The 72,089-nt window shown below is 42.7% G+C and overlaps 1 protein-coding gene across 1 annotated transcript; it reads right to left on the bottom strand.

Annotated features, from left to right (window-relative positions):
- Nucleotides 1-13,995: 13,995 nt before the first annotated feature.
- Nucleotides 13,996-58,447, bottom strand: LRIG3 (leucine rich repeats and immunoglobulin like domains 3). The gene is made up of 19 exons (XM_037030050.1): nucleotides 57,917-58,447; nucleotides 52,042-52,113; nucleotides 51,760-51,834; nucleotides 32,690-32,821; nucleotides 31,964-32,107; nucleotides 30,783-30,926; nucleotides 30,340-30,483; nucleotides 29,777-29,920; nucleotides 28,803-28,883; nucleotides 27,827-27,898; nucleotides 25,516-25,587; nucleotides 24,858-25,021; nucleotides 22,398-22,718; nucleotides 21,016-21,297; nucleotides 19,413-19,865; nucleotides 18,593-18,751; nucleotides 16,343-16,486; nucleotides 15,980-16,252; nucleotides 13,996-14,758 (listed from the first exon to the last, which is right to left on the bottom strand). Exons 1-19 carry the CDS (start codon nucleotides 58,111-58,113, stop codon nucleotides 14,514-14,516), a joined length of 3,318 nt encoding a protein of 1,105 aa, XP_036885945.1. The 5' UTR covers nucleotides 58,114-58,447; the 3' UTR covers nucleotides 13,996-14,513.
- Between the last annotated feature and the right edge of the window lie 13,642 nt (nucleotides 58,448-72,089).

Here is a 72,089-nt window from a genome sequence, read left to right as displayed (position 1 = left end):
TTACAAAAGCAAGAGAAAACACTATTAAACATGAAATAATTTAATCTCACTTTCCTAGGGATTAAAAAACCAGGCTTAGAGTGGGATGGTGTATGTTCCAATCCAGGCTTGGGGATAAGTTAAAAATGTTTTTAACCTAGGGAAAGTTATTTAGTTTAACATTTTAACTTATGAAAAAAGAGCAACTTTTCCAAGCCTCGTTTTCTTTACCTGTCATAAAATGGCATTAACACAGTACCTCATAGTATTGTGAGGATCAAATAATTTAATTGATTTGAAGTGCTCCAAAAAATGGTTTGGCATGCAGCAAGCGCTCAAACTTTTTAGGTAAATTAAAATAATGAGAATCCATCTTTCACCTCTCAGGTTGCCAAAAATTTACAGACAAAATACAGGGTCTGGCAGAAGTAAACCCTGCCTGAGTGTGGTTGGTAGGGTAATAATATGGGTGCAGTAATTTATAGTTTTAATTTGAACATTGCACCTAAAATGTCATAGTGTGTGCTTGAGTGTGATAGTGTTATATTACAGAATTACGCACTTATGATTTTGTAAGAAAAGATTTTGTAATAAAATAGGGGCATTACTTGTGCTGGACCCTGTACTTCTGATAAGTGGGGAGTTAGTCCTTCAAATACATTGATAACTGAGTGTGAGCTGATGGAGCCTTTCAAAGAACAAACACATCAGCTTTTAAAATGTACTTATCCTTTGACCTCGTAATTCCTCTCTTAGGTGTTTGTTCTGAGCAAATCGGCAGCATTTATAAACATGTTATTTTTGTTATGGGAAAATTGAGCAATATTAATGTCCAACAATATGAAAATACTTAGATAAATTATGATTGATATATGCACATTTTTATTGAGGTATAATTGGGTTACCATATTGTTTTATGTATACAACATAATGCTTCAATATTTGTACACAATGCAAAATGAGCACATTAATAAATCTAGTTATATTCTTTAAAAGTATGCCTGTATAGCGTACATATGTGTGATAAATGTACATACATATTATATTTAATGGCATGCATACTTGTATGTATGGCGTTGTATGCAGAAAATAAGGTATAAGAATGTGAGCAGATGACAGGGCTAACTCAGGGTTATCACCGAACAGAGAGATAACAGACGATCTGAATTTTCTATACTTTCTGCACCATTGTCTCTAAGGCTTCGGTGTGATTACTTTTATTGTAAGAACAGTGCTAATAAAAGCGTGCTTGCTGTTTTCCTTACAATGACAAGAAGTGGGGAAGGGAGAAACATTGCAATAGATATTTAGGGGAAATTAGCTTTGGATATCCGCATGATTCAGATGGTAACATGGTACACAGGGACATTATCTCCAGGACTGCACCCCTTCCAAGTGATGACTGCCACTCATGCCTTGTCACTAACTAGATTGAATGGTTCTTAAAATCAGGGCAGAATCTGTGAAGGTCTTGAGCTAAGTCAAAAGCCAGCTTCGTGACTTTTTCATTGGCACCCTTTAAATTTAGCAAATTCATTGTCTAAATGCATCTGAACTAGTAAGTCACATGGTTAATTAAAAATTTTACATTCAGTTTTCTGACATGTTTATTGAACTTCTAATTCTGCACCAGTGCTCTGCTAGACCTTAGAAATACTGCAGAAAAGAATTAAGACTCTGATCCTGCTGGCAAATTTCTCACCCAAGTGGGGGAGAGAGACATTGGACAAGCATTCACTGCAGAGTTGTGATGAGGGAAAGGCAGCGTGGTGCAGATATTCACCAAGTGTCTACTGTGTGCAAGGTACTATCAAATGCACTGAGGGTATAGCCATGAACCTACTAATCTCTGTCTTTATAGGGCTTATGGTGAAGGGAGACAGAAAAATAAAATAAAGGAAGTATAAGGTAGGTTAGATGGTGGAAAGGTGTAAGGAAAACACAATGGGTAGGAGGGTGGGGAACGTTGAGCAATTGAAATTAGAGGGCAAAGGAAGCCTTCCAGAGAAAGTAATGTTCGACTAAAGACCCAGTGTAGTGAAAGGAGTGAGATCCGTGTGATTACTGAAGGTAGGATCATGTCAGAAGAGGGAAAGAAAGAGTAAGGAGAGTTAAGTAGAAGCCTAGGGCCCCCAGCAAGAGGGAAAGGCTCTGAAGTGAAAGCAAGACTGGTGCTTTTGAGGAGCTCTAGGTGGTCGTGTGGCGGGAGGTAGTCAGGGGGGAGGGGGGAGTGGGTGATGGTATCAGCGACACAAGGGAAATCTGAATCACATCTGGCCTCACAGACAAGTGTAAAGGTCTTTGTCTTCTACTCTGAATTCACTGCAGTGTTTCGAGCATAAGAGGGGAGGACCTGTATGTGATAATAGGATCACAGGATCTGGTAGTGTTCTTGAGAATAGATTGAAGGATACAAAATTTAGAATGCCAATTATGAGTAGACTGTATTAATTCAGGTGAGGGTGAAGGTAGCTTGAAACAGATTGGTGGCGGGGGATAAGGTGAGAAGTTGCTGGACCCCGGGTGTGTTTCGAAAGTAGAGTCAACAGAACCTGCTTATAGATTGGAAATAGAGTTTCACAGGAAGAGACAAGTTAAAAGTGACTATTATAATTTTTCTAAGCATGAGCAAGGGAAGAGTGAATTTTTTTCCTTAAATAAAATGGGAAACACCGTGGCAGGGGCAGCTTTTGAGAGGGGAAGGTCAGGAGGTCAGGGCTTGATATGTAAAATTTAAGATGCCTAACAGAAATGGAGACAATTGTACTTGAACAACAATTTAAAAAATAATAAGAAAAGAAAAGAGAGAAAAAAATGGATATGTCGATGAGGCAGATGAATAGACGTTTGGGGAAGAGAGCAGGGCTGGGCATAGAGACTTGAGCATCATGAGTAGTTAGACGGTAGTTAAAGTCATGGGGTAAGATAGAGTGGCTCGAGACTGGGGACAGACAGAGATGAGGAGGGGTTCGGGGACTCCAAAGTTACAAGACTGGGGTATGAGGTGGAACCACCAGAGGAGAATAAGACACAGTCCTTGGGGTAGAAGGAAAACCAGGAAAGTATCCTGGAAGCCAAGAGGAGAAAATGGTTAAGGCAGAATTGCTCAACTGTCAAATGCTATTGGCAGGTTGGGCTGAGGTCACTGGGAAGTGACCACCAGATACTGGAACATGGAAGCCTTGGCCGACCATAACAAACGCAGTTTAGAGAAGAGGTGGGTACAGTAGCATGAAGGAGGTGGTTTCATGAGAGGATAGAAGGTGAGGAATTAGAGACAACTGTTCTGAGAGTTTTATGGCTTGAAAAATAGAAAAAAGAAAAAGGAGAGAAATAGAGCAGATGGAGAATGAAATGGCATCCAGATTTTAATTTTTAATATAAAAGAAGTAACACTGCTTTGTATCCTCACTGTGAAAATCCAGAATAGAGAGAAAAATAGTAATGTAAGAGAGGAAACAACTGGATCATGGCCTTGATCAGGTGAGCACAGGAAGATCCAGTGCACATCAAAAATGTCGTATTGCAGCTCCCTAGAAAAACCAAGTTTTATATGTAACATAGTTAATTTGCTAAAGCTGTATATTTTATTAGAAGGGTGAAACTATAAGGAAGCAGAAATGAGGATACAGGGAGTGTGGTGGGAAAGGAAGGGAAGCAAATATAAGGGAATATTAATGAGCTGACCACAATTTTGTGACTGATTGCTCATTCTTGCAGGACATCTTTGGAGATGACATGTCAGAGAAATTGGTAAGTCCCCAAACCATCCAGAGTTTGCTCAACAGTTCACATCTCTCCTTGTCAAAGCTGTTTCTCTTAGGGAACGCCCAGGGCGGGAGGCACGGGGTGTGTACACACAGCAAAGGACTGAAATAGCAGGGCAGATGGCAAGTTCTTAGGGCACAGATGTTGACAGATGGATAGTGGCTGACTTTGTGAAAGTTCTCTTTTGTTTGTTTCTATTTTCTCAATAAAATTATCTGAGTGAGAACAGGAGATGAAGAGGTGTGGTAGACTTGGAGACAGAGGAGGTTAAAATGATTATCAGGGAGAATGGGAGGCGTAAAAGGACCAGGGAGCTTGGGAGCACCTGCCTTATCTAGGGGGTCGGCAAAAGCTTCCTGGGGAAAGGGGTCTTGGAGCTCAGACCTTAAGAATGAGCTGGAGTTACTGCAATGGACAGGAGACTGATCTTATGGGAAAGGAAATACAGTATGAATCGATGCCTAGGGTCTAGGAAAAGCATAGCACAGTTGAATATAAATATGGCAGTGTAGTGCATGGTGAGCAAAGAGTAGGAAATGAGTTTGTAGAAACAGGTAGTTGAAAGATTTGCTCTTCAGGTCTTAATATTTCATGGGACTGTATAAGTAATACTTATAATAATAAAGATTTAAAATACTATATTAACAAAATAGATTAACAAGTAGATAATTATTCTTAACTACTTAATTAATTTTGATTAAGTAGGGGCTTTGTCTTTTCTGACAACATTCATAATAAAAACACTTGATGAATTAAGATTATTGAAGTACAAGGCAAGAATTTAAAAATTTATAAATACTTGTGAAATTCAGATACAATGGGAATTATTGATGTTCCCAATGAAAGTCATAATTAGTCCCATGAATAGAAAAGTAAGCATAACTGCACTTCACAAATATGGAAAGTATTCATTTCACAAATAATGGACAATATTATCTTCAGCTCCTCTGTCATATCTTCAAGGTAATTACATCAGAGAGGAATTTAATGGTATACTTGTGATACTTAGTATCTTTGGTAGAAATACCCTAAGAGCCTACTCAGAATTACACAAACACACAACTGTGCGCATGCATAGGTATTCACAACTTTGGCACAAAAGCTAGATGAAATGTGAAATGGGAGACATAACAATAAAACCAATTACTATCCTGGCAATAAGAGTTCTCTCACTCTCCTTAGCCATCTCTCTGAGAGTAAGAGTATGCATTAGTATCAGATGAGATACTAATATGTTTCAGTATTTGTATCTCTAGGAGATTTTTATCCTTGTAAAACATAATTGGAATATACTTGCACATAATGGCATCTAAAACTATAGAGAATGAAAGCAAATTTGACAAAGCCATAAGACTCTATTTTTTTAAAAAGTCACACTTGGAGTACCTTCAAATTTTAGGTCTTCAACTAAACTCGCTAATACTGCCCTGCTTATCTGTGTGTCCTGAAATAATATATTTGGGAGGTCGCCCCTTTGATTGCTTATTCTTCACTATAATACTGGTATGTCCACCGTGTTCTCAGAGTTAACGCTAAAAGCTATGGAGAATACAAAAGATGTAGGTACCCTTGGAGAGATTCCCTGAGAAAACCCATGAGAACGCTAGTTCTCCCTTCATTCTCTCACTCAATAAGGTAATTGGCTTAAGCCCACGAGGCTCCTCCAAACGGAGGAGGGGTCTGCTGGAACCACATGAATCTTTAGTCCTTCCATCATTAGCCATTAAAATACAGTGGAAAAGTTAAGTCACCGCGCGCATGCTACGCTGTGGCCCACGGAGGGGGAGAAGTGGCGTGCCTCCTTTAATTACTCCCCTGGAACCGAGCGCACGTCTAGCCATGGTCTTTTCTTTTACTGCTTCCCAAATAATGAGCACTCTAATTGCTTCAGCTGGAGCAGCCCTTGGTCATTTTAATACCTGGCTGCCAGTGTTCTTTCCCTTTCTTCCTTCTCCCTATTTTCTGTGCACACAGTCCCCCTTTCCTCCCCGCTTTTCTGGTCTGAGTTTGACGAAGGTCTGGTTTTCACTCCCTGAAAGTTTAAGTGGTTGTGTTAAATCACAACATGCTTTGGTCAATCACCTAGGGAGATTTTGAAGAATTGGGGAAACATTTTATTTATGACTCAACTTTCCACCTGTGCTGACACGGCGTGGAATTTACAGCTATATTGAAAGCGTTATAACCAGCACCTCAGAAATCCCACATTCTCCTGAGCTGCATTATTATGGAACGTTTGTCAGGCAGCCAATTGCTGTGTCAGCCCCTAATTGATTCATATTAGCATCTGTAGGAACCAAGGGGAGCGTGGGCGGGAGTGGGCCTGGGACCGCCTTGGGGGACTCAGTTGCCGAGTTGCCTGTGGACATGAGAGACTTCCAAACAGAACTGAACACAGACACAATGGGGGTTTTGTTTGTTTGTTTTATTTTTATGCAGCCTGTTTAAAATTACATATATTAGTAAAGCCAGTCCAAGCCTTGATTACTTTTTGAAATGTTCAGTGAGCTTACCTTCTCTCTCTGCCACGCAGTTACTTAACTGTAAAGAACACCTGGCCCTAAAAGGTGGGATTCATTTTTCCCTGGTGAGGGGCGTGAATAAAGAAACGGAGAAACACCTTCAAAACATTTTCCTCTGACAGCCTTCATTTACAACATACAGCTTTAATGGCTCTTTTACACTTAGATTCCACTCCTTCTGGATGAGAAACGTAAATCTAAATGACTCACTTCAACGCACCTGGTCTGAGGTTAGGTCCAAGCTGGGGAAACCTGAATAAAGCAGCAGAAGGGGCTCATGGTGAGAATGCCCAGGACACCCATTCACTGCAGCATTGCTTCTTCGATGCATAAGTGGTTTATACAAGAGCAGAACAGTGAAGATCCCAGAGTGTCTTGGCCAACCTGATTTTAGCTGTTGGCATCTTTGATGGATACTCAGCCCCCGCCATTCCCTAATGTAGTATATCTGGCCCAATTCACACACGTAGGTTATGTGCCTGGCCTCTGTTGGTATGTGAATTTGCAATGATTTACACACTGTTGTCTAGAAGCTTCTGTAAGAGGTGTAGGGCAGGGGATGGGTATAATAGGGGACAGGCATGGTGTGACTATGCAAACATATGATGAAAGAAAGGAGCAACAGGTTTATTTGGGCCTCTGGCTATGGGGTAACCACAGCTGAGAGGAACTTGAGGGAAGAGGCGGCTTCTTTCTACTGCCCCAAAGAACTGGCTAGTTGACAGAGGTCCTGGCGGTAGTGGCAGGCCTGGGGCCCAGTGCACCTGGCCACAGCAGAGCCGGGGGGCCGTGTTCCTTGATCTCCAGACCCCACATCCAATCTGTCAGCAAATTCTGTTGACTCCAAATTCAAAATACATAAACAGTAATAATCCTCATTACCTTCACAGCTGAAATAGGCAATGAAGCCTGAAAAAAGGTTTCCAGAAAGGCAAAAGAAAAATAAAAGGCACAAAAAGAGATTTAAAATGCATTAATTGCCTGATATTTATTCATTCATTGAACAATCAGGTACTGAGCACTTTTTATATGTCAAGCATTGCTCCACTTGCAGGGAATACAAGGCCAAACACAATAAAAACAAGTTGCTACCCTCAATGAACTTATTATAGAGGACAGACAATTAGCAAAATAAGTGAGTAACATATACAGTATACTACACTGTGACCCATGCTATAAAGAAAAAGAAAGCAAAGAAATGTGCTTAGCAGTAACGGGGGGTGGGGACTAAAATTTCATATGGGGTGGCCACAGAAATTCAATCATTTGAACAATGTTCTGAAAAAAGCGAGGGATCTGGCAGTGGCGATATCTGGGGGCAGAGCAGTCCACACAGAGAAGGAAAACTGCAAGTGGGAAAGTCTCTGAAACAGGAGCACGTGGCTGGAGGGGTCGGCCCAGGGGGGAGAGTAGGAGAGGGTACGGGAGGCAGCACACGGGGCAGATCACGGCGTCTTCGGGGCCCTTGCAAGAACTTGGGCCTTTTCTCAGTTGAGCAGGCACAGATATTGAGGGTTTTTAATCAAAGGAAAGACTTATACATTAACAGGTTCATCTAAGGACTATGTTAATAATAGACTAAGGAGGGCAAAGTTGGAAACACAGAGATGAATTATGTGACTATTGTAATAATGCAGCCAAGCAGTGATCGTCCTCTTGTTAAGCCTCATTGCTCATTCCACTTTATCTTTTGTCCCCTACTCGTTTCGCTCTCTTATCTACTCTCTCTGCAAACTCTCTTCATCTCATAACCTCTCAGGACTTAGCTGAACGTACATGCTAATGATTCACATCTCTTGATCAGGAGTGTTTTTTACTTTCCTGAGAGTGTTAAGTCTATTGAAATGCCCACTTGGTTTTTAAATAAGTTCCTCAAATTATAGAAAATAACATTTATTATCTTCTCTCACCAAACGTATTATGTTCTGTGTCTCAGTTAATTGGGCAATCATCCATCCAATCACAAAGGCTGGAATGTTGGTCTCTTTGCTTCCTCCGTAATAGGCACTTCCAGCTTCATTCAGAAGATCTTTTTCTGGTCAGGGTGACATTATGATTTCTTGCTTCCGTCTTCACCCAGCAAATATAAACATCTATGTGTGCATGTATGGATGTACGTGTGTTATACAACATGGCACAGTCACACTAAAAAATGACACGAACATACCTATGGAACAGATGCACGTAACAAAAAACCAAACAAATGAACAATAACACAGAGCAGTAACAAGCTAAGTCACGATTCTATCAAGCTCCGAGTCAGAAAAATGGCAGACAGAACCAGAAGTTTGACCAGGAGTCAAAAGTTCACCGGGTGCCGAAAGGTGCGAAGCCAGGCTCATTGCATGATACGCCACCAGGGATGGGCTTTGCACCCGTGGAATGCAATGCAAACAGCAGTGGCCACTGACCGGGGCTCAGGTGTTTGTCATCTGTGCATTTGTAGTGCTTGAAGGAGGCAGACGGGACGCGAACCATGCCGCCTGCCGGCTCCCGTAATTTATCTTTCAAGTACCTCAATCTCCCTGGCTTCTGACGCAAGACCTGCTCTGGGGGCAAGGGTCTAGCAGTGCCTCCAGGCAATCATCCAATCACCACACCAGGGTAAGTGATCATAAAAAAAGCAGAGAAAAGTTATAAACCCGTAAACAAAAATTCCAAAACATATATAACCGAAACCACTGAAAGAGGCAGTCAACATGATCAAGTAGAAGGTAGTGTCAGTTTTGAAAATATAAAAGTAACAAAACAATTTCTAAGTGATTTTGAAATTATTTTGTTTCCGATTCTCAGAGGCACAAAAAAGTAAGACTCAGAAAAGTAAATGGTGAAGCGCCAGTTAGTAGACATAACTCAGGAGATGGTCAAAATCAGAAACAATCAGCAACCGTGTATGATGAGAGTCTTCGACTTTTAAAAAAGGATGTTCTAGAATACGGTTAAAGAGTTGACAACTCAGATAGTACTGACTATTTGTCTAGAAAGAACACGAGAGGAAAGTAAATGAAAAATTGCTGTTGGCAGATCAATGGGAGGGATTTACCCAGGCCGGTCAGCTGTAAGATTTGCTGTGACCACTGACCACTAACCTCTGCCCTCCATGGAGGATCAGCTGTACAGGGGCAGGGTGGTGGTGCTCTGATGTGGTCTGCAGCTGCCCACTGGGTGGTGCAGGCCATGGTCAGTCCCCACCTGTGTTTTGCCCTGGGCCACCCTGCCTGAGCTATAAAGCAATCTGAGATAGTTGCTACTTGTGTTGGGTTTGGAGATTCCCAGGAAAAGCCAAGCTGTGAATCTAGGCTGGCTGCTGCTGGTGCTGGGCCTTGGGCTCACGCAGGCCAGCTGTTGCTTGTTTGGGAGGATTTAGGAAGTTGTGCGGCATGAGCCAAGACCAACCATTCATATGGAAAGCAGCTTGGGTGGGCTGTAAATTGGTTGTGGAGGAGTCTCTGGGGATCTCCAGGCAGGTCCAAGAGTGATAAAGCCAGGTTGATGGAGTCTCAGATATGACACCAGCTTGCTGGCTCTGTGGCCCTGTGGGGGGCAGGCCCAGAAAAGGGACAGTGGCCTCTGCTCTCCTTGATGCCTGGCACCTAAGCCTCTACCAGTATGCCACTGGTGCCTTTCAAGCCGCCACCCTGTGCTGTTTCTCAGAGGAGGGAAATCCTAGTAGGTGAGTCTGTGTGGGGGTTCTTTTAGAGGAACTGCTTGGGACTTCAGAAGTTTCCTTCACTGACTCAATCCCTGCTGGTTTTTGCAGCCAGAAGTTATGGGGACTTGCCTTCCTGGCACTGGAACCCTGGGCTGGGCACCCTGGAGTGGGGCTGGGGCTCCTCACTCATGAGATATCCCTCCCGAATTTTTAGCCACCAGATGTGGGCGTGGCACCAGTCCATTCTGCATCTGCCCCCCTCCTACCAGTCTAGATGTGGTTTCTTTAATTCTGTCGTTGCCCAACTTCCATTCGATGCGATTTCTGACGGTTCTGAGAGATGGTTGTTCTATATTTTAATTGTAATTTTGATGTGGTTGTGCAAAGAGGCAAGCCATGTCTGCTTACACCACCAACTTGACCGGAAGTCTCGCAATAAACTCTATTTCTTGATTATGTAAGTACGGCCTCAAAGGAACTATTCCAGGTCGGTCTGGAGGTACCATATTCCATAAAGTCACTCAGATACCCTTCCTTGGTTTTTAGCTCTGGGCCACTCTTTCTAATGAGACAGCTGCAGGAAAAGTGCGTGAGGTTTTGTGGCACTGAAAGTGGTACTTAACCACTGTTTCGTTTCACTAGGAAAGGTCACATGGTTACCACCTAACTGCAAGGTGGTTGAGATGTATGTAGCTGTGCAATCATATGTCCAGTTGCTACAAAAAGAAAAAAAAATCTGTTGACACCCCTAGCCACCTATTTTCCTTTAGTAAACTGAACATGAGTTGATTTTCTTGCAGAGAGTTAGATCAAATCATCTGGCGATTGTTTCAATAAAAAACGGATTTTCTTGACTTCCTTATTTCTTCCTAGAAACTGTCTTATTGACATGTAGGTAGCTGTTTTTAGTATTTCTCATACAATAACATTGCAGCTAGTTTTGTAACTAATGGCTTCCTTGTGATTTTTCTCACATTGATTCATATAAAGTTCCACGGGAAAAAGTTGGGTGAAAGGAAAGGTTGGTTTTGAAAGAGCAGATTCTACCAGATAAGGGAAATGAAAGAGCATCTCAGGAGAGTAACTGTGTCATTTGTCTGGGGGGAAGAATATTAAATAGTCTATAAGACAGCACCTATCACAGTAGACAATAAATGTTTGCTGACCCAGAAGTGAGAAAACGTGCACAGTGACAACCAACAGTATGTTGCTACCAAATGCCAACTCTGAGCTGCGTATATGTCGAAGTAAAGTCGTGGAGGTGTACATGGGCTGGTCAGGGGCTACTGTATTAGTCTGTTAAAAAGTTGGGCCTGGGGGCCGGGGGAGGGGTATGGTTTCAAGGCTGGACTGGAATCAATGCGTGGAGGAAGGTCTCATTTACTGTGAGACTTTAAGTTCAGCTGTTGAAGGTTTTTAAACAGGAAGTGACCAATGTAGATCTCTTTTAGAAAAACAATTCTCATAACAGTGCAATAAGGAGAGGGTGAGGGTGAGAGAAATACAAGGGACAGATAAGGGTCTCTGAACTTGGCTGTGGTGAGGAAAGGCATAAACAGCCGTACCTTAATTCTGGTGCACAATCCACAGAACGGTGTTAATGATAACTGAACAAGGAAAGGAGCACTGGAACAGGAGCAGATAATCAGCCGGTTCTAGGACACGCTGAGCGGGGTCCATTTCACAGTTCCAGATAGTTCTGGTAGAGTTACAGACAACATTAGCGCCAGGCACAGGGGACCTACTGAGCTCTAGCATTTAACACATTGTATTACTATTTATTCAGGAACCTGTTGCCTAGCTCCCTGATAATTAAGATAAAGATCATTTTACTGAATTCATGTCACTGATGCAAAACATACAACTAAGTATAGTGGTTACCAGAGGGACGGCGGGTGAGGGAGTAGTAATAGCAAAGGGGGCCAAATTTATGGTGATGGAAGATGATTTGACTTTGGGTGGTGGGCACACAATGCAATAAACAGATCATGTATCATAGAAATGTACACTTGAACCAATATCATTTTATTAACCAACATTGCCCCAATAAATTTAATTAAAAACTAAAATAAAAATTAAAAAAATAAATTATCCTATTACACAATTCAATCATTGCAGATTCATTCCAAGGGTGGGAGGGACAGAGCAGGCACTCTGCAATACCATTTGGTTCTCGTTGTTGTCGAAAGGACCAGAATAGCACACCTATTCTAATACTGGTTGTGAATCACTTCCTATCACCTTAAATCAGGACTAAAGCCTCTCAAATGTTTACAAATATCAGAGCATGTTTCTTTTCCTATCAAGTTTTAAAAAATAGTACCATTAGCTTTATTCTGAGAAATAACTGTCAGTTTCTTTCTGCAAGGACACTGTGAAAATAAATTGTAAGTGTTCTACATACAGATCTTTAATTTTTATAAAATATTGCCTGCCACAAGGAACAGTTTCCCCCAATATCTTAAAAAACAGGTAAGATTATACACAGTAATTACCTCATCATTAATGTCAATAGTAAAAGAAAAAGTACAAAAGTTGTGTGAACATCTATTAGGATATGTTATACACATGTAGAAAAATTAAACTGAAAATATTAAGCATTCCTCCTCATAAATAAGCCAAGTGACTTGATATTTATTTACATGTTTTTTTTAAAGTCTCTGTTATTTTAGGTTCTCTTAATACTTACTAGACTCGTTTGGTTAATTCAATATGGAATCTCAAATCACACACACCCTTTTCCTGCGCACGTCCAAGTGAAGCTGAGCTCTTCCTGTCCCTCCAGACGCTAAGATCACACACAATCCTCGAGTGTCAGCACACAGGCGAAGTAAAAGGCAACAATCATATTGATATACAATGAATCTACGTTTTGAATTTCAGGTGTTAATGATTTAAACCTTTGTTCTTAAGTCTGGAAACATGAAATCCTTTAAGTAAGTTCCTAATTATTGAAGAAGCCCCTAGCGATGGCTGCATCACATCTGGCCATAATGAAGACAAAGCAACAGGAAGACTGGAAAATGTAGCAACGTGATAGAGGCGAACATCCGAAATCACTTCTTTGCACTTAGTCACTGGAGGTCCAAGGAAGGGTAACTTCCTGCCTTCGACTCGGTGTCTCAATTAGAGGAGAATCTTACTGCGGTCTGGGTTCCAGGCTCTGGCTCACAAATAACAACACTTTACCAAACTCACTATGCAGGGAAGTGTCACCTCAACATCTCCGAGAACCTGCTCTTCTCATAGCTGTTTTCAATCTAGTTCAAAGAGCTGACCATGACACACAGTCCCACTTCCAACTGGTTAGATTTTAAAAGCCAAATGTGCTACATCAGCTCCTTCCACACCAACTTAATTTATCTTGGGCAAGAGGGTTTTTTAAATTATAGATGTAAACAAGGATTTCCAGAAAAAAAAAAGAAATCCAGTTTCATCATCTGAATTATTAAACTTTTGTTTTATTCAATGACTTCAAACTGTGTCACTTAATTTCTGTTTAAAACAAATATTTAAAATAGTTTGTGTTCAATAACAGATATTCCGTTTTCACCAAGTAGAGCTATAACCAAATTAGAAAAATATTTTAATTCTTCATGAATGTTGCAAGTCAGCTTAGCATACCTTTTTTTTTTTTTTTTTTTTTACCAAAACTGCTCATCCAGCAGAAAATCAGTAAGAACAGCAAAAAATTCTACTAGCATCCTATTATAACCTGGAACACCGGACGAAAACCCACACCTACTCTAGCTGTTTTAACTACAGAAACATGCAAAACCACCCTTGTTACAACTGAAGGGATGGTGAATGTGAAACTATTTGGAAAAGCACAAAGCACTGGACCACACGAAGCTTAGTATAATTAAGGAATCATGGCCTGCAGCAGTGCCTTAAGCAACGGTGGCTGTGCTACCTCGCACCAGACTACAACAAATCCTTCGTTTAAAGGGTTAGAGACTAACGGCCTCAGACCCCTGTAGCTCCTTCCCCTTCACCGTGCTTCCACACCCATGGACCTGATGTGCGTCTGTGTTACGGCCCTGGGAGGTAGGCAGAACGGTCATTTTTTGCTCGTATTTTTATGTGTTGCATGTAATTTTCACCAGCTTGAGACATGGTCATGTGCAATAATTAAGCCTACACAGGGTTGAAAACAATAACAATGGTATTGTATAGATGGGGCTTAGGTTCAAAATGATACATTTTATTAAATGTGCAAAATAAAATGAACTCTGGTCAAAAAGGTACAAGACAGGTATTATTTAAAATGCTTTAGTACTCATTTTCAATAAAAAGAAATCTGGCATTATAAAAATACATAAAATAGTAATGGATTTATACCCTTAATTTACACAAGATTTTTTTTTTGTATAAAACAAAGTTATAAAATAGTTTAAAAAGAAATTCTTATGTGAAAGTTACTCCCAGTATAAAATTTGTATAAATTTTGGTAATTTTGGTCCATATGTATAAATAAGTCATTTTATCCTTTTAAAATTCATAACTCCATTTAAAAACTTCGGATTCTCTCTCTTTTAAATAAAAGTCCACGTGAGGTAGTAGTATGTCAGAATGCTCGGGCTGCCTTCGGTCTACGTGTCCAAGTCATAGGAATGAAAACGTGGAGTCCTGTGGTTTTCTGAGGTCTGTTTATAGGTATGTGTGCGATTCTCTTGCTGAAACTCTGTCCTTTCTTTCCCATCTTCCTCTGACTCAGAGTCCAAGTCTGGGGAAGAATGTGCTCTCATGTGAAAGGCTCTTGGCTGGCAATCCGATGGCTGCCCGAAGCTTGAAAACGCGTCCAGGTGAGGTCTCCTCAGGGGCTTCCCAAATGTTCCTGAAAGAAAGAGACCCCTTGAGCATTTGCCTCCTTTTGCTAACCTGTGCTCCATCAAGAAGCATTTCGACTGCGGCACCGTACCCCGTGAACACAATAAACATTTTCTGCCAGCGCACAGGACGGCACTCGCTGCCCGTGTGCTGTGGAGACAGAACGTACAGAATGGAGCTGAGGACTCTTATGTCACTCTTACGTACACCCACTGAATCCACGCGTCCGCTGTTTTCCACCTCTCACGACCCGCAGTCATCTTCATCACTGGGCAACGAAGGTCGCCCACCTGTGTTCTCTCAACACCTCACCTTAGGACTGAGAGCCCCACGGTCTCCCTGAAGGGCCTTTAGACAGTAATGTACAAGTAAACCACGCCTGGATACAGGAAGTACTTTTGAAATAATTCTTACGTTACGTTCTTTTTTTACTGGCAAAATATTATTCAACTGACTCAAATTCTTGCCTCAGTGGTATAAAAGAGATTATTTCCATTTTCTTCAAAAAGGAACGTAAGTAATTATACTGTGACAAAACATAAAATTTCTTAATAGCTGGGTGAAATATTCTAAAGTTCTATTTCTTCAACAACAAGACAAGTGGCGGTTTATGTTACCCTATCTCCACTTGGTGTGCAGATGACCTCAGTTCTCCCACCTCCCTGGCTCCAGGCACTAGGTTTAAAAAGTCCACAAACGGGTCTCGGTGCCAGGCAGTGTCCACCGCCGCCACCATGGGCTTCAGGGCTCTGCCGGTGTCCTTGCCAAAGGTAGCCCGGGCTGGCTGGCGAGCAGGGAGCTGCTGCCAGGTAGGATGCTGTCTACCCTTCCACTGTGGGTTTCGTTATAAACCACCAGACATCCCAAACCACAAGCATGCAGTGCACACAACCCCACCCCAAAGGCTGCTGGAGCCCAAAACCACTTTTTCCACATGGCTGACACACTGAGCTCCTCGGTCACTCCCAGAACTCTTGTGTTGGAGGCGAGGCCACACACAGTGCAACCCGAAAGCTCCCAAGGTTTACTTATGGATCAAATACATAGTCAAGTAAAATTCCCCAAATCTGACTTGGCTTTCAGAAACATATATACTAACCAATAGAATGGCATAACAGAATCACTAAAAAAACCAAACTCTTTCCACCAGTTCAGCATTTGAGGCCCTCCCACATGCAACGTGGGGTATGGGTCCCGAGTGGAGGGACCCATAATTAAACAATCTTACCCATGAAGGAATTACTCGAAGTAACTGATGCTGGCTCTGAACTTGGCCCAAAATCTAAAGAGGACTTCAGACACACATTTTTCATTCCAGGTCCTTCACTCTGAGAGTAAGTGGAGCTCATTAACTTCCTCACGTGCGACGGCCATCCCATGTCACTGACACTCTGTTCACAGGCTTCTTCTGCAGGGTGAAGACACGGGTAGCACTCCTTCTTCTTTGTGTGCCCGGCCTCACAGGGGTCCACCAGGGCAGTTCTAGGGTCCGGGCCACGACCTTCCATTTGGGGACAGTATCAGAAGGAGAGAGAGTTAGCACTTCTGGAAATCTTTCGGGAAACAGAACCCGGCTAAGAAAACCACTCACCTGTATGATAGGCTTCAAAAGGATCTGAGCCGTACCCATTCCCCTTCAAACACACGGGGCCTGGGGACCCCAAAAAGGGACAAAGGAAGGGATCCGTGGCAGCGTCCACATCAGCTTCACTGCTGTTGTCGATGTGGCATGTCCCTTTAAAACAGACATCTCAGTCACTGAACCAGTTTTACTCAACACCATTCAGCGTTCTCTCTACTTTTGGCACTTTCCATATTTATAGATGAAAACTCTGCATAGAGTAACACATACAGGGAAAAACTGCAGAGATTCAGGGTTTTTAAAAAACTTGCTGAAGTCTGTGGACTGAGTAAACCTGTGACATCTAACCGAGGACCTGGAGAAGCACTGTCCCACACACGTCAACCTGTTTCCTGGCCCCACCCACCTGCAAGAGAAACTGATTTGTGTGGATGCGGCAGCAAAGCGCTTTCGGCTGAACCACATGACGCCACAGCCACCACCCTTCCTCCGCAAAGTCACAGATGACCAGGACCACAGACTGGCACCTACCCAATGACCTCTTCATGCTGAGCGCAAAGAGGGGCTCGGGCCACACACAACAAGTCCTACTGGGAGTGTTTGAGCTAAAGAGCCCAGAAAGGATAAGCCAGTTAGTAGTGGGCACAGCAGTGAGATCCTGAGTGTTGGAGATGCTGTTGAGCCACCTGGCTGGGAAGCAGGGCTTGATGGACTGAGCGTGGGTGGTGTCAGAGCAGATACGCAGAATGAGGATTCAGCAAAGCTGGGGACCTCCGGAGCGACCCTCAGAGCAGACCAGCCTCCGGCCCCAGGATGCAGGTGACGTGGCACGAGGACGCTCCAGTTCTGTCCCCGTGCTCTTTCACGAAGGTCTTTTCAGTAAACCCTGCGGCATTCGCGCAGGCTCGGGCCTCTGCTCTTTGCAATCACATGAGTGCAGCAGCACGTCCACTTATGAGCTGAAACCTTTTCCATGTACATCCTCTACCACTGCCTTCTCAGGCACTTAGTAATCATTGGTTCAGTCTTTTCTCACCCCTGATTAAACCGTGAAAACCGAAAACACCTCTTCTTCTCTCCCAAGTATGGAGTCCATCACAGAGCAGGCACTCAATGAATGCTTGGGGGAAAAGATGCCAAAATGTGTGAAAACAATGTCAATAGCTCCCACTTGATGAGCCCTTAATATGCGCCAAGCAACATGTAGTTTCTCATTACCATTTTGTTTAATTTTCCCAGCCTAAAGTGGTTCTTAAGAGCACAAGCCTGTGCTCTTATTTATGCTGCCTCCTTCATGATTCTTAAAACTATACAGTTCTTAAAACAAGAGTTAGAGTTACATATTCCTAAGAAAATGATTCTTAAATCATTCGATGTTTCAGAACATGCATGATATCAGTCACCCTCATTTAAATAAGGTAGCAGTGTGGACCCTGGCTTGTGGGGTCTGCGGCATTACGGATGAAATGAGACAAATTCACATCGACTACCAAGTCCTGTGGAGGAAAAGGGATGGCAGGGCCACTCTCTCAAGAGGAGAGAGCCTCGGCCCTTGCCTTGACAAGCTTTGATTGCTTTTCTGGGCACATTATATTGAGGGTGGTCCTCATTTACTATGCATAGGTTCGCTTTAGGTGGTTACCTTTTATGGAAAACAAAGGAGAGGATGCTACAAATCACATCACAGAAGAAGGATATTTGCAAATTCGAAGGGAAAAGTAGTTGAACTGGTTACACTCATCCTTGGAAGGTTCAGCATAGATTTTAGGAAGTTACTTTAAAGATATGCAGTAACCGTTTGCTGCCTCAATTCAGGGTGAGGCAGCTGTAGCAAAAAGCAAGTCTCAAAGTGGCCCAGGTACAATGCAGGCCTGATTCCCCGTGGGAGAACCTATCTGTGGGCGTGGGTCCTGCACACCAGACCTCACCTTCCACTGCCCTTTCCAAGTGGAGGCTGGGCCCATGCCAGCAGAACGGTCTCCTATAAGGTAGAACACTCAGGGCCAAAGAATATTTACAACGTAAAGAAAATATTTACATTGCATGGAGGAATTAAATCTTACTTAACTTACTTCTCTCCTTTTGTTGTCAGAAATGAAGATTTTCCTGGCATTTAAGAAAATTCATTTAATATTAGCTTTGCTGAGGATCTCAGGCCAGGTCCTAAGATCCATTTCTGGAGAAAATTAATATTATATTTGAGCCTTCCGTCAGATTATTTCAAAACAACTGCAGCCCATGCCCATATTGTACGCTCACCATTACTGTCGTGTTGTGGTAAGAAAAATCCGCCCCCTGAAGAAGTGACAAACTGGTGGTGGCTTCCACTTTCTGAGGACACGTAGCCATCCTGTCTGTCGGCCAGCGTCCCCTGAGACGACAGGTAACTAGGGATATCTGCTGGCAAGTTGGTCTCATCTACAACACAACAGCAGCACTCCATTAGCCAAGAAGCCTCCCGAGTGCCCCACGGGCTTCCCTGAGGCACAGTACAGGTTTCTCTCAATCACATCGATCTGCCCTGCAAAGCCATCTGGACTGTGTGGTACTCGGACAGGCAAGTCAGGGCTCTGCGGCTCCGGGCAGCCTGAGCTGATTTTCCACTTTATCACCTATGGGATGCCCCGCCCACATTTCAAAGACAACAAATGTTTAAAAAGAAAGGCTTAAGAATTTTCATGGGATAGAATCTAAGCTCTTGAGTCAATCTTGATTTCTGCTGTAGCCCGACATAGTATTATTCACTGATACAGGAGTGTAAACCTCCCAGCTGAAGGGCTGGTTCCTGATTCTCCACTACCATCCTGTGAAGGACTTAAGCTGATTTCCACTGGGTCTCTCAGCCAACAGGATATTCCGATGAGGCTTTAACAAAAAGCACTCATCTTTAAACATCGGCTGTATTTTGAACCAGGGTGTTATTTTTAGCCAGCCACATTTCTGCAACTGGAAACAAATGAGTCACCCTCCTGACGTGGCCTCAGAATGCAGGACACACGCTGCATAAGAGAGTCGCCAGGGGATCGCACGCACGCACACGCCCGCCGCGCCCGTGCCCGTGCCGGGCCCGTTTGCGCACCTGTGTTGGTAATGCTGCAGTCTTCGTTCCTCCGCCTCGTGTGGTATATGATGACCACCCACACCAGTGACGTGCCCACCACACAGCAGACCACCGCTATGATCACGATGCCCACGGTGGCCCACCCGTCATCGTCTAACGACGAGGCGGTCATCTGAGGGGAGTCACAGGTGGGAGTAGGGATCACACTGAGGCGCACATGGCCTCGCTCGGTGCCCAGGGTGTTAGACATTTCGCATGTGTACTTCCCAGCATCACTGACATCTGAGTCCACAATGATCAGCAGCTGGTTGCCTGCTGCAAAGAAGTGCCTCTCAGTGACCACCAATGGGCTGTCATCCTTGGTCCAGTTCAACCTGGGGGGAGGGCTTCCTCCAGCGATGCATTGCAGGACGGCTGTTTCTCCCTTGGTTACGGTTCGGTCCAACAGGGGCCGCAAAAACGATGGCGTTTCTGAAATGAGGAGTTACGCTTTTTATCTCTTAAACGAAATGATGTTTTGCAATAGACCCAGCGCTTGAATTTATTCAAAGTGCAAGGTAAAATTTTATTCTCCCTCCAGTTACTGTGCGTGCTTCTTTAAGAGTCTAAACATACATAACTTTGTAGATTTCATTTTATTGTTCAGCCATCACTGAGTCTTAACACCAGTGACAGTGACATTTACTTTCTTTAACCTCCACCCCCCCCACTTTTGACAAGGCTGGGGCATGGTGGGAGAGGGGCGGCAAAGCTGAACATTTTAGACATTTTTCAGAAACAAAAATATGTATAAAAATAATGCCACGCACAAGGGTGTGTGAATGCATTGACAAATCAGAACATCATAATTTTTAAGAGAAACTTTCTGGTGCCACGTGTCCAGTCCTATATATTAAAATTCTGAAAATGATGTGCTTTTGTTGTGTGGTGTTAGCAGGTTACTTTAACTCCTTTAAAGCTACACATATGATTAACATGTTCATGTTTTTAAAAAGCATCTGTTTCAGTAAAAGATAAGAAATGAACTCCCATTTTCAGAATGCTAGGGTAAGCCAAGAAAAGAGAATAGGTCCCTCCCAAAATGTTCATATATTTATTATCTCAATTTTTCTTTATAGCGTTAAGATATCGGTGGAACCCTGGTTGGTGTAGCTCAGTGGATTGAGCATGGGGCTGGGGACCAAAGGGTCACTGGTTCAATTCCCAGTCAGGGCACATGCCTGGGTTGTGGGCGAGGTCCCCAGTAGGGCAGCACACCATAGGCAACCACGCATTGATGTTTCCCTTTCTTTCTCCTTTCCTTCCCCTCTCTCTAAAAATAGATAAATAAAACATTTAACAAAACTAAGATATTGGTGGGGGCTTCATGACTTTGCAGGGTGAATCCTACAAAAAAGGGAAAGCACTTCCCCTCTCCTCGGAAGAGGGGGCAGATCCATCTCATCGGCCACAGGCTTGAAGGAGGAACGCACTCCTGACTTCAAAGCTTTCGCAGAGACGTTAGTTCTTCCCAGGAAAGGGCCACATCCTACAGACCGTCTCTCACCCTCCCCACTGAGGGACTCTGGGTGAGCCAGCATCTTTACGGCCACTGTACATCACAGGGCAAACACCCAGTTACCTAGGACAGTCAGGGTTGCATTTGCAGAAATGCTTCCTGCGCTGTTTTGAGCGGTGCAGCTGTACACTCCGATGTCCTCTATCTTCACATCCACGATGAAGAACACGTCATCCTCGGGCATCACGTGCATACGTCTCTCCCTCGCAGCAGGGAAGTCTGTGCCCCCGTCCTTCTGCCAGGCTATCTGCGGGGCCGGGTGTCCCAGGGCAGCGCACTCCAAGCGCGCCATGGCCCCCGCCCGGATGGTGAGGTCCATGGGGGTCTTGGTGAAAGAAGGGAGCACTGAGATATGAAAAACAACGTGGGCGTTAGTGCTGTGGGGGGGTTTAGAGGTTCATTTTCATTCTTTTTTTTTGAGACTTACAAATGGCCCTGACATAGGTAAGGCGGGGGTTATTTCTAATTACAAGACAAGGAATCTAAGGCTTGGAGGAAAGATTAAGTGGCTCCCTCAAGGTTACAGAGGCACAGAAACGATGGAGTCAGGATGAAACGCAGGTCACCTGATCTTGGACTGGAGGTCTTCCCGCTACATTCCAGGGTCCCCAATAATCACTTGTGAGATCTTGGGCAAATCAATTTGTATCTTTGTGACCTAACCACTCCACCTTTAAAAAAAAAAATCTCATCTAGCTCTAATACTCCATGACTTTAGATGTGTTTTGCCCTATACTTTAAACTCAAAATGGTTCTGTGTCAGGCCTCAGCAACCAGTTGTTCGATGCATTAACGAATCATATACACGATCTTTTCCCATAGAAGATAACACATGATTACACGACACATAGCAAGGACCCTACCGCAGAACTCAGTAATTGCCTCCCAGAGCCAACGATGATGTATGTCTTTTGTAAACTGCATTACTTAGTGCTTACTGTATTCTGGGCATTCTGCTAAGTGCTTTACACAGATTTTGTTTAATGATATCATACCTCTATAAGGTAGGTACTATTCTCTCTCATTGAAAGATGTACACATGGAGGCACAGAGAGATTAAGTAACTGGCCCAGAGTCACACAGCTGTAAGCAGAAGTGGTGGGATTCAAACCCAGATCTCTGTGACATAGGCGGTGTGCTTTTAACACTGTACTCATGGCCTCCCACATCAAAGTAGCACAGTGTGAACTCCCAAAGAGCTTAAAATGTCTGGGTCATCTCTGGGTACCCACCATCCTGCGTATGGGGTTGCTGCAAAAAAGGTTTGATCAGATACAAATAACCAAGAATCTGAATGTTGGGGCATGAGAGGTAGGGGAAAAAGGGGGTTGGTAGAGAACTATGAGAGCAGAGGACAGGAGCAGGAGTAAGAGGAAGAAGAAACCAGGTGCTTTCTGTTTCTAAAAGGAGCCTTGGAATGCAAAAGGCAAAGTCAGATCACGTACTATTCACTGTCAGCTTGGCTTTGACGGAGTAGGATGAACCGAAGTGATTGGAGATGACGCACTGGTATTTCCCTTCGCTGGTGAATCCCACGTTGCGCAGCCGCAGAATGGTGGTGTACTCCATCACCTCGCCGCCGTGGGCCCGCAGGTGTGCGTAGTTCTCCATCTCGGCATCATGCAGCAGCTCGTTGTCTTTTTTCCAAGCGAAAGTCATTGGGGAATCACTGCTGCTGGCAGCCGAGCAGATAAAGCTCAAATTGGAACCTTTTATTGCTGATTGCGTTTCTGGCTGAACCGTGATCTGGGGTTTAGGGAAATCATCTGTTCAAAGTGGACAGGAGGAAACAGAACAATGTGAAGGCTTGAGAGCCCAAACGCTACTCAGACGTGGACAGCAAGAAACTCAAAACCAACAGGGGCTTAGGTTTTACCCTTTGTGTATGTTTCACTGATGGACTAGCAGCCCCAGTGTTGAAACGATGGCCTGGGAGAGTGTTTATAAAGGAATTCATTCACTTCAAGTAGGGATGGAGAGCTATTTATCAATCATTAACTGAGAGAAGACTGTTATTTTAGAACACGGTATATCCCAGACCCCCTGTGTTTTTTAAAATATAAATACAAGAAAAAAATCAGTTAAGAAACTCATAGACCACCTAAAAACGCTATCAGGAACTGTAATTCTCTCTCTGTTCTTCAAATACAAAGAAGCGGCAAAATTAAAAAATCGAACATCAATATGATAGTCAATATTACTAAAGACAGCAATTAACACCCCATTTACCAAAAACAGAACCCATATTACACGCAGTAATTTGTAGGCAGAACAGAAAAAACCAATCCTGTCGAGAAAGAAAAAGCCCTCCTCAAGCACACTGTGAGAGCCTGGCATAGCCTGCCCCTGAGAGTGGACCATCCATCCAGCCGCTGGGAGCTGCACTGTCAGGGCTACATTGTAATTAGAGCTAAGCAACTCTTTCATTGCAAACAGTTATTTTTAGTTCTCTGTTACTTTTCGGAAAAGTTACCTTTTAGAACTGCAGTTTCTCAGAGATGGTCTAAACCCAGAAGACAACATCTTAGATCTAACAAATGTATTATCTGGGTTCTGAGAAAGGTACTGCAAAAATAGTGAGTGTGTGTATGAGAGGCCGGGATGTGGGGGATGCTCTGATAACTCCCATGCTGCTGATTTCCAATGCCGTGCCAGCAAGTTGCTAATTTCTTCTTTTGTATGATGGTCGTGGAATTCTCACCTGGTAAATCAGTGTTCATGCTCCACACGGATGCAGTATTATGGATACTGCATATACAGGGGTAGGTAAAAGTAGGTGTACAGCTGTGAATATGTGAAACATGGAGTTTGTTCTTGTATTATTTATTACTGTGCTATTTCCCACATGAACAACTGTATACCTACTTTGCCTCACCCTATTTGTCTCAAAGTAATGAAGAGTTCCTATCTTGGAAACAGAACTGTGAAAACAACTCAGGTCCTTACAGATAAATGCCAAAAGCTTATTTAGATCCAAGAGCTACATCAGATGTTTTATTTCCAGAAACTCTTGGCACCATTTAATGCTGTAACCTAAAAATATATATATATATATATATATTTTTCTTATACTTATCTAACCAATCTCAAGGGAAACATTTCTAAATAAATTTTTAAAGGCCAATATAAAACTAGGTTCTGTAATATCTTAATGCACATGCTAAAATTTAAGCAAAAGCTGACTTCATGTTCTGTATACCCGTTTTGTTTCTCAAAGGCCTCCATGGCAGTGAATAGTAAACAGTGCAGCGCAGTAGACAGGAAATGGTATGAAAAAGATACAAACTTGGCTTTTTGATCCAGATCTGCTAACTAGCCGGGTGACATTTGGATAAGCAGATTTCTAATGCTGAAATGCTTAGGTGCTAAAATAAGAGACCATAAATTGATTCATAATAAATTCAGACTTTCATTACTTGAAATGCCTTACCCCCCAATAGTAAAAATTTTAGCAGCCTATAAATCACTAACTAATAATCTGCTCTTTCTCCTTCACATAAACCACACTTGCACAGGGCTCCGTTCGGTCTCTTCCCGGCGCTCACGAGACCCTCCCAACAAGTCCTGGCGCTGGGAAGAGCTGAGAGCAGGGTCCCCATTCATACAGGCAGGAGGGAGATGCAGGGGATTTAAGTAGAAGGGCTGGACTACATCCTTTAATTCCCGAGATCCAACATCATTCTCTCTCCACCAAAGCCCCCTAATGCCCAAACAAAGACCGCGGAAACTCTCCTTCTCATCTGTAGTATTAAAATAATATGCAAACTATAGATCCATTTTCATCTACCTTAGCAGAAATAAAAGCCTTATTAAAAGAGCATAAGTGTATTCAAATATATTACTGGGAAAAATGGGAGAAATAAAAAGAAGAAGGAATAAAAGGCCAGGGAGCCAGCACCACTCACCACACACAAAGCCGTCGGGGCTAACAGCGAAAATGCTCCTTCCCTTCAGCAGCTGAGGGTGGGCACAACTGGCGTTCACGAAGCTCTGAAAGTTGTTTTCCGCCACCCACTGTGGGAGCCATTTCAGTTGGCAATCACACAAAAGGCTTGATGTATTTAAATGCCTGAGGAGAGTAATTACATTCAATTTGTTTTGTATGAAATGCAGATTTGCACAAGCAAGCTAAACTCAAGTAAACACTAACAAAGTAGTGAATAAGGAAAACACATATCCCAGGTAGTAATATCCTACAGTCTGTCTTAAGATGCAAGAAATGTGCCTAGCACAATTTTTGGGGGGTTGTTCTTGCCGACTGACTACTGAGACAGAACTGCTGATCTATCCATCCAAGATACCTCACTACTGAGAACTTGTCACTGTGACCCAGCACATTAGGCCTCACAAATTCACATGACAAAGTCATCCCAGAAGGAAAGAGAAACTACTCTTTTTAACAAAAGGAACCAATTTTCCTTTCATTACTCTTTGCTTTCCTTTTGCTTTCTGGTATGAAAGCCAAAGAATACTAAGAACGGGCTAGACGCAATTCACAGCAACGTAACCCAGGATGACACACCCCGTGGTGGTTTTCCCCGTAGAAGGAAAAGCAAAGCTTACAGTTGCTGAAGTTTCTTCATTTGTGAAAATGCATTGCCTTGTAATGACATGATTGCGTTGTCACTCAGGTCTCTGAAAATAATCAAATCAGATACATCAGGCGCAAACGGTGGTCTGGGCATGTCTTTCACCAAACACACACTCGAGGGCCGACACGCACCAGGGGCCGATGCCTGCAGGGCCCACAAGGAAGAAGCCAGTGCTGAAGAACATGGGTACCTGCACTAGAGGCTAGTTCCGTCATAGTGAGAGATCCTCCTTCCATTACCATTTGCAGGTCATCGGACTCACAAGGGCCCACGCTATTCTGCTGTATTATTTTTATTGAATTTCTCATTATTCAAGTTAACCATTAATACCTTTTAAGTACACAAATTGCTCATAATTATGCTTTTAAAAGAACATCATATATAGAATACTTGCTAGGATATGCACTGTTAAGTGATTTACGTATACTATTACATTTACCCCTCACAGCAAACCCAAAAGATGGCATTATGACCTTGCTCAGCAGGAAAAGGACACTAAGATTTGAGCCCAATTATTTCAAAACCTAGGCTTAATCACTAGCCTGATTCTGCCACACACAACTCGCTACCGTAAAGAAGGTTAAGTGTTTAGACAAGGTGTACTTGCTCAAACAAACACACACTTCAGGCAGAACATTTACACAGCGAGCAAATACTTTGGGCTGGTTTTGTTTTCAACTAGTACTTCCAAGCAGTTTGAGTTAAAGCACTCGCCACACGATTACTACTGTTTTTCTTTCCAAGGGTCCGTGTATACAAAAAGGGCTGTGAATGAGACAAATGACCACAAAGACAGAATGAAGGCACTAAACGTGGGCAGCGAAAGAGGCTGGGAGAGCCAAGAAGGTTCAGAGACTTGAAGCAGAGGCTAATACCCCACTGATCCCCTGACGCCACTTCCCCAGAACTGGAGTGGGTCCCAGGACAAACCCTTTGGCTCGTTTCTCTTGTTGCAGTAAGTCCCGCTGTGCTGCGCTGCCCCTCCCCATTCTGCTTTGCACAGTCACTCCGCACAACCTGAACGGCTGCACGGTCACTGAGGCTCACCATCCAAATCCCCTCCGCCTGCCAGGTACGCCAGAGACAGCAGCAAGGGGGTTCCCAGGAAACAGCTAAGTCTTCACTGGCAACACACAGCATAGTACAAACCCAATGCACACTTTAAATGATAACTTCTTTATATAAGGGATTACATACTGAAATTTCTGGCCATAAGCACTCCTTGCTGGTTAGAGTGAAGTATTCATGTTGCTTTGTACTTCTCCTGTTGAGGCATAAGCCATAAAGTCACGGCCACGAGCAGCTGGCTGGCTCAGGGCTCATGCCAGGTTTTGATTCCTATCACGGTTGCCTCATCTGCTCTCCTAAAGCTGAAAATAGTTAAGCCCCCAAATGTCATTTCAAACTGGTGTGCCAGGAGTTATCCTAGAATGGCGGGTGGCAGAGGTGGTGAAGGTAAGAGCTTGTGCGAGGCGGGGACACCGTGAAAACACAGGCAGCCCTGGTTGGAGTCCCGGTTCTGCCTGTGGCTGACTGTTAGTAGCAGAACAAAAAAAATGAGAATAAAGGGGGAGAAGCAGGTTGTATGTTTTATAACCAAGCATTAGCAATGACAAACTAACAAAAACTCTGAAAGTAGTGTTCATAACCTCCAAGTGTCATTCTCAAGAACTGTGTCATTCACAAGAACTCCTTTTTGTGTCTTTAATAGTGTTCTTGTGAGGATTATTTGAGGCTACATATAAAAACCTTGGCATAATGCCTGACGTGTTGTGGGTGCATACCAAATGGCAGTTTTCTAAGTTTTTTATTCATTTTTATTAATTTAGAGCAGGGGGGGACAGAGAGAGAGACATCACTTTGTTGTTCCACTTGCTGATGCATTCATTGGTTGATTACTGTAGATACCCTGACCAGGGATCGCATAAGCAACCCTGGCGTATAGGGATGACACTCTAACCAACTGAACCACCCTCCAGGGCATGAATGATAGTTCAACAAATATATACCACTAGTTGAGAAAAATAACTAAACAAGACCCAAGAATAATTTGCAGCAATGTCCTTAAATGCACAGGAAAAGGTGTGTCTGGATACTTCCAGACAGACATAGATAGGTGGGAAGGCAGGTAGGTGAGCAGACAGCAGATGAGCAGATGTGTACCTGCACTTTCTGGTATGAAGAGGACGCCAACAAAATTATGTTTTAGTTTGTTTTAGCTTTCAGGCCACATCAGTAAACACCTATCTTAGTCTACTGGAAACTAAATGCCAGCTACTCACAGATGTTCTAATGCATCCAAACCAGCGAAGGCTTTTTTGGTAATAGATCGAATCCGATTTCCCTGAAGGATTCTGAAAAAAAGAGATTCCCATTGGAACAGTTCACAAAAGCCATTTTGGGCATAGAATGCTCATGAAGATCACTGCTCTTGAAATCACTTATGAATACTTTATTTTCTTGAGTTAAATAAAATAGTGTCTGTAAAAGTGTGTCCGTATCATCTACTTCAGTGATATGGTTCAGCAGGGTTTCCACAGCATTCAAAAGAGAACCCAGTGAAAAACGGGTAATCAATAAATTACACGGATGGCCAAATTAAAGCAGTGCCTTTCAAAGTCTCTTTAGGAATGGCTAGCCATTACTATGGGTAGAAACTTTACTCCAAGTAAATTTCCTCAGCACTCTAATAGATGAAGCAGGTAACACTGGAGAATTTCTCTCTAGCCTCCCTACTCATGAATATCTTCATTATTGACTGAAGTTTAGGGGTACATGAAACTCTATTTGAAAACCACTGGCTTAAAATACAAAATCTGGCCATCCACAGAGCCATTTTATGGCTAAATATAAGCAAGCATTTATTGCTTGGAACCTACATCAGTGTTACCAGTAGATACTGGGTTACTTCACTTAAAAATTTCTGTGAGTAGAGTGCAATAGTAAAAATTTCAAAATGTTGAAATTTTACACAATGATAATCTTAAGGGTCTAAGCACACAGAACAATAATACATTCTTATCTAGATATTAAAATAAGTTAAAGAAACCAGTGTTGAATAAAACCCTTATACCAAAGAAAAGCAAATTAACACACTTCTTATATAAAAGCACTCATTATGGGAAATGACAAAGGACAGCAACCGGATTAAGCACCTATTTCTAAACTCTTTAAGTCTGTGGAACTGACTCAATTAAGACACAATGTTTATTTTAGGTCAAAGAGTGAGTCACATTATGGGGTGAATCTCATACTCACAGCCGCCTGAGTTTGTCAAGCCCAGAGAAAGCACCATTCATGTCCTCAATCGTCCAGGAAATTTCATTGTTCTTCAGATCCCTAATATTAAAAAGGAATGTTACTAAAACTGGTACCAAGTACTTAACAAAAGATACAAGCATTCTCTTTAGGAATACACTCAGAAATCTAAGACCACCACCCAGGTGGCACGTGATTTGCAGTCAAGTCCTCCTAATTCCCACATCTTCTGTGCGCCTTTCCAAACAACAGAAAATTCTCCCTCTTCCCACAACACTTTCAGTTTTTATCCAGAATCAGGACAGCTGAATCTGGCTCTATTAATTCCTCTATCAAGATGACTAAATCCTGAAAGACTTGAAGAGTCTGAAAAATACATTAAACTTTTAAACCACTGTTCCAACCACATAAGCAGGAGCTCGCCAAAGCATACAGTATGTCTTTCAATTATGTAATGCTTCAAGTAGAGAACACGGCAAAAGTTTCTGACGGTGCAAAAATCTCGAGCCCGTTGCGCAACGTTAAAATTAGTGTTTGAGAGATTTTTCAAAGGTCAATTAGTCCAGTTCCCTCTTCTTTTTCTTGGACAGAGATCAAATCTGGATGTAACTGGTATGATAAACAGGCATCCTCCTCTGATGACTTTGTATATCTTTTTGCTCTTAGTAATTTTTAATCTGCATTTTATAAAAATTAGTGGGCTTAAAATTGTTTCCCTCTTGAGCAGTTAGCAACTTCCTGGAGATCCTGAGTATAATCACCCAAACAATCTGATCACTGTCTTTTTAATCCCTTTAAGAAACCCATATGGATGAAATGGACTGATTTTAATCAAACTGATCTGGGAAAGATTAAGACACTACTTCTAAGGCTGTACACACTTCCTTCAGAACAAAGGAAATCTGCTGGGAGAAAAGTGGGCACATTTAGGAACCAATTAGGTTCATGCACGGAGAGCAAAATGTGTAACTTACAAAGTCTTTAAACTGGAAAGCCCCCGGAAGGCGCAATCAGCAATGTAGCTGACTTTGTTGTTCCCAATGTGCAGAGTGTTTAGCAAGCTGAGGCCCAGGAAGCTTGAATCATCCAACCTCGATAAGTGATTGAAAGTCAGGTCCCTGTAAAGGGAAAAGGGAAAAAGAAACCCCACATATAATAGCTTTTACTTTCTAATTCAACACAATGATTTGTTAAACAAAACAAAACAAAAAAGACAGGTAATATGTATAACCACAATAATCCTTATTCTGAAACTCTGCCCCCTTAATAATATGCAGGTAAATATTATTTATAATCCTAGTAATTTAAAAACATCTCTTTACTTGAAAATAACCATCACTGCTTTAGCCCACGCGCCACAGACCCGAAACAGCAGAGTCGGCTTCCACTTATCAGGACAAAAATACGACTAGGTTGCATGTGGAAAAAAGCTGTCACCTTGGAAACTGTTATGAAAATTTCACAGATCAGTGGTAAGAAGCTCATGCTCTGGCATGATCCCTGCTCTCAAACTTGAGGGGAATAAAAGGCAACTCACAGCTCACTGAGTTTTTGGCAGAACTCCCAGGCATCAGGACTGATCCTGCTGATGGCATTTTGGCTGAGGTGAAGTTCCTGCAGCATCAGCAAGCCATAAAGCCAGCCTTTGGTGATCTCTGTGAGGTTGTTATGGTCCAGCTGCCTACATTTACAATGAGAATCAGAAGATCCAAAGTTCATTATCTGGTCTCTTCAAAGGGGACATGTGATGACAACCTTTTACATATCACTATTGTTGCTAGACATTTTAGCTTTTGTTGTATGAAGATATCAGCAGAAAAGACCACATGCTTATAAATTTCGAAGTCATTTTACCTAAAACAAAGCTAAATGATAAACGACTGTCAATTATAAGATTTTTAACATGGAATTTCAAATAAAAGATACTGAATGTTGAGAGGTCATGCTACCGGAGTAGGAATTGCAATGTCCCACACTTACAAGATCTCCATGTTGCTCAGCCCCCAAAAAGCTCCATCCATAAGTCTTGTTACTCCATTTCTCTGCATTTTCAGAGACTTCAAAGCTCCAAGCCCTTGGAACGTGAGCCCATCTACGTTTTTGATCTTGTTTCGGTTCAGTTCACTGCGTTGGATATTACAGTGAAACAGTTAGCTCATACGACAAATTCTGGAGGTAGTAATAAAATGTCACACTACTACAGTACAGTGAAACCAGCTACTGTTAGAATTACATGTGGTCTTCAATTTCTAAACATTTTAATTGAGACAAATTTTGATTTAATAGCAATAAGTGAATCTCCTTCTGAAACTGTGTGATGTATTTCTGGAATGATAAAATACTGAAATTAGACTACACTTTAGTTTCGAAACTGTGTCCACTCAGTACAAAAGTAAACAAATTAATATTTGTCTTTAAGTTATCCAGAATGAGAATGATGAATGTGACCTTCAACCATGAGGTTCATTCAGGAATAGGGAGGTCAAGTTTATCCTACTCAGTCTGCTTACACAAGTTGGTTCCTCTTGCGCTTCTTTACATTTAGTGCTTTGTCTTTAAGGCAGTCATTCTCAAACTTGTGTGTACACTGGAATCACCTGGGAGTTTTAAAAATTACCGAGGCCTGGATCTTACCCCCAGAGGTTCCCATATAATTAGCCTAGGGTGTAGCCTGGGCATTGGGATTTTTAAAAGCTCCCCAAGTGTCTGTAATGTGCAGTGGAGGCTGAAAACCACTATTTTGTAGGAGCCCATTCACAGATCATTCAAGCAATACTAACGAGACAGTTCTTTACAGCCATGTAAGCCCTCAGAGCCTCCTGGAGTTGTCGGCATTATTCTCGTAAACCCCAGCTATCGAGAGTCCCCAGGATTTGTTCTGTGCCACAACGACGTCTCGGTGCACTCAGGACACCACTGTTTGACGATTACACTGTTCACTCTTCAGGTAACAACCCCACAGGCCTCGTCGGGCCGGAGCTTGTTCTAGGTGACGCCTAAGGCTTGTTCTGATTCAGCGATTCTACAACTCCGGCTCTCAAAGGGAAGATGGCCACATCCTTGCTTCTAAACTCTTTCGGCCACTTTGTGGATTTTAGGGAACAGACACCGAGGGTTTAGAGGAGACGAGGAAACATCACCTATGAGGACGCTGTACTTACAGGTGTTGCAGTTGGGGCAGTTTAAACATCTTGGGAGGAATAGTGGAAATTCGGTTCCTGTTCAGCTTCAATACCAGGAGTGTGTTGGCCAGATTGTCAAAATAACCAGGTTCTATGGATGTGACCCGGTTGCTGTTGATGTACCTGTTGAAAGTTGGAAGATGAGCTTCTCTTTCTGGTTGCTTTGGGAAGACGGAGTGCACGCATGATCTGTACTATAACGACTCTCCAGAGAACCTAACCACCACGTGTACCAGTGGACACTTTAAATAACCGCTCCTCTGGTCCTTGGGGACCGGGACTGACCGTGACTCCCACACACTGGCAGGGAAAGAGTAACTGGAAAATCTGAAGACTATAAAAATTTGTTAGAGATGCTTATCTACTTTTTAAAAATTAATTTCATTTTTGTTGACTTAGTAATAAAACAACAATGACATGACAATGGTCTAATCTAACTTTTTTAAAGAAGCATGTTGCACCCCACAAGTTTTCTTATCCCATCCATGAGAAGGGATGTCTCATTCTTTTGTTACTCAAAGTATCAGAGTAAAATGAAGATCGTGGCTATTCAGACTTAGAGCAAATTATCAATCAGTAAAAAAGTCACACTTTTGACTCATCTGCAGCAAAAACAGGCAGTTTGTTGTGTCTTAAAGTGGGTTTTCTGAAAACATGACATTTTCACCACAGGTAAAAATATTTGCTAGAGAGAAGCTGACTCACAGATGTTTGAGCTGCAGAGGTGGAAATGCGGTTCTAAGATCCGAAATGTTATTGTTGCTGAGGTCCAATGTTTCCAGGGATTGAAAATGCTTCAGCTGTTCGGGTAGTATTTCACCAATCTTGTTTGCAGCTCTGCAACGAGAAGACAGCAAAGGTAACAGGGGTAGTGGTACGACAACCTGAAAGGCGAAAAATACTCTATTCCGAACTGGTTCTCCAGAAAAATGGAAAACCGATCGCTCTAAACAGCACTTTTGAAAGTTAAAGAGCATCTCTTCAGTCACTTTAATTCTGAATTAAATAGTACACCATAATATAAAAATATATGAAAAACATTCCTCTAAAAATCTGGGTGTGTTATCTGAATGACTTTTCTCTGCTATTTTGTTAACAGTCCTTCTTGCTTTTCATTTTTTATTAAATGGCATGTGAATGCCTAGTGCTAAGTTGGCATGTTTTGTTACACTGATTTGTTAGTTCCTTCTTCCTTCTTGTTGATTCCTAATCTATTTCTAATTCTTCGCTCAGAAAGTACCCACTCTTCAGGTGCCAATGAACTTCAAATACTCATCAGATTGTGACATTTTTAAAGCTATGATAGAGAGATCTCTTTAAGAAATAGCAAGTTTCAGTGCACTGCCACAGACTTAAAACCAGGCAATATGCATGCTTCGGGGCTCTGAATAGTATAACAGTATTATGTAAGAGCACCCCAGTGTACATAACCCCTGGGAGCAGATTTAAAATATTTGACATTAATGAACAGTCTTGACGCCGAACCAGGATGTCCAATATGGTGGCCACACAAAGCTCTTTATGTTTAATTAAAGCGATATGTTTAAATTCAATTCTTTAGTCACAGTTGCCACACGTGCCCGGGGCAGTGCACATGCAGCTCTCACCATCAGGAGAAGTTCTGGTGGTGAGCGCTTTAGACCACAAATTTTAAAAAAAGAGGCCAAGGCAAAGCTCGTAAGAGGTCATCAATAAAACAGGTTCTGAGGGGAAAGTCAGCATTAAATGGCCATTTTGCTAGAACAGAAAAATTAAACTGATGGGTGGGACACCTTAATTGTCACATTAGATCTTTACTTTTTTAGGCAATCACTTGCCTAAAAGGGGGAAGATAATGTGTTGAGGTTGAAAAGCCGGGAAGAAGACAGTCTATCTACAGAAAAAGTCTTCTCTTTACAACCAACCCCAAACGAGACAACCTGAAGGCTCTATGTACTACAGTCTGCAGAAGTCACGTGCTGGTGTATCTACACACTGTCTGTAGTTAACCTCCACTTAATTCGAAAGCTTAGAAAATCCACTTCCTGTATGTACCTTCCTTACCCATAGATGCATTTCTTTGTGCTCTCAGTTTATTACGCTCTTCTGCATTATTGTAACTCACAGGCTTCTCACCAGCTCAGCAGGTTCCTGAGTTGGGTCCAACTGTCATGTACCTCCCCAAAGCCTGTGTGGCTCTGTCACAGCCCTCACCCTGGCGCTCCTGTCTGTCACACTGTGAGCTCCCTCCACGCGGGGACATGTCTCCACCCCTCTGTCTTGGAACGTGTACAGAACTGAATCACGTTGAAGACATATTATGAGATTCCAAGCCCTATGCTAAGCATTTCTTCATACACGCATTTGCCATTTACTTGCGACAACCTTCTCTGGTACAGATATCATAGTTCATTTTAAAATTAGGAAATTAGAGTTTTCAATCTAATAGTCCAAACAATCCCAAAGTGCCTCACAGAGTAAGTCCTTACTGGTCCCCAAACTATCCCTGAAATCTTGTTTCCTAGCACATGGTTTCAAAGATATTTTGCCAGTAAGTCCTTATGAGGAGACTCACCTCAAGAAATGCCTACGACTTCCTACACCCGTGGAAGTGCGGTACTTCTGCTTTCAGACTCCTGCAGGACTCCACCCTGGCTCACTGGGCCCCCATCGTGCCCCTACGGAGGAAGCCCTGGAAATGCCCCCAGCTGTGTGTGCAGCCTGGGTTGCTAAAAGGGGGCCCCAGGGGTCTGCGTGTGTTTGACACCCACCAGAGTAGCAGACTTCCTGATTACCTGCCAATGCCAGGGCCTGCCTTCCCCACAAGGAAGAACAGGTTGTTAAGTCTCTAAGCAAACAACTGAGGAAGCTTCTCAAAATGGTGTTAAAATCCTCCGTAGGTTACTTTTAAGGACTGTGGGGGGAATCTTTTGTCACCCAAGTCATCTGAGAATCTAGCCTCATTTTAAAGTAATGCTATCTATACAGGATAACAAGGCGATGCAGATGGAGGAGCCAAGCTTGGTGATAACAGTCAGGTGAGAAACCACCACCACCACCACCACAAACCCACCAGAATCAGCATCTCCATGTACCAGTCACCAATAGGAGGCAGCCCTGAAATTCCCATGAAGTCGTACAGACTTCGTTTACAGTCAAGTCAGCCGTGACCTCTGATTTTGGCCATTTCCCACATCTGGATTTAACCGTGTACAGACAGACTCCTTGATCTAGTTGTGAGGTACAGGGTAATGCAAGTGAGACAATGAGTCAATCTCTAGGTCCTGGAGATGGATTCAGTCCAAGAGACAAGCCACAGGGCCTTAGGGCCAGGGTGTGGGGGTTACACAAAACCGCGCTTTAGAGGACAAAAATGTTGTCTTAAACATACAGCCCAACTGTCTGCTTTACCAGGATGTCCACCCACAGTGGAGTGGCCCTGACGTGCCCAAGCGCCCCTCTCCCCACCTTCCTCCCCTCCCAAGCCACCACCTCCCAGTAAACTGTGCATCTGGTTTTGGCCCCCAGGCTGTCTGGGGCTAGTACAGCTACACTGACATTTAACAACAAGAAAACGCTCAGCCTCAGGTTTCTGCAATAAACGGGGCAAATTGGTGTTTTCGTGGGAGGGAGCGGGGGACCCACAGGTGTCTATCACGTCAGTCAAATGTGGCTATGAGTTAGATACCAGGCCATACAATCTTCGGTTTATGTATTCGTTTGTTTATAAGGTAATTATGAACAAGGTATTAAAACTGCCAATTACTTGAGTGACGAATACAATTTTCCTTGCAGTTAAAGCGCGCTGCAGAGCCAGCAATTTCCTGAGCGGCACACCTCCTCAACGGCAGTGTGGAAGTGCTCCTGGAGGGCCGGCGCGCACACAGTGCCGTCTTTGTCGGCACCGCTCCCCAGCACAGAAATCCCTCACACTGCCCGGATAATGGTCCCTGTATCGCAAAATCTCAACGCTGCCCTAATAGCGCTGAATCAGATCCAAATACCAGTTTCATATTAGCTCTCAGACATAACTGGCACACAACTACCTGATATGTACCAACTACATTAAAAAACGGCTTTAAAAACTATTTTTAATCACCTAGAACCCTCACTATAAACACATGTGATAACAGAGCAGGTCACAAATAGCCACTTCTAGAAGACAAAGATCCCATTCAAGTCCAGTTTTTATTTCTCTCCAGATATGGATAAATGCCGAAATGGACGAATACACTGAAAGCATTTGCAGTGAATGTTTTTGGCAGGAAATATGCAATGCTTTAACCAAAACCAAAACCAACTGCACGAATACCTTTCTCTATTACTTAAGTTAATGTGGAAAGGCCATCTCTGCATTGTCCAAAATCACGGTATGGTGCTGTAAGTATTGAAAGGCATTTCAGTCCCAGTCAAATACATCTTAAGGAGTACGAGCATTTTGGTCATCTATGTTTGTTGACAGTACAAGGTGTCCCGTGGTTAAGTCACTGCCGAGGTCAAGTACAAGCAGTCCCCAGTGGACAAACACAGACCTGGGGTCTTGGTCAGGTGGAATGCAGAGGGTTCCCCTCGGGCTTCTCAGAGGCCACAGGAAAAACAGAAGTCCTATGCATTTCAGCCTGGGCTTCTGTGGCCCAACAATAATGGCTCCACTTTGTTGCTAATTTCACCTTCCGGCCTACTTTGCCAAAGACCTTTAAAATGCAGAGGCAACCATGACTTACCATTTTGCATGGCGATATCTGCTCTGAGAGTGCTCAGGATCTATCAATGAAGGAGACAGGTATGGGAGTGGTCACTGAAGTGATCAGTGATAAGAGGACAGAGGAGGAAGAAAGCACAGCCTCCTACAAAGAGGTGGGCGGGGCATCAGCAAAGCTTCCTGGGGCCAGGCCGTGGCTAGTGTTCCAAGCAGAAGCCAGTGAGGGCAAGGCAAGCCTTCTTCCCTTTGCAGAAATGAAAGAAAGCCTTGAGGGCTGAAGGGCAGAGTTTGTGGGGAGAGACTGGAGGACGAGGAAGTTCAAGAGTGAGGTGATGGAAAGAGATGACAGGTCAAGTGGTGGCCTGTAAGCCGAGTTAGGCACCTGGCCTCCCTCTCAAGATCAAGTACAGGGAGGAGGATGGAGGGTTTCAGATGGTGGGGTGAGGCTATCAGATGCACATCTGAAAAAGGCTTCTCTGGAAGCTGTGGGTAGAAAGCCTGGGTGGGGGGCAGACACCACCAGGTGCGGGGTGCACCGCGGAGGTGCAGAGGATAGATGGTGGCATGTTGGGGTGCTCGTGACTGTCCGCCTACCTGTCCACTTGTGGGGTGAAGCACCAGTCGTCCTCCAGCTTCCCAGGGCACAGAGGCTGCGCTTTTCTCCTCCCCTGACACACAAGCCACACTTTCCCTGGCCTCCAGCCACAGGGACCCAGGTCAGTGCTACTGGAACTGCCACTCCCTCTACCTGTGAGCACAGTGTTTTGTAGCGCTGATACGGGGGCCGGGGAGGGGGTTCCTAAAGCTCGGAGGCGCACGGACTACGGTTCTCTCTCGCTCAGGTGAGAGGTGCTGACTGGAAAAATCCAGTACATTTTAGTGTGCCTACCATCACTAGGATTTTCCTACCATCACTAGTGTGCCTACCATCACTAGGACAGAGGTGTTATTCTCATAGATAAGAAATGTGCTTGTTTGTGCCGAGACTCCGATCATCTCAAGTAAATGTAAACCCAGACTAAATTAGTAACAGTACAATATAACTGACGAGGTTAGCAACATACCACTTGGTATGACGATGACTGGTTCTACTTTTTGACCCACTATGATCTCCAGAAAGCATGAGTCTCCAAAGGACCTCATGAACTCTTAAGTGGATATACATGTTGGTAGTCGATTTCCAGAGTCTGAAGGGAGAGTCCCAGAGTGAAATACTCTTTGTTAGTGAGGAACCAGAATAACAGGTTTTTTCCACACTGGAATTCCTGAACCAATTAAACCGCAACTTCTTGATGAATACGAAGTATCTGTCAATCATTTCAACTGTCTCCTACCTATTGCACAAGCTAGCAGGCAGCTTAAGGCTTTGCAGCTGAGTGTGAGTGTGTGTGTGTGTGTGTGTGTGTGTGTGTGTGTGGCATTTTCATTTTAGAGAGGGTGTGTGCAGTGAAACCTAATTTGAAACCTTTTCTTATATGTTGTAATGCCTTCTTTTCTTAGAATGCATTTCTCTAACCACATCCCTTAAGTCCAATTCAGTTATTGAAGCTAACAAATTGCTGAATCTGTGGTCATTCCATACAACCACAGAGCAAGCATATTAACTGTACCGACTGGGAGCATCGGCCTGGCCCCAAGGAAATGCTGATTTCTATATATAACTTGCAAGCAACCCGTTTAGCATCATTTATAAAGGAATTACAAGTTGTTAAAGAAAACACTATATTTTGCAAACACATTAAAGGTCACTTATACTTTCAATAATACCTTTACTTCCCCTCCCCCCCAAAAAAAACCTTCCTTGAAAACTATCTTGGCTGGAATACTAACACCCCATAATGTTGGGCTTCTTTTAACAGAGAGACTTGGCAAGCAAAGGGCCTCTCCCATGCAGATAAAAATAAAAACTCGGCTCATCTTTTTTTTTCTAAAAAAGTAATTAAGAAGTTTCATTACAAGAACACATGTTTAGACTGGTCCAGTGGCACTGGGGCATCAAAGAGCAAAGCCAAATGAGGCAATTTTAGCAAGGAGAAAGATTCTTGATTAAGAACTAATGATACTAAGCAGCAAATGAGCCACCGTGAGGAGCGAAGAGCCAGTTCTATCAGCTAAAAGCCAGGTCAATATAAAATATAATTATCTTTTGGATCGTGAACATTATAATGATGGCCACAATGTTTTAATACAATAATCAGGGCCCTATTAATATTCCAATTATAACACATGTTAAAAGTAAAAAAAAAAAAAGAAATGAATCAAAAACCCATTCGTGCCGCATACAAAACAACTCTTTTGATCCTCAAGTGTAAATTCAATTTAGTTCTTTACGTAAACAGAAATTTAAGAGCAAGTCTTTCAATTTAGGATGCTGAAGAACATACTTACCGAACAATTATTTTAATCTGAAACAATTTAATTATGTGCAGTAAAATTTAACTCTCATTTAGAGAAACTTAAAAATCTTTCCCCTCTCTCTTGTGAGGCAGAGGCCCCTGTGCAGCCATTTTTACACGCCAGGCAACCGTTACTGTTAAGCTGTGAGTATGCGTGTCCCCATTAGGCTGTGGTTTACTTGCGAGTGGAGGGAACTTCTAATTCATCTTTGGTTCCTCGGAAGGCGGGATTAAATGAATGGGTTTAAGACCCTGAAGTGACCAGTCATGATTAGTCCAGAAACTCTCCATATTAAGTTTAGATTCGCCTGCAAGGATTTGTCTAAACTGTGGTTCAAGATGCTCACGTACGTCAGAAAATGTTAGGACCATTAAAACGTCACCCAGAAAAAGTAAACATAAAGCTAAATAACCTATTAAATGTGGGAGTGCGTGCTCTTGCTTGCTTTGGCTCTGTCTCTGTCTCTCTCTCTCTCTAAGTAGGATCTCTCTGAAGCGCCATTCAAGCCAGTTTCCTGGGGAAAAGGGATGTTGGTTCTGTTCCTGGTTCTGTTTTGATTCACTACACTTTTGTGGACCTTGATTTTCTCACCTGTCAACAGGCAGAAATGGAATGGAATAATCTGTCAACCTCTAAGAAGCTGAGATTCTAGATGGAGATGACGAACACTGCAAATGACTAGATTTGCTAAAGGTGTCACATACCGTCAGGCAACAACGCAGCCTTTAGAGCATCTGGCCTCACTCTGAGGGGACGGCACCTCTCTGTTGGAATCCCTGCCTGGTCTCCCCTGGTTTGTTCCCTCGTTTTCCTGGGGAAATCCTCCACTAGCTTTCCCGGAAAGCATATGTAGCAGTATATTTTTTTTGTTTGTTGTTTGTTTTCTATGTTTGGAAATATTGTTTTAGGATTGACAGTTTGGATGTATAGAGTTAAGATTAGAACTTCTTTTCCCTTAGGATTTGAAGACATAGTTTTCCTCCATGACAGCCCTTATAGTTGTCAGTCTGAGAAGCCAGAGGCCGTTTGGATTCTCTACCCAGAGCTTCTCCAACTTCAGCAGGCATCAGAAGGATGGGGCAGGGCTTCTGGAAGCAAGACTGTGGCGCCCCACCCTCACGGAACTCTTTCAGTAGGTCTGGGTGGAGCCTGAGAACCTGCATTCCTACCAGGTTCTCAGGTGATGCTGACCTTGCTAGGGCGCACCTGAGGGGACCACTGTCAACCCTCAGAGCTGATCTGCTTTGTGCTCTGTTCCCCTCCTCTCAGAGCTTCTCCTTACACTTGGTACTCTGAAATCGCACAGTAACATCCCTCAGTGTAGACCATGCATATTTAATAAAAGGCAGTCCTAAAAAGCTTATTAAGGGGCTGTGTGTGGAATGGACCTGCTGATGGTAAGTCCCACCACAGACCTATTTCATGACGAATCTCCATGTTTTACTGCTCAAATCCTCCAATCTCAAATCTAGTGTCTACAACGGTGAACAAGAAAGTAATCTGAGGGCTAACAGGAAAAGAAGTACTGTCACTCTGAGCACCCAGATTTCACTGAATTTCCCTGGTTGCAGAATGGGCTGCCCTCAATCCCCACCCCTTGTCCAGCTGGGCCTGTGTCCCAAATTCCTGAGATTTTCTGTCTCAACCCTCCAGACAGGATACTTCCAGTCCCCTCTGCCTGCATCAGGGGAGGACGGTCCTCAGGCTTTGAGTTTTAGAGGAGGAACCCAGAGGTCTGACTGCTTCTTCTAAAAGAGGTTTAACCAACCCCCACGTTTAGTGCCACTTTGCACCTCCACGTTTGTAGGTCCTGAACTTCTCTGAGGTTCCGCAGAGAAAAAAAGTTTGCTTCTTTAGGGATCTGCTCTGAAGTCAGGTGCAATTTACCTGTTCACCTGCAAAATTTTGGGGGCATCTTTCATTTGAATGGTCCCCTGTTTTCCCTTTGTTCCCATCGGTGTACATCCAGTCCTTTACTTTCATTTTAAGGGGACTTAGGAAGGCGGGGAGTTAAATTTATGCATTTAGTTCACCATCTGTATTAACAGGGATGGGGTGTGAACAGTCAAGTACAAGAGCCACAGAACCATAAGCATAATTCATCTAATAGATGACTTGTGGCCCCAAATCTCTCTATGCACCAAAATCATGGTCTTAGACGCAGCCGTAGGAATTAAGCTGGGACAAGGTAGTGTCTTGAATTTTTAATCGATCATTTTACAAGACCTATCTGAAAGAAATTCTTACGAAAATGACAAGTCTTGGGTTCTCAGCTGATGACATCTGAGTATGAGACAAGGCCACAACGTGGTCCCGAAGAAGCCAACAGAATCTTAAGCTTCATTAATTTCCTATTTGGGTTGAGAGTGAAGGTCCGACCACATTCTGTATAGACCACGTCTCAATATCTGTTCTGGGGACATTTCACAACGTCCTGCTAGACGAGCAATGTGCGTGGGGTGGACTTTAGGAATCTGGACCTACACTGTCCAGTAAAATAGCCACTGGCCATGCACTTAAGACAAATTAAATAGAAACCTCAACAACACTACTAGCTATTTCTCCAGTGTTCAGCACCCGGGTGTGAGCAGCTAGCGCAGCAGGCAGCACAGACACAGGACGTTCCTGCCAAGGTGGAGAGCACCGCTGGGGAGCACCGGCCTGGACTGCCCATCCCACGGACGGTGGGAACTGGGATCTCAGCTGGAGAAAAGAAGGCTTTAAGAAAACCTTATGTTTTCAGTCTTGCTTTATAATGCTGAAAATAGAAGGAAGCTGTTCTCTCCGGCACAGAATTTGGACAATAGGTAAAAGTCAGGGAAGGGCAGAGCTCAGCTTAACGAAGTGTCCCAGCAATCTGAACTATTCCCAATGGAATGGCTCCTCCCCGGGAAGTGAGCTTTCGTCCTGGACGTGTTCTCGGGGAGGCTGGATGACCTCTGTTTCCAAGGTCTCTCCATGGGAAGGACTGTCTCTTTCAATTCTAAGTGATAGGATTGCGTGCAGACACTCAAAACTAACAAAAACACATTACGATCAGGTGTATATATTATATAGAAAACTGTTTCTGATCCCTGACCTTGTTCTTGATACTTACATGAAGACGGTGGTGAGGAAGTAAAAGCAGAAAAGACAGGAGAAGGAGACTAAGAGAAAGAGGGGTTTATGCAACTCATTGACCACTTTCCCGACTCTGTAAACATCCATCTTTAAAAAGTACTGCCCTCTGGTACCTTGTGCGAGACTGCATGGCAATCAATTGGTGACTCCATTTGAAAAGCATCTTATTTTTTTCTAATTATTACGCTCATTCTGATTCTAGTCCATGTCTGTTTTGTTACAAAAACACTGAAAATTGCTTGTGCCTAGTAAAGTGGGCAGTCCAGGAATTCCCATATTTGCTCTGTGCTGCGTGGTCCTTGCAGCATAAATACTGCCTCACTGTCTCATCTTGTTCCACCCTCTCTCTAGAGAGGGCTGTGTCTACTGGCTGAAGCTTCAGGGAGAGAGAGGGAGACAGCCAAGCAGGTGATTTTAAGTACTAGAAAGGTGGTACTGACACTTATAATTGCCTTTCCTTTCATGTTTTGAATTTAGTACTTAAGCAACTTTCAGCAAAGAAAGAAGTCTTACTGATTACAGCCCTATTTCATTGTTTCCGTCTCTCTACCCAGCGAGAGCCCTGAGCCTGGGTCTAGGGAAGACTGCAGAGATGCCACTGTCAAATAAGGAAGAGAAGGAGGAACAGTCACCAACCAGGCCAGGATGGAAACACATGCTGAATCTTGCCACCCCTGTCAAGAAAAGCAACTAGCTGTAGCTTTATTGTTTTGTCTGCTTTGGCAGCACACTTCTCATTCAGCTTCAAGTCTCTGGCAGAAGTTGTACTTGATATTTCAAAGTAGCAACCAAAATGGCTAGCATCAAGTGGAGAGAAAGGATGAGGAAATGGTATAAGTTCGGGATACACGTTGGTAACGCAGGAGTTTTTGTGGCATGCTCCCCGGGAAGGTCAAATTCAGGGACTAGGGGTCCATTTTACTGACTCTAAGAACCACTGCTGAAGAAAGATGCTTACGGAGTCACCATGCCAATCTAATGATGTTGTTCCCTTGGAAATATCAAGTTTCACTCATGAAAAGTTTAAGTGTGTGTAGAGAGGCAGGAACAGTCCATGTGTTAGTTTGGACAGGGCCGTCCATGTGGTCACTCATCTCACAAACACGCACCCAGGAACCACCATCTGCCCGGTTCTGCACCGATGTCAGGGTGACAGACGGCATGAAAACAGACACGGTCTCAGCTTTTAGGAGGTTTCATTCCGGTGGTGGGAATGGACACTAAAGTATCACAAATGCAACTGAAAAATGTAACAGTATATCTTAGGATAAAGTAGACAATGCAAGTAAAGGAGATATGCATATAGAGGAGGGGACCCTCAAGCCTCACTGAAACGCTGGAGGAGGGGGACTACCCCAGGTAGAGGGCAGGCGGGTGCAGCAGGGCCTGGGGCGGCAACGAGCTGGCACGGGCCTCGACGTGAGGAATGAGTCAAGAGGAGGCTCAACGGGAAAAGAGGATGCGGATCACGCAGAGCACTGCAGAGCTTAAGACAAATTTTGCTCTGGATCTAAGAGCAATGGGAAATTCCTAAAGGGCTGAAAGAGCCATGACATGATCATGCATTTGTTTCAAATGCAATCATTCTAAATTGAGAATTCAAAAACCTCACAAACCTGTATTCTGGGGAGTAGTTTTGAAGTAAATGTGAAGATGAAACTTACGAGATTATCTGTCACAAACACACCTGTGTACAGAAAACTCTTTTATGTGCAAATCACATATAAACATTTTAAAGTCCAATGAAAGAATACAACTTATCATACTAACATGTACATGTTTATTTTGAAAGACTTGATCTTCATGGGCTTATTTCCATTTGGACACAATGGCGTCTGGCTTGCACTGGGGAAGTCTGTGGCTCTAAGACCATGTCCTTTACATACAAAGACACTGGTCCATTCACCCACGTGGGTAGCGCATACATTGGGGTGAATTTTGCAGTTAAGGTGATCAAATTCCATGGGTTCCTTTACACCCAGATGCAGGTAAAGAGGATATGGTTTCTGTTCACTTAATCAGAACAAAGCTTCTTGACACCCAAGAAACGTAAGTTCTAATTTTGACTAAAGCTGCTCCCAGACTTCCTTAATTAATACGACAGAATGGTAACCACTTTTAACACACTGACTCACATAAGTTTGGGTTTTAAAAAAACAGCAACTAACAATATTTGAGTTGTACTCCATGGTTTTAAAATGACTCAGTAACATCATCTCTTGAAAACATATGTAATGCTTGCCTTCCTTATACACAGCTTTATCTGAGTTGTGAACTGTTAAAATTCCAATGTTTTAAAAGTTATAAACTGAGTTTCATGAACTATTTGGGTCAATCTGAGCCATGCAATCAAGCACTAGGGTCTTAAATCACTGTCTCCTGAACTGATTTTTTTATTAGTCTGATTTTTGAACTGTAATGAGAAACGCATGCTAATGGATGAATTCCCCCTTACTGGGGTACTAGATACCCCAATAAGATACTAGATACTGGGTTCAGTATCTAGATAAAAGAACACTGCTGACCAGATTTCCAACCACTAAAAGGTTCAAATCGACCCTTTTCATCATCCAGAAGTCAGCATGCAAATGAGGCACACCCCACAGCCAACTGCCCACTGTGGGAAAAGGGTGTGGAGCTAACAGGCATGACTTGCTGAATAACAGCCAAATATGAAAGTCACGTTCTTTATCTGTCTTCATGGCACTTGACTCAGAAAATGAACCTTGTTTAAGACTGAAACAGAGGGGAAAAAAGGGGAAAAGCAGATTCCGTGATTAATGGACATGCAGCCATTGCACCCCCCTGCTTTAGAAAGTCTGCAGTGACTCCCCAAATTTGTGAAACACCTAAGCTGATCCTCACCAGAGTCTCCACGCTCCTCCAGGCCCCCGCACTCTCGCACTCTCCGCTCTCGGAGACTGCAGCCCTGCTCGGCACCAGCACAGCGCTCTGCACGTGCTACCAGCCCGGGCAGCACCCTTCCAAAGTGTCTCTCTGCTGTCTCCCTTCCCCTTATCCTTATTCGAAGCTCCCTGAGGGCAGAGTCCACATCCTACTTTTCTTTGTTTCCTAGCACTTAGCACCCCGTGGGCCTTGTGGTTGGGCCCTGTGAACAGCTCAAAATCCACCTTATAGACATGCAAACCTCAGAAATGTTGTGTGGCTATTAACTATAATTGATGCTCACCCATTTTTTAAAAAACCATTTGAGGAAGATAAAAGTTTCCTGAAAATTCACCCCAAACGCAAACTTCTTCCTCGCTCCCTCATCTTTGCGGCTAAGATCACGTTTCTGAATCCTGCCTCCTTCCTGTGACCCTCCCGCCGCGGAACCCCCCTGGCCCACTGCCCCCTGTCTCTGCTGCTCCCCCGGGCCCTGCAGCTGTACCAGCAGCAGCTGCTGGGGCTCACACACTTCAGAGCCCTTTCCTTTACATTATGCGCCTGGATCCTTCACCAGCATCAGAGGAGATAGGCAGACAAACATCGTACACTGTTTTGACAGATAAACAAAGAGTTAATTACCTCTGCCTGAGGTCAGATGGACCGTGAGTGTGAGATGAGACAAAAACCCGTGTGCCCCATTCCCAGTTCAGACCGCTCTAGTGCACAAGCGCCCGTCATCTGTCTCGTCCACTCGGACCTTCAGTGAGCGTCTCTCTGTGCCACAGCCAGACACTCTGCTGAGGGGACTGAAAGCCCGGTAAGCCCCGAGTCCCACCCTGCAGTGAGAGGTGTGACGAATGCCACTGGAGCACCACACATGCTGTACGTGGGGGAGTTTCAAAGCTGCAGGGGAAAAAAGACCAGTCACACCCTTCTCAGAGGTTTGCCGTGACTATTGTTCCTGCTGCCCCACGCCCAACACTCTCTACTGCCACCACCCAGGACTGTCCTCTCTAGAACACAAATCCCACCAGACGTCAGAGGAAAGGGGGTGACGCATACTTTCCTGCCTCCCCACAGCATCTCCAACACAGGAGGACGGGGCGTGATGGGCCCCACGTCACATGGTACCAGGCGCTAACCCCTGTGGATGGGGGGAACCAGCTATTATGAACACACCCTTGAAGGTCCCTTAACACACTAGCAAAGAAGTTTTATGCAGACTTATCCTCTTTCTCTCTCAATGAGTCCCATACAGGGCCAGTTTCGCATTTTGCATTTTGAGTTCAGGACCTGAAAGTGCTCTCATGTGTGTTGGGACAGGGGCTATGAGAAATCTCTGTCTCCTCACTGGGAGTCCAAAGTCGTCCGCAGTGGGCCACGCTGTGCACTGGCACAGTGGGGACTGGGAGAGGGGGCGCTGCTTCCCACACGCGAGGACGATGCATGCACTCCAGGGCACGTGCTCGCCGGCCACAGTGGCAAGCTAAATCCGCTTACACTGCTTCAATTACTTCTCTTGTTCTTTTTTTCTTTAATTATTATCGCTGTTGTTATAATTTTTTATTATCATTTTTTTCTGCCAAGCATGTATACTTGAATACAAATTAAGTGGAACACAGGCATGCTTTGTGTCCACCGTAAATTCTTAGTTTCTGGTATAGACTCAGTTTACAGGAGGGGATCTGTTTGAATTATGCCAACTGCATGTGGCTATTCCATAAATATTCCTTAATTCATATACTAATTAAGCACCAACTACACGCCACACACCTGCGTGAAGTGCTGGGAAAAACAAGAGTGAGCCACAGTGGCCTCAGAGTATAAGAGGGCAGAAAATTACAAACAAAACCATTTCATTTCCACGTGACAGCTGAACAGACAAGGCAAGATGGGCCTGGACAGAGCAGAGGAAATGGGAACAGGGGACCCCACTCCCAGGATGCACCCCCTCCCCTGTGTGACTCCCTTCCCCACCTCCAGGCCCTTATTCAAATGCCACCTGCCCAGTGGCTCCCTGTACCCCCATTTACAACCGTAAACCCCGTCTTCCACCACACACTCCCCTACCTCCTTTCTGCTCTATTACTCTCCCCAGCACTGACCACTTTCTGACCCCATTTCTCATTTGTTTTACTTTTTGTCTTTCCAGGAGGCGGTCAGTTCACGAGGGCAGAGACTCTCAGCTCTCTGGCCCACTGCTGAATCTCAACCCTGGAGCGAGCCCCCAGCACAGGGCGGGGTTGGGTGAGTAGAAAGAAGGCAGCCTTCCCCGACCAGCTGCAGGGCAGCTGCCAGGGTTCTTGATCCCTCGGTCCCCTTTTCTTTCCCTTCACAGCACTTATAAGAAACTCAAGTTTTAGTTTAAAGTTTGTCTACTTACTTATTTTTCTCACCCCTCACTAGGAGGAAAGCTTCCTGACAAGCGCTGTGGCCCCAGCACTTAACGCAGAGCCTGGCACCACTTATTTCCCCGGTGAACTTCAGTTGGATGACCACCGTGGTCATGGCTCACCCACCTTCACTGAGTGGACGCCAGCGGGGTCCCCTCACAACAACCCACGCGGTGGGCATCACTGTTCTCATTTTACAGACGAGGAAACAGAAAGACAGTAACTTGCCCAAGGTCCCAAACCCAGAGAAGGGAAGAGCCAGCAGTGAATTCTGAGCCCTCCACTTGGGCTTCTCCCTGAATCGCTGCTCTGCTGACCCGACCCAGCTGGGCTGGGCGCCACCCTCTCTCCTGGCTGGTGGCAGCACGTTCCTCATCGCCAGCCAGTCAGAACCACTGCCCCCTCCGAGCCATAGTCCGCTGGGAAGCCAGAGTGGCACTTTCGAAAAGCAAGTCTGGCCACTGCAATCTGCCTGAAATCTCTTCAATGGCTTTCTTGCGTTTGAGCGCACATTTTGGGGTTCCCCCCCCCATGAAGGTGATTGATTTTTATAACCGCCTCTTCGGAAGGATGACAATGTCATTTCTAGAAAAATAACATGAGGAAAATGATGAACTTGGGAGAAATGTTCTACCTCTGAGATAAGAAATAACAATTGAAGTCTTATTTGATTATGATAACTGGACTCTTGTCAGTAATTCCAGAAATACTTATACAATTTCTGATTAGAATCAGCCAGGTAGATGTGTTAAAATAGATATTCTTAGCCCACTAATTTAGAATCTCTAGGGACAGAGTCAAGAAATCTACATTTTTAACAAGTGATCTACGACCCTCTTGGCCATTCACTCACCTAAACCTTTCCATCTCTAAGACGACAGGCGGTATCACCATGTTGGGCAATACCATATAAACCATCAATGTCAAGGCTAAGACTCACACTAGCTTTATTCAAGGACCAATGACTCCTCTCTTCTTCAACACCAATGTCACATAACTCAGGGATTCAGACCAGACCCTCCCCCAGGTCACAGGGCTCAGGGGTGTCCATGGCTTGAGCAGCTCTCACACATCACAGGAAGCCAGAACTATCAATCACTTCAGTGAGCACACTCACTTCTGCCAGGTCAACGGTTTTACTGCAAAATATGTTCATTCCAAAGATTATTCCACTTCTTTTCCTAAAACATAGCATCCTGTCGTGGGTAGGAAGTAATTGTGAGAGAAAAATAAACAAACACCCTACACTAAGTCTTGCCCTTAGAATGCCAGTTGACTTGAGCTGGTGCTACCTGGGAATTGAAGACCAGCACATCTATTCTGGTTTCCGACATTCTTAAAACCCCGAGAAATGTTAAGAGATGATCTTTCTTACTGGGGAGGCTCACTGTCCACCCAATGGTCAACCTAATGGTCAAACTTACACTTGGCCAAGTTTCCCTGACATCAGAACCGGTCCTTACATAAATTCATCTCTGGACATGGGTGCCGTCTGGCTCCTGCAGCTGGGAGAGGGGAAAAGGTCTTACCGACACAGTCTTCTTGGCATCCAGGCTTCGCCAGCCCTTGCCGCCCCCCACCCCCGGCTGGAAGGGGCCCCCACTGCACAGAACAGCAGAGTACGGAACTCCAACACTAAATCCTGTGTTCAAGACCACAACTACTTTTTCCTTTTTTTAAAATATGTTTAAAATTAACTCATGCAAATTGCCCAGAAAAGCGATTCCCTTCACAAACTACTAAACAAAACTTGATAGAATAAAAGCCCGATAACCCTAGGAACTGCTTTGAAAGATGTGGCACTTCATTGTGGTGCCACAGCAGGTTTCTCTTCCGACTCATGTGATGTGGTTTAACACGTTTCTGTTTGATATTTCAGAAATGGGTAAGTACTGACTTTTGGCTCTGATGATTTTCAAGGGCTCCCATCTAACAGAAAGCGCTTCACCCGACACAGCGCAAGGCAGACAGTCACAGCACTTCAAAAACGATCATGGCACATGTACGGCGACACCCAACAAAGGCCACAGAAGAAAGCGTTTGAGGAAGAAGACAGCCAGAGAGGTACATTTTCCAGGATATTTCGTAGGTATACAAACAGTTTTTCACCATTGATAATGAATTAGCAGGTCCATCACAGAAATTACCTTCCACAGTGATTTAGGGTGATAAACAGGGCCTATGGTGACATGGGCCAACAAAGCAATCCCTGGTTGGAGGTGCTGTGACAAATTAAGGGGAAAGAACGTGAGATTACCGAAGTTCCGAAAAGATTATTCAGCACCTACTGAAGTGAAAGGCAAACAAAATATGAAGATGACTTTAAATCCTGCAAGTTTCTAACTTTCCATATTTTATTTCAGTTTTCTAATCAGAAATTACAGATTTAGAGTACAAAATCACTAGGTTATGTTTTTGAACAGAACTTTCTAATTTACTTAAAATTTACTGCTAATGAGCTTCTAACCCTACATCAAGCTGAAGACCCTTTTCCCCACCCCACCCAGGTTCTCAAACTCCACTGGCAAATGCCCTCAGCCCTGACATGCGCAATGACCCCTGCCAGGCTCTCTCGGACATGCTGACAGAACCTGCCAGCAGGCAGGGCAAGGACAGAAGGGGTAAGTGGCATTCCTTGAGATTTCAAAAAGGCCCCACTGGGCACATGAGAACAGCCAAAGATGCTGAAGACACCCAAGTCAGCGCTTCATGCAGACTCTACCAGTTGAAGCCATTGGGAAAGACAGAGACAGGTATTAATGTGAGCATACAAATATTTTTTTGAATTCAGTGTTTATTTGTCAAATACCAACTGCTTTTTCTTTCATTCCTTTCTGTTTCTGATCTTTGGAAAAACCACATCAGTATCAAATGTCACTCAGTTCTCATTGAAACAGAGGAAAGCAGACACAGAGGCTGCGCCTGGGACTCAGCTGACCCGGGCCCTAAGTGAAAACAAACCTCCATAAATCACCAGATGTGAGCAATTGGGCAGTGATCACTTTAATTAATTGAACAGCTTTCCTGAAATTTACTGTGTAATTTCCACCCTCCCAACACCTTTCCCAGCAGCACCTAACAATGGTGGTTTCTCCCTTTCCTTGTTTAAAGGAAGAAAACATTTTTAACTTCTTTGGGTTAAATTTATTTTTAAATCACTCAAGATTAAGATGGCGCACTNTTCATGCAGACTCTACCAGTTGAAGCCATTGGGAAAGACAGAAGACAGGTATTAATGTGAGCATACAAATATTTTTTTGAATTCAGTGTTTATTTGTCAAATAACAACTGCTTTTTCTTTCATTCCTTTCTGTTTCTGATCTTTGGAAAAACCACATCAGTATCGAATGTCACTCAGTTCTCATTCAAACAGAGGAAAGCAGACACAGAGGCTGTGCCTGGGACTCAGCTGACCCGGGCCCTAAGTGAAAACAAACCTCCATAAATCACCAGATGTGAGCAATTGGGCAGTGATCACTTTAATTAATTGAACAGCTTTCCTGAAATTTACTGTGTAATTTCCACCCTCCCAACACCTTTCCCAGCAGCACCTAACAATGGTGGTTTCTCCCTTTCCTTGTTTAAAGGAAGAAAACATTTTTAACTTCTTTGGGTTAAATTTATTTTTAAATCACTCAAGATTAAGATGGCGCACTACTTAGTTTCAGAAATTAAACCACGCACATTCTAAATGCTATCTTTAAATGCTGGAAGTCAACATTATTTCAAAACATGTTCAGTGCATGAATAAAATGTTATCTGGCCCAGACATGTACAAAAGCTAACAGAATTTTAATTTTATTTGAAAACTCCTATTTGCAAAATAACATGCAATGGTATGTCTAATTTTAATCACATATTTAGTTTTAACTGTACACAGTTCATATTCTGATTAGATGTTTCTGACCTTGATTTCCACCCCAGGTGCCACATTTAAAAGATACTGCAATGCTTTACTGACGGACTCCCGTTTCTCCCCACAAAACAAGAACATTCTATCTCCACTAGTAACCATGTAATAACACCTACCCTGTAGATGCAATCCCAACTATGAGGTAATACCAGAGCTGAAGTCCTAGTCTGCAGAACATAATCAAATACATCTCTATGGGGTGCAGGTGGCTGCTGTGAATCTTGGAGACCAGTTTAGCAATGATAGCAAAGTATAAAAAATGTGTTATTATAATACTTCAAATTTAGTAGAGAAAGAGACTGGAGCTGGAAAACAAGTCAACTAATTTGAAGAATACCTCCATGACACATGCACACAGGTAACCCTGCCAGCATTCACTTACAAGGACAGAAGTGTGATATTTGCTGAGACTGGTCCTAGATTTGGAATGGTCTCCAATTCATTGTTGTTCAGTTTCCTATAAATGCCAAAAAAAGGGGGGGGGAGGGAGCTGATTAGGTCATCTGTAACTCATAGAGGTGAAACTTTGTAAAAGTATTTAAATATACCTCCCAAGTTAGGTTTTAAATAATTTACTGTAATCCAAATGGTTTTTATAGTTAAGTAGTGTAATGGGTAGTTATATTTTAATCAAACATCAAATAGGAAAAAAACAAAGACTCACACTTCTCGAAGGCTTTGAAGGTGGCTCACGGAACTTGCCTTGATGACAGACAATCTGTTGTGACTTAAGTCCCTATGAGAAAACAAAAATAAAATTATAAATAGTTTAAAAAACCACTTATAGCACTTGATGACGGACAAGACACATCAGATCTGAGAAACGGCTCCACTGACACTTGTGGTACATCACAAGTGACCGTCCCTCCCGTCTATAAACCGGATGGGGACCGGAACGCCAAACCGAACAACACGAGCTCTGGGGACAAAAGTAGTTTAGGAGGCTGGCAGATCCACGGGCCTCGGGCCTGCAAACGTCCGGGGAGATATTTTTGGCACAGGGTGAACAGATCTTTTGTGAGCTGGCTCTCTGGCTTCGCCTTCCCGACTCCCTGCCATCTCCCTACTTCCAACCTGATACGATGAAGTCATGGCTTACAAAAAGCGGCTAATTAGGCAGATTGCTAAAACTAAAACCTCGGAAGGAACCTTTTTATTATAAAATAGGAAACATCAGTGTCCTTATGATCGTCAAATAAAATACAAATTGCTGTTCACACATTTATTTCTCTGGGCTAAGGCACCAAACTATTGAAAGTGTCATTTGTGTGCACGTGTGTGGGGGTGTGTCTGTTGAGGGTGGAAAACAACCTGAACCCTATGTTTTCCAAATCTCAGTATCTAGTAATATAACTACCTAACAAAGTTAAGCAGAATGTACAAGGCGCCGTGATCAGATTTCTCTTCAGTCATTAAAATAGTTCTGCCTCTTCCTCAAAGGCTCCATTGAACTTAGTAACAATTGTCATTAAACATTATTTCTTAAAAAAAAGTAAAATAAAACTCCTATGTACACAAAACTCTAGGCTAGGAAGTCATCACAGCATTTAAGATTCAAACTGCAGAGTTCAACGTGCCCAATACTGGGTTCTACTCCCTGTATTTGTCAACACACTCAGCATGTGCCTTCAATGGGCTGATGAAGGGAAAATGGCTGAGCAGCTGTGGAAAACCAGGCAAACGACAGGACGGGTTGACCCTCTCCTCCTGGAAGGGTCTGACCAACCTTACTACGTTCGCTCAGTGTTGGAAAATGATTTTTAAATAACCAGTTTCAAATAACCAAACTTGACTGGAGAAAAGCATGAACCATGTGTTATATGCATATGTATGCTCCCCCTACCCGGCCCTGCACAAGGCAGGGAAATCGCAGAGAAGCACAGTGTTACTTAGCGCACACCCATTAGTTAACAATTAGAAATCAGAGAGCCTTTCAGCCTTTGAATTTTGTTTTGAGAATAAACCTGGATTTCTCTACTTCACCAAAAAAAAAAAAATCTGCAAGGTTTTTTTATTTGAAACATGTTTGCCCAAAGACCTACCAGACAGTAACAGACATGAGTAGATTTGTTCTGGTAGAGTTATAACATGAAAAAAAACCTGGCACCGCCTTTAGACTATAAAAATCCTGCAATTACAACCACTGCTGTGCATGCTCACCACGCTGGAGCCAGACACTTTCCCTCACAAACCAGCCCAGGTCCATCTGGAGTTCATCAAGGAAACCGTGAGCCCAACAACTCACGTTAGGATTCAAACAAAACCTGTGTGCTCTTAGCACCACAGACAGTCAGAGGGTTCCCACAGGGCTCAAAAAACAACCAAGGAAAAGAGTCCTTCACCTGGGAGGTAGCCTGAATCAACAGAAAGTCTCACTCGGACCCACTTAACTAAACACTGAACCGGCATAAAACTGCATCCCCGTATTGTCTCACATTTAAAAACGAAAGGCGGAACCAATCTGGTATTTACACTTAACACAGGTGATTTGCCTTTTAATTACAAAAACTAAAATCTCACTCTTCACTTCGTTTGAAGGATTATTTCACAAGGGCAATCCTGTGAGAAAAGAGATTGAGTGCCTAACATTTTTCTCAAACAGGAATGGGATGAGAACCCCAACAAAAGACCTTTAAATTGAGAAACTGCCCCCAGAGAACAGAGCACCACTGGGGACCACTCACTCGTGATTCAGAAGCAAGATCTGGTAACCTTAAATATTTCAGCGACTGCAACGCTTCCATTCTTGAATTTTGTGTGCTACTATTAAAACCACATTATATGTGGGAGAAAAAAATCGCCCCCTATGTGACTTTTACTGTGAAATACTTAAAGCCATGACATTTTTAATGCACCTAAATTTAGACTTAATACAGTTTATGTCTCAGAAGTGATTACTTTCCAGTACAAGGATGTCACATTTTCCTAAATCTTCTTATGTTGTTTTTATGGCTAGAACATCAGAAACAAATTCAAGTTGTATAATGTTAATTCTTTGTTAAAACCCATAAGAACATTCAATAAGAAAGGCAGATTCTTCATTTTTAGAGTCCCATTAATGAACATCTTCACCAGGAAACTTTTTTTTAAAAGAAATCATTTATAATAGTGTAAGAAACATAAAACGTTTAGGGATATATCTTTTTTAAATGTATAACAATCCTTTTGCCTCTAAAATTCTTCCTTGTCCATTTACCAGTTAGAGTCAATATTATTTTGCATTAGTTTCAGGTGTACAGCTGCACATAGTGGTGAGACAATCCTCATCCTTTACAATGTGTTCCCAAGAAACCTTTTAAAAACGACTTCTGGCCGTGAGGTTCATGGAAGGGAAAGGTGGTCGGGCAAAGAGGTGTTACCTATTCACCCAGAACTCAGCTGACCAAACACTTGAAAACTCAAACTCGACCTGGTAGAGAGAAGCCTCTCCTCCTGCATATGAGCAGGCGAATAAATATATATGAACATAATTAGTTTACAGCATTTGGTCCTAGCTATCATTTTCTTCCTTTTCCCATTCGGAAATCTGACTTCCAAGTCAAATTTTAAAATGCAAATCCAGCACAGCTTCTTAATCAACCCCACTGGGGCCTGCAGAGCTGCTAATTCAGCAGAAATCTGGAAAGCTGGAAAACAAAAAGCCAGGCTGTAGCTGTTTTAAGACACTGATCCAAAGTGACTCATAAATCAGCCTGCTATGTTCAAGTTTTAGTCTGGAAAATATAGAAAAACAGCTGTGAAAACCATAAGGACCATCACCCCCACCACCCCAGGCCCAATTCTGGTACCAACCAGGGGATTTGTTAAGAGGTGAACACTAAAGCAACCCCACCAGCAGAGAGTACCCTTCAGACTTTATCTGCCCAGCTAACTCAAACATTTTTAAGAGATACAATCAATAATTTTGAAATTCCAGCAAGATTTTAATAATACTTGAGGTTCCCACTGGCAACTGAGCTACTTTTCCCTCTTCTGGCTGAGTAACATATTCTAACGATCACCCTTCTTTAGGCTCAGGACTCCGTAAGCACAAACTCTAGATGCAAACTCAAGTCTGCCTTTAAGGCAGTTAGTTGTAAGCAGGCTTCAAATAGTTAGTTTTAAGAGCCCCTTTCAATAAAGTATTAGAGGCTACTTTTTAAAAGGAGAACTAACTACAGTATTATTACATCGCAGCTTAAACTATTCAACTTGTCACACATGGGGTTCCAACGGCAATAAATTACAATTGAGTCAAGTGAAAAAAAATACACAGGTATAATAGAAAGATTGAGTTTTTAACTTGCTAATTCAACAAACATGACAAAAGGCAGACAATAAACTTTTTCTGAATAGGGCTCTCATAAGCTAGTCCTAAGGCAAACTTTTACTACTTTAATTACCTAACGAGAGGAAGTTAAGATATGAGAAGAACAATATGCATCTTTCTAGTTATTTCTAAACAATGAAACAATCTACTTAAAAGCTTGTCTCGTTATGTAAAACTTAAGAAGCAGCTAGCTTCTGCCGCCTGTTTCAAATACCAAGAAACAGAAGTTAAAGCTCAATGCCTCGTGTTTTTCTCTCAAGTCCTTTCAGAGTTGGAGAGAGAAGACCTCTCAGAGTTTTCGACACAAACAAAGGAAACATTTACAATAAGGAATTTGGACCACATGGCTTGGTGACAACTACAAAGTTGGTTAAAAGTCACACAAGTACAAGAGTGACAGAGCTGTCCAACGAGTGATCACAGTGGGGCTCCTGACAACAGACCGAGTGCTTATTTACACAAGTGGAACTTATTTTCACACACATTTAAGGAATGTAGGCTTGTATTGAGACAATTTACGGCTGGCGGAAATGTAATTAAAGATTGTGCTAACCAAATAAACTGTAATTTGTTTTTAGTGTGCCACCAAATTATCTGCAAAACAAAATCCTAATTAGGTCAGCTACTTTTAAGACAATGTTTAAACAGGTATCAAACCCCTTTTGGTTTAACTCAACTTCTAATCAAGAGCAATAGTTGTTTTTTAAAAGACATCCAAATTCACAAAAATAGGCATTGCATGGTAAGAGTCCACTTAATAGAGAGAAGCTATTGAGTATAAATTGGATTTGTGAACAATCCAAGCCTCTTGAAACACACCCCAGGAAAGCACTACCCTATTCCTTTTCTTTTTCTCATCCCTCTATTATTTAGGTGTTCACCTCCAGTCACTCAAATGTTCAGTTCCATATGTTGTCAATAGAGCCATTCACATTTCATGAATAGGGCAGCATGACCTCCACAAGAGGCAATTGAATAGAATTAGCCACAACTAATTGAAAGTCTTCCTGCTTTGGGTTAAAGCCCTTATCTCCTCCAATTGTAATAAAAACTACTAAACAAGACATCCCCTGATAAGAGATTAAATATCAATGTAAAACTCTCCAACTCTACTTTTTAATTAAACCAAGATTTACTAACACAAAGAATATGATTTTGATGGTCAACAAGTCTACAGTTCACAAAGATTTTGATTTGCACACTGATATAAAAATGCAATTTCTTCCTATCACCATTACTAGGACATTAGGCCAATCTACTCGAATTGCTTAAGAATTTAGAAGTTTCATTGCTATTCTGCTAGACCCAAATCTAAGGATTAAGGATACATTACTTTTATTTCTTTTAAACAGATAACTTTTTTTAAAGCACAAGTTTCGACTGTGTACATTTTACAGTTCTCCAATTTTAACAAAACTCAGGCCGAGAGAAAATAAAGAGATGACATTTGGAAAGAATTAGCCTTTCCAACTAAAATACATTTTTTCCTTGTTCTTGTAGGCAGTTGGCAGCGATTTCAAGTTTTCAGACTTCACAGCTAGCATCCCAAACTTGCATAACACAGCACCCAGCACTCTCTCCTCAACTGTCTGGAAGTGCTACGAAGCTACAGAAATCAAGCCCTTGGTTCTGAAAACTCTCGCACCTTCCTGTCCATATCCAGTGATCAGTCTTGACAACTTCTTACCGGGACGAAGATGTTACAATTTGGTCGAGGAGGGGGCGATTTATGGAGCACAGGAGAAAAAAAAACAACAAAAGGATGTCTACCACAGCTTGAACAGTGGCACGTTCAATGACTTGAAGGGTACAGGAAAAGGGGCCTGAAGCGGTTAGAAACTAGTTGAGCGACAGATTCTATACACTCAGAGAGAGAACGGAGAACCCCGGTAGTCCGCAGGTTGCCACCTCTCCCGGCTAGGCAGGGGCGTGTATTTGAACCCCCTAGGAAAGCTCCACTCGCGGGACATTGACTGTACCCCGAGACTTGTCATTCGCTCCCTCCCTTCGACCATCTGAGGCTCGGTGGGTTGCAATAGGGCCCACCAGCGAGACCTGCAAGACACGGGGAAAGGGAGACAGAGGCCCCAATGGCTCCTTTTTCAACCCCACTGAGCGCCGCTGAAGGCCTGGGCCGAGAGGAGCTGCCCGGGAAAAAGCTGCCGCGCGCCAAGTGCGCGGGAGGGGGCCCCTGGTCGTCTCCCCCTGCGCCCTCAGGAAGAATACTTACAGTCGAGCGACCCAGGGCGGGAGCGGATCGGGAAGGTGCGCCAGCCGCTGGCGACTGCAGTCCAGCAGATCCTCGAGGCATCGGCAGGGAACCGGGCACAGGCGGCTGCTACCCTCGGCCAGGCCGGCGTGTCCCAGCACCGCGCACAGCAGCAACCCCAGCGCCGCCCCGGGCGTGCAGAGCCTCGGCGCGCCCATCGCAGTCCTGCGGCCTCTCTGTGGGCCCTGCGTTGCGCAGTCCGCACGCACTCGGAACCCGGCGCAAACTTCCAGGAGACACTAGATGCTCGCGCTTCGGATCGCGTGTGTGCGCCCTCCTCTCGTACTCTCAGGTAAACTCCTTTCTTTTACTCCCAACGGCGAAGCCTTTTCATGCCCCAGAGCAGCGTGAAGGAAACCAAAAAGAAAGGCTGACTGCGGCAGAGTTGCAGTACGAGAACTGTCGGCGCGCCGAAGGCCCTTTTGCCCGCAAAAGAAACTTTTTCACCGCCTCGCTGCAGCGGAGCGCCAAGTCCGGGCTCTGCGGAGTCGGGAGGCGGAGCGTGTAGTGACCGGAGCGCTTCCATTGGCCAGCCAGAACCCAGACGCCCTTGACCACGTGACAAAAACAGGGCTCCAAGCCCGGGGCGGAGCACACGAGAAAGTGGAGCTGAGATTGTAGGAAATTAAGGGTTACATTTTCCAGCCTCTTGGTCCAGAAGTCTCCACTACATCCTGGGAAACATGTATCAAATGGAGTTGAAGAGAAAGAGGGAGTGAGAAAACAAGTGCACAAATATTAGGGCAGCTCGCGAAGTTGGCAGTTTTTTATGGAACATCAGGGAAGTAACTTTAAGTTAGCTCGGTTACCAGGAAACCTTTCAATTACAAATTTAAAAAATGTTTAAATTGTCCCACTAGTCACAGACGAACAATAGTTTCAATGAAAGTAAGTTTTCTTTAACATTAACACTGATTGGGTTTTTCCGTCTATTGGATCCAAAAATAAAAACAATAACATAAAAGCCAAGGTATTGGAAATAGTATATTGGTTTACAAATAGCCAGCTGGATAGAGCCGGAGGAAATGATGAGAAATGACCTTATAATAAACTGTGATGGCAATCATAGATTACATGCAATAACCAGAAATAGTAAAACTATTCACAGTTATGTTTAAAAGCAAAGTAAAACCCAGGAGGAAAAATTAATATATGTACCATGCATGGTCCACCTGGGCTTTGAGTGATGACTAATCCTAATTGAGAGTGCTGCCAGGCTGGAAGTACTTTCTTGCCTCCTCATCCTGGGGTGGATTCAGCACACTGGACTTCCTCATGAGGTCTGTGTCTTGACTTACTCTTCCAGGTGATCGCATGGCATGGGGGGGGGGCACCTCAGAGAACATCTGGGGAGACCCTCCCCTGGGGAGGGGGCATCAACCTAGGGAAGGTAGCCACCCTGTTTGTGGTAAAAGCTGGAAGCTCATTTTAAACTTCCACTTGTGCATTCATTGTTTCTTGCATGCTCTCTACCAAAGCATTCTTTTGGGCCACTTAAACTTTTCATTGTTGAGAAATGGAGATAGCTTGTGGAGTTGAGAGTTTAACTCCAACTCCAATGACCGTTGATTTCCACTGTAGCATATCACCTGTATAAGCACCTCCGTTCATGGAGAGAGAAGCCTCGTTCTGAAGTTGAATGGAAGCACACTACTTCACATAGGATATCCCGTCCTCTTCTTTCCAGCCACCATTAGAACCAACTCCACCACTGTTTTTGATGACATACATGTGGAAAATATTTATAATGATGACACCTTGGTTTTCAAATGAACATTTTGCCTACTTGGGAATGGCCAAGACACACCACAGTCATACTATGGATTTCCCAGCTCAGTCTTCCCCATTTGTTTCAAATTTTAAAAATCTGGCTTAGCAAATTGGAGTTTTGAAGAAGAAATATGCCATTATACACTTGTCATTATGTGTAAGAATGGTGGCAGGAATATGGTGGCTTGCTGGTTGACATGTCACCCACATGACAGAGATGGTCAGAAATAGGTAGGCTACAACTTTGGAAGTGGATTTTCTCATTTTCTTTCCCCATTCTACACTCTTTTATATTATTTCATGTTTTTTGAGTTCCATTTACACCCACATACTGATATTTACTGATATGTGATATTTACATATTTCTAGCCCAGATGTTTCTTCTAAACTTTAGAGCCATATGTTCAACCATCCACAGGTCATCTCAAATTGATGTTTGGATGTAACATGGCTGGAATTAAATTTCACCAGCCCCGAACCTGCTGCTTTTCCTCATGACCATACCATCTCAAAAGATACCTCCCTCCATCTAGATGACTGCTGGCCCAGATGCCTAATTCATACTTAACATTTCCTCATTCTCAACACCACCTGTACATGCAATTAGTTAGTAAGTCCCGATGAAGCTAGCAACTGAATATATCTCTTCTCTATCTCCACAGACATTATGTGAACGCAGACCACCCTCAGCTCTCACCTGGAATACTGCCATAGCCTCGTTTCTAGCTGGCATTCCAGTCCTTTCCCCGCAGTGCAGTCAAATAATATCTCAAAAGCTCAAATCTGATCCTGTGACTCAACTGTCTAATTCCTTTCACAGCCTCCCATTGTCTTCAGAATAAAGCTTTTTTTTTTTTTTAGAGTGACACATGCAGCCTTTTTATGTGTATGTTTGGCCTGTACTTATCTCTTGAACTCATTTTGTTTAATCATCTCCCTTTTACTCTAGGAACTACTTGCAATTCTCTTCCCAGGCTGTGCTTTTGCCTTTGGCCTTCCTTCACATGCTGGTCTCTCTGTCCAGAGCACTGTCTGCCCTTCTTTTGCCCGGTTGTCTTGCGTTTCTATTAAGCATCCCATTTAGGAGGGAAGCCTCCCTGACCCCTGCTTTAGCTGTTCCTCCAGTGCACTCCCACATTCACACACCGCATTCACTGGAATGAACTGGCCATTTTCACTCTACTACATCCTAGACAATGCTTAGAATGTCCATATCACCATGTGGCCTTTATGTCCTTTAAGGGTTTCACCCGATAAGTGATGTTCATGAAATGATTTAAACTTTCAGTACCTCCGTTTCTCCTCCTGTGAGTTGGGAGTACAATAAAAAGTTTACCTGATTTCGGTTTCTCAGTGCGCTGACTTAGTGGTCACTGTCTGTTCTCGCTGTAAGATCTGCTGACTAATGCCTAGGACCACCTGAAGTCTGGAGGCGACCAGCCTCTCCTAGTACACTTTGCCTGTTTGCTCTCCCAGTCAGATGTTGATCCATAGTAGGTGCAGACTTGTTTACATCTAGGATTACACAATTAAATTATTGTGTAAACCAAATAAATACAAGTGCAATCTGAAAGTAACATCATGTCTACAGTAATGAATTTGAAGGTAAGGAAAGATTCTTTAAAGGAAGTCACTTCATTGCGATGCTGTGAAATTAGACATGGGCAAACCATAGTAAAAACTGGGGAGAAATTATAAATCTAGGAGATTTCTTTGCACAGATTGGTTTGCACGCATCTTTAAATGCTTGTTCCACTTTAAAGAAATCACAGCTGGGAATCAATTGGCCAAGGATGTTTGATGGGCGTGGCTCACGCTCACTGAAAACTCCACGTGGCTGCTGAGAGAGCAAGCTAGACACAGAAAAGATGTAGCACATGTTATATAAGGCCCCTCCACCTCAGTGCCTCCTCAGCTGAGCAGTCAATAGAGGTAGAAACCAGTTTCACGTGGGCACTTTAAATCACTGTAATGCTTTCACAGACTTCTCAAACTCTTTGGGAAACACAGGACTGAAGTCTCACTGCTTATCTACCTGAGCAGGTGAGGACGGAACACCCTTGAGGTCCTTCACCTCTGTGTGGCTGCTTCTGTACGACCTCGACACGAGGAGTGGAGGCAGAGGCCCAGGAAAGATGGTCTGTAGTTGAGGGGGGAAAAATATGAAATTCCATTTCATATCCCCAAATCAATCAGTTAATAACAGTGACCTCAAAACTGTCTGATGTGTGGCCCTCTCCTGATGTGGTCTTTTCAGGCATACACACATAATGAAGTAGTAGCAAATGTCGATTCTCAGTTCATGTAGCTAGTCTTGTAAACAAGGATTTAGTGTGTTGAGATGGTCAAATTCATTTTGACTGGGGGTCTTTTGATATTTGAATTAAAATGAGATACAGTTTTGGATTAATCTCTTCCTTCAGAGGTTTACACTGGTTAACCACATGATTGAAAATTGACTCTCCATTGGTAATCACCCAAATCAGCCCCAGACAGCTTCTCATTTATAATTTCATCCTGGTGAATGGCAAGTCCCATCCATTTTCAAAGTAGCCTCCTATACGTCCGTCCATTTTATGCTTAGTAAAGCCCAGCCCGGGAGCTCTTTTTAGTTTTCCTCTTTCCCCCTCCCCCTCTGGCAAGTGTGAGACTTTCTTATCTTGAGTGCTGGCAAGGGCAATGACTCACCGATAAAAAGTAATAGAGGTGCTAAGCTGTCAGTTCTAACATCCAAGGACAAGAATGAAAGCTAAACACTCAGTACTTGCTTTATCATTACAGTGAATGACACAGTTTGTGTAAGTGTGAACTGTGAAAAGGGAAAGAGATAAGGCAAAGCAGGAAGAAAAGCACAAAACTCCCCAGATAATGACGCCAAAGGCAAATGTTGCTGTACTCTGTAACCTAACCATATCTCTCTCCATTCATTAAGGCATTTTAGAAGAAATAGATAACCCCCTTTCTCACACACAAAAAATGCAATACTTCACTCAAAGAGCAGGAAAGTAGAATCTTACTTTACAAACCTCCCGCTAGGAACATGTCTTAACTCTTTAGAAAATATTTAGAAAGATGAAGATAGCCACCCATCTGTTTTACTGCAGTTGGCCAACTGTACGACATTACTTGAATTGAAAACAATGTTGTCTGAACATTCACTTAATTACAAATTAAACATATGCTATCTTTTGCTTTACTCATTTCTCAAGTTACCCTTAGGAATTATGTGTGTGCTGAGAGAAAATCCTACCGTGGATAAAACTGGATAAAACTTGGTGTGGCCTGGGGCTACTGGGAGCTGGGAGGCCTGAGGTGGGGTGGGGGGAGCCGAAGGCTCAGGGTGGGAGTCTGGGATTTCTGCCAGATTCTCCTTCATGGTGAGTGTCCTTCCCAGGCAACAGATCCTTTTCATGGTCTCCAGTTTCTTAACTCTTTTAAGGACCTTGGGACACTTTTTTCTCTTCTGCCAATCCCTGCTCCTTTTTCCCCCGCCTCTCCAGCCAGTAGCAATATTAGGACACCCCTGGGAAACTTCAACACATCAAAATAGGTCCCATCCTGTCAGAAATGCAGAAATTCAAACGTTTGAGACTTTGTAATAGGGGAGGCCAGGTGGTCAGAAGTTTGACAGTGAGGTCATAAGCATGGTAACTTTGGTTTACTGAACAACACTCCACTTCCTGTTTCTTATCTGTAAAGTGGGGTGAAGAGTGATGCATTGCTACAATATAGATAGTATTGTATAACTATAGTATTGTATAAGTATAAAGTCCCACAGAGGTTCCAGTTCTCATGACTTAACTCTCAAAATGCTGTTTTCTTTTTATTACTCAAGGAATGAAAGTGAGTTAACTCTAGACACATCCTGCTGCTGGGAGCATTGACCAATGGAATATTGGAAGTAAGTAAACCCTCGACTACTAGTCCTGAGTAAAGGGAAGAAAAGAATTCATTTTAAAATGAGAAGAAAGCTTTATAACTTTAATATAGAATCCTTAATTTATGTTATGACAGCATACTATGCAGATCCTGAGATGTTTAGTATGAATTATATTATGTCATCTCTGAAAGTTGCTGCATAACCCAGTTTGTTATGGTTTGTGCCGTGAGGTCAAAAACAAGAAAGAATCATTAGACATATTTACTAAAAGGATTCAAATATCCCTCCTGGGGACTTTTCTGCAGAATATTTTTCTACCACTATTTGGGTGAACAGTTGGCCTATATACTATTCTAAGAATGAATTTGCACTTGCAAACCATGAAAGGGCTCATGAATGAGTGTAGTGTTTTTATTTATAGATTTATTCTTTATTTGATATTTACCCAGGCCTATCAAATTATTTAAAATGATTTTGTCATGAATAGTCTCAAAGTCAGGTTCCCTGCATTAAAAACTCCGCTTCTATTCCTAAATATAAGTATCTCTATCAAGCTACAGCGCTTACATATTCTTCTGCGTGAGTATTTTCAGTTGAGAATGAAGAATTTTGGTTCTGTGGAGCCAGTTCAACACGACATCGTGTTTCTGTCATAGCAAAGACAGTACAAACATTTTCCTGCTAAAATGTTCAGTTTTTAGCCCAAAGCTTTACACGTGTCTATAATGTTTACACATCCACACACGAAGTTTTCCATGGAAATACTGACGTAGAGCGTGAAGAGGTTTCCAGGGCGCCTTGCTCACTGCTGGCCCCGGGCGCGACTGCATCTGCAACAGGCGGCCTCCTCCGCTTCCACAGCGATGCTTTCAGACATGAGCAACTTTGTCAGCCAGAGCGCCGTCTTTACAGCCCAGAGAAATAAGTTCCTCCCGCTGTCTTGCAGCCATCTGGGTTTTTCTGCTTTTTTTTTTCTTTCAGGACAAAGTAGAAGCTATTGCCAGAAACATTCCTTAGCTTTCCTCTTTGCAAATTAAATAACTGCAACTCTTGTTAACACTTTCTCCCCAGCACTACACTTCCTCTACGCAACACCCTCGTGAGGCTCAGGAATGACTGTTCTGTTTACTTGGCTTGTGTAGACGATGTGACAAAGTGAAAGTAAGAGACTCCTGAAACTCCACAAACGATGGCATGCCGCTTTTGTCAAGCTGTTACTCTTCTCTAAGTGTGTCATATGTATTAACCTATTTTTAACAAGTACACTGTAAGATATCACCCCATGTTGCCAGATGAGGACCCTGAGGTAGGGAGATGCAAAGGAGTTGGGAATTGGGATTCAAACCCAGTTAATCAGACTCCACGGTGTACCCTTTTAACCCCCATGCTACACTGCTTTTCACTAGTCAGAAGTAGCAGGGTTTCCAAAGTCCATCTGTAGGAAAGCATGGTACTTGCCTGGTAATTCTGATGCTGGTTAGCAGAGTTTAGTTACTCCCTCTCCTTTCCTCCCCTCTCTCTTCCCTCCTCTGTTCATTTATCCAAGTTTGAGAAAAAAAAGTCTCTTGTAGATGTATACCAATCAGTCACTTTAGGTTCTGATTTGTACATCCATGCCTAGGTATGAAGCGGATGCTTGAAATCTAGCTACTGAGAATAACGGTGTGGGTTCAGGCATGACTGTCTCCCTGAGTCCTGCCGTGTCAGTACACGCCCACTCCAGGAGTGCTGTGCGAGGCGTCGCTGGCACGTTAGGGTCAGTGTCCCATAAAACTCCACGTGGCTTGCAGAGCCCAGGGGGCTGGTAATCAGAAGAATAAAAAGATGCAGAAAGAGAAAGGACCTTTGCATTTTTTACAATTTTGTCTAGGACTACACCTGATTAGGAGGACAATGATAGGATACGTATGACTCAAGAAACCCAGAGAGATGAAATATTCATACTGGAGATTATATTTCAGCCGCTGAGATACTTTATATGTGATAGCAGACGTTTCTTTTAACTTTCGGTTTATTAGCTGATGCTAATTTTTATGTTTTTCTAACTCCTGTACAGGTGAAGCGGAATTTTTTTAAGGGTCCCAAATAGTCTAGTTTTTAATTTTAGTTTCTTAGTTAATTTTTTTAAAAGGTTACCCTTCATGTCCATTGCTCCAGGAACATCTCAGGGGCTACCCTGCGGTGGGGACTCTGCCCAAGTCCCCAGGGGGGCAAAAAGTAGTGCCTTTCTCACAGTCAAAGACCCAACTCAAGTTACAAGATAGCAACTTCCGTTATCTTAATTTATACTTATTAAGCCATTCCTTGTCATGACAAATAATTTCTATTATGAGGAATATAGTAAACATCATGAAAATGAACTTACTGGGATTTTGATAAAAATCCATACTTTCTAATATTATAAGAGAAAGTACTGAAGACACAAGCTCCCCTGTGTTAAAAGTTGTGAATTCTTTTTTGAATTTTTATCACCTAATATTGAACTCTCATCTGTGATTTTGAGTCTATACACAAAGGTAATTCATAAAAATATTATTTTTTCAGTTATTTCTTAAAGATGTTATTGAAATAGAGCTTATTTAATCAACTTGTCCTAGAACATTAAATTAGTTAATGCAGTGGTGAAAAATTTTAAAGCTGAGAATATCTGAAAAACAAGAATTTGGACAAAATCTTTATTTTACCTAATGAAAGTATGACATAGGAAGTTAATGAAAACATGAATAATTAATTATATTAAATGTTGATCATTCTTTCTCAAAAGGATTCTATAACATTAGAAAATGATGAGCATTTTCCTGAACCTTGTGATTATTCATTGAAATTGACATGCTTGTGAAGGGAAAAATAAATGTACTATTTTTTTGCTTTTAAACTTTGGATCTTTTGTTATAGTGTTAATGAGAGTATATGCTAAATGTCTCAAGGTGAGTGTAGAATTCTTCATCTTGCTAGTAATTGTTTGAGGCAAGATGAGAATGTTGGAAACAGAATTATGCATAATTTGCAAATACTGATTGCAGTCACAAAAGCTCTTTCTAAAAATTTTGCCCGAGGCAAAAATAAAAACTAAAAATTTAAATCAGCTTTTATGAAATCACTCAGATGTAGCACACTTCCCGCCATTAAAAATAACTAAAATATCCTGAGGCAATCCATATTTGGTAACTCTAGTTACTTTAAGATGTGTTTTATAAGTGACTAGATCTGAGGTTAAGAGCAATCTGCTTCTAAAAACACTGATTTTTTTTAAAAAATTGTTTTATTTTGTTTATTTGAAAAATTTTATTGAGTTTATTGGGGTGGCAGTGGTTAATAAAATTATATATGTTTCAGGTGTACAATTCTATAATATGATACCTGTATATTGTATTGTGTGTTCACTACCCAAGGTCATCTCCTTCCATCACCATTTATTCCCCATTTACCCTCTTTTATCTCCTGTCACGTCCCCTTTACCTTTGGCAATTACAATACTGTTGTCTGTATCTATGAGGTTTTTTTGTGTGTGCTTAATCCTTTCACCTTTTTAACCGAGCCCCCTAATACCCCTCCGCTCTGACAGCTGTCAGTCTTTCTTTGGTATCTACAAGTCTGTTTCCATTTTGTGTGTTTGTTTTGTTTATTATATATTTCAGTATATATACATATATAATAAACATATTTGTTATGTGCATATATTTATTATATGTGTATATTATATAACTGAAGCCATATGGTCCTTGTCTCTCTCTGACTGGCTTATTTCACTTAGCACAATACTGTCCAGGTCCATTCATATTGTTGCAAAAGGTAAGATTTCCTTCCTTTTTACATCCCAGTAGTATTCTATAGTGTAAATGTAATATAGTTTTTTATGCACTCACCTACTGATGGGCACTTGGGCTGCTTTTAAATCTGGGCTATTTAAATAATGCTGCAATGAATATAGGGGTGCATGTATTCTTTCAAATCAGTGTTTAGGGTTTCTTCAGAAATTTTCTCAGAATTGGAACCACTGGGTCATAAGGCAGTTCCATTTTTAGTTTTTAAAGGAAACTCCATATTGTTTTCTACAGTGGCTGCACCAATCCTCAGTCTGCACAACAGTGCAATATGGCTCCTTTTCTCCCCATTCACACCAACACTAGTTTGTTGATTTATTGATGACAGCCATTATGATAGCTGTGAAGTGATAGCTCATTGTGGGCTTAATTTGCATTTCTCTGATGATTGGTGATGTTGAGCATCTTTCCATATGTCTATTGGGCATCCGTATGTCCTCTTTGGAGAAGTGTCTTTTTAGGTGCTTTCTCATTTTTTAACTGGATTGTTTGTTTATTTGATGCTGGGTTGTGTAAATTCTTTGTAAATGTTAGATGTTAACCCCTTATCAGATGTGTCATTAGTGAGTATGTTCTGTCAAATAAGTGTCTTTTCATTTTGTTATTGGTTTCCTTTGTTGTGCAAAACACATTAGTGTGATGTAGTACAATCTGTTTATATTTTATTTTGTTTCCCTTGCTCAAAGAAATATATCGGCAAAAATATTGCTATGAGAAATGTCTGAGATTTTACTGCCTATGTATACTTCTAGGAATTTTATGGTATCAAGTATTACATTTAAGTCTTTAATCCATTTTGAATTTATTCTTGTATATGTAAGAAGGTTTACTAATTTCATTTTTATGTGTGTATCTGTCCAATTTTCCCAACACATTTATTATGTGTGTGTGTTTGTATGTATGTATTTTTAGACAGAGGGGAAGGGAGAGAGAAAGAGAGGAAAAGAAACATCAATGTGTGGTTGCCTCCTGTACGCCCTCTACTGGGGACATGGTCTGCAACCCAGGCATGTACCATGACTGGGAATCAAATCTGTGGGCCCTTTTGTTTGCAGTCTGTCACTCAGTCCTCTGAGCAACATCAGCCAGGGCCCAACACCATGTATTAAATAGGCTATTTTATCCTGTTGTATGTTCTTGCCTCCTTTACTGAATATTAATTGACCATAGTGGCATGGCTTTATCTCTGGGCTCTATATTCTGTTCCATTGATCCATATGTCTGTTTTCATGCAAGTACCATGCTGGTTTGATTACTATTACTTTGTAGTATAGCTTAATATCAGATAGTGTGATTCCTACAGCTTTGTTCTTCTTTCTCAAGATTGCTATGGCTATTTTGGGTCTTTTGTGATTCCATATAAATTTTCGAAACATTTTTCCTAGTTCTGTGAAATATGTCATTGGTATCTTGATAGGTATTTTGTTGAATCTATAGATTCCTTTGGGTAGTATGGACATTTTAATGATGTTAATTTTTCTAATCTATTAACATGGTTTATGCTCCCACTTATTTGTGTGTTTTTCAATTTCTTTCTTCAGTGTTCTATGATTTTCCAAGTATAGCTTTTTTACATGCTTGCTAAATTTATTTCAAGGTATTTTTTTCATTGTGGTTGCAATTGTAACTAGGATTATTTTCTTATTTCATTTTCCCCTAGTTCATTATTGGTGTATAAATATGCAACTGGTTTCTGGATATTTATTTTGCATCTTGTTACTTTATACTGAATTCATTTATTAGTTCTAGTAGTTTTCTGGAAAACTATTAGTTCTAGTAGTTTTCTAGTAGTTTTCTTTAGGGTTCTCTATCTATAGTATCATGTCATCTGCAAATAATGACAGTTATTTACCTCTTCCTTCCCAGTTTGGATGCCTTTTATTTCTTTTCCTTGTCTGATTGCTGTGGCTAGGACTTCCAGTACTATGGTGAATAAAAGGTGAAAGCAGAAATCCCAGTCTTATTCTTGATCTAAAAAGAAACACTTGTAGTCTCCTTTACTGGTTTTAGAATTAGGATAATGTTGGTCTTGTAAATTGAGGTTGGGAATTGTCCTTCCTCTTGAATTTGTTGAAATAGTTTGAGAAGTATAGGTGTTCATTTTTTTTTTTTTGAATGTTTGGTAAAATTCACTTGTAAAGCCTGAAGTCCAGTTAGCATTATATAATGTCCTTGTTCATCTCTTGTTATGGCCTTGGTTTTGAAGTCTGTTTTGTCTGATATATATATTGCTACCCCGGTTTTTTTCTTCATTTTTTTGGATAAAATATATTTTTCACTCCTTTACTTTTAGTCTGTTTGTATCTTTTATTCTGAGGTGGGTCTCTTGTAGACAGTGTATATATGGGTCTTGTTTTCTTATCCATTCTGCTATGCAAAGTCTTCTGATTGGAACTTTTAGACCATATATTTAAAGTGATTATTGATAGGTACATATTTATTACCATTTTATTTTTATAACTATGTTCCTCTGTTGTTTTTTTCCCCTTTTTCTTCTTCTTAGAAGACCCTTTACCATTTTTTGTAATACTGATTTGGGGGTAATGAACTCTTTTAGTTTTTTCTTGTCTGTCAAGCTCTTAATTTCCCCTTCAATTTTAAATGATAGCCTTGCTGGGTAAAGTAATCTTGGTTTAGGTCCTTGTTTTTTGTCACCTTGAATATTTCATGCCAATTCCTTCTCTCCTGAAATGTTTCTGCTGAGAAATCCGCTAAAAGTCTTTTGGGAGCTCTCTTGTAGCTTAAGACTCTTTCTCTGGTAGCTTTTAAGATTCTCAATTGTTCTTAACCTTTGCCATTTTAAATGTAGTGTGTGTTTGTGTGGGCCTCTTTGGGTTCACCCTGTTTGGGACTCTGTTTTTTCTGAAGTTGTATGTTTTTATCCTCAGTAGGTGAGGGAAAATTTTCAGTTATTGTTTCTTCAGATATATTCTTGATCCCTTGCTCTATCTCTTCTCCTGTTATCTCTATGATGTGATGTTGTTACATTTCATGGTGTCCCAAGGTCTTTTAAAATATCCTAATTTAAAAAAAAATTTTTAAATTTTGCTGTTGGCTGTTTTCTGCTACCTTGTCTTCTAAATTGGTGATTTGATCCTCTGCTTCCCCAAGCTTGCTGTTAATTTTTTCTAGGGCATTCTTATTCTTCAGATAATTCAGATAATTCTTAAATTCTGACTGGTTCTTTATGGTTTCTATGTCCTTTTTTATACTTACTATCTCTTTGTCGAATTTCTCACTAAGTACCTTGAGCATCTTCATAACCATTTTTTGAATCATGTGACTGGTAAATTGCTTGCCTCCATTTCCTTTAGCTCTTTTTCTTGAGATTTCTCCTATTCTTTCATCTAGAGCATGTTTCTTTGTCTTCCCACTTTGGCTGCCTATTTGTGTGTTTTTTCTATGTATTAGGTAGATCTGCTATGACTTCCACTCTTATGTTGTAGGTCTACTGTGGGACCCAATGGCACAGTCTCCTTGGTCACCTGAGCTAGGTGTCCTGTGAATGTGTCTTGTTTTTGTTATGTGGGCTCTCCTGTTATAATTGAGTCTCAATTTCTTTTGGCCCATTTGTGCATGGGGTTGACCCTTGGGCTGGCTGACTATAAAGATTGCCTCATATCACAGTGTATAACCTGCTGTGCAAGTGCTGACCACGTGAAGCTGAATTTACCTCATCAGGGTCTGGTTCCTGCCAAGATCTCCCTTTGGGTGTACCGCTTGCAAAACTAACTGGATCCTGTTCCTTGTTCTGATGTTGTCTGATACGGGCTTCTTGTGAGGCATTCTGGTGTAGGCCAGTGTCAGACGAGGCTTGTGACTGGCCATGGGCAACCTGTTTAAAGCTACAAATTGTTGCACAATTTGTGACTGCCTCTGTTGGGCCCAGGTGTATGTGGGGATGACCAAGTTGAACATCAGGGCTGGCATTTACAAGCACCAGGCCCAGTGGCAGGTCAGCAAATATCTCAAGGCCACCCTGAGATCTGCCTCTGCCTGCCTCTGCTTGCTCACTGCCTGTGAGGCTCTGCCACTGAAAGACCCTCTGGTTGTGCTTGAATTGCATGAAGTTGGTTCTCGGTGAGTCACCATGTAGAGACAAGTGGTGTTCTAGGTTTATACTGGTTTAAACCCAGTGCCAGTGCTGGGTCTGAGGCTACTCAGCCAATGTTCCAGGGTGTGCTAAGTCTAGCTTCCACCCACCAGGCACCCAAAGACATTCATGGTGGCACTGAGTCTCAGGGAGTCATCAGATTGAGGCCAGCAGAGTTTATCGGGTCCAAACAGGCCAAGATTTGGCCCAGTGAAGAAAGGGTTCTGCACCAATCGGGCATGCGAGGGAAAAATAGTTCCTGTCCTAGAGTCACACAGTCCAGTCTGTCCCAGATTCTGCCAGGAGCCCAAGCTCAACAGGGTGGGGCTGCTATAATTGAAGAGGGTGGGAACAGTGGATCTTCTGTGAGGGAGTGGTGCCAGTCAGACTTGGTAGAAGGTGGGAGAAGTGGCTTCTGTCCCAGAGCCACACAGCTCAGTCTGTCCTGGATTCAGCCCAGACCTCAGTGGGGTGGGGCCACCAGGACTTGAGAGGGTGAGGCCACCTGGAGCTTGGAAGGTACAGCTACCAGATCTCTTGAGCCAGGCAGGCACCACTGGTCAGGTT

Source organism: Sturnira hondurensis, unplaced genomic scaffold, assembly GCF_014824575.4.
Source record: "Sturnira hondurensis isolate 20B ecotype Veracruz unplaced genomic scaffold, ASM1482457v3 Scaffold0020601, whole genome shotgun sequence".
In the NCBI taxonomy this organism is placed as follows: Eukaryota; Metazoa; Chordata; class Mammalia; order Chiroptera; family Phyllostomidae; genus Sturnira; species Sturnira hondurensis.
This window is presented reverse-complemented; position numbering and strand designations above follow the sequence as displayed.

Excerpts from the sequence above, each read along its gene's own strand:
- LRIG3 (XM_037030050.1), bottom strand. The coding sequence starts at position 58,113 with ATGGGCGCGCCGAGGCTCTGCACGCCCGGGGCGGCGCTGGGGTTGCTG. Across the intron at positions 32,822-51,759 it reads AATATCACACTTCTGTCCTT|AGCTGCAAACAAGATTGGTG; the intron begins GTAAGTGAATGC and ends TTCTCGTTGCAG. Across the intron at positions 25,022-25,515 it reads ATGAAGAAACTTCAGCAACT|GCATTTAAATACATCAAGCC; the intron begins GTAAGCTTTGCT and ends TACTCTCCTCAG.